Below are 72,089 nucleotides of genomic sequence, written 5' to 3' on the forward strand. Positions count from 1 at the left end.
CATACTCCCCAGAGAGATATTGTGAAGCTGTATCCAGATTGGTTCTTTATCAAAACCCATTTCCTCGGGAGTAACCAGGCCATTATAATCCTCTAAACAAATCAAGTTGCGATCAAACATCCAGGGTCTGCCTTGCTTAACCTTTGCCATATCACTTGCGTTTTGGAACTCAATCAGAAAGAGATTAGTGCCTACTCCTTTGAACTGAATGCCTCCTTGTAGCTTCCATATCTTGACCATGGTAGCTTTAAAGGCTTCATGTTGACTACCTTGTCTGCCACGATGAGTCCCAATAGGCAAATATTACCTCGTTTGAATGCTATTTCATTGGTGGATAGGTCAAACTGGACATCCATTTGCTCAGCATCAGTCAGTTTGAGCTTCTCTCATTTCTCTAGTATGGCATCAGCCATTACCTCTGCCTTCGCAGTGTACTCGTGTTGGAGCTTTGATTATAATCTGGACTTTCCACTAAGCTCTCTTCTTGGATCACACTAGTAGATAACTCACTAAGAACTCAAAGACCGTAACTCAAAGAAATCATAACTAATACTCCTCAATTCAAAAACCAGGAGATTGTCCTTGCGATGAGCAAGAAGACCCCCTTCACCTCTATCGCCTCAGAGAGTGAAAGAGAGAGAAGACTCCACCCAAGGGACCTTAAAGTTTTGGTACAACATTTTATGAAATAACTTATTTCGTTGTGATTACCTCATATTGTTAGAATGCATGTTAAGTGCATTGCATGTTAACCACCATGTACGAGGTAAGTAACCCAATGTTGCATGTCCCAATACTTCAATTACCACCAAATCTAGTGGGGTAGACTATGGCAGCGAAGCCCTTAGAGGGAGAAATAGAGAACAAGATAGAGAGGAGAGAAAGAGAGTGCGTGAGAGAGAGAGAAATCAGAGGGAGGGAGAGCGAGCTTGAGAGATGAGAGAGAGCTTTTTCTGGCAACGTGAGGTGGAGAGACGTGGAGGATGATGAAGGTGGTGATTGCTGGAACAACAATGAAACAGAGGGAGAATGAGAGAGGAGAGAGAGTGCGACAAGATGACACACACACACACACACACACACAGAGAGAGAGAGAGAGAGGGGTAAAGGGTAGGGAAAAAGAAATAGGGTTTGGGATTTGCTGAGGTCCAAAATGATTTCATTTTAAGAGGGATGGGCTGAGTTTTTTTTTTTTCCTAAGGCTTTGGGCCTTGCTATGGGCTAGGATTGGGTTTCACAATAACCAAAGAATTTGAAGGTATAGGTGCGATTAGTTTTCAACAGTTATTCGTGTTCATGCTTTAAGGACATAAGATTAGTCGCCATGTCATGGTCATGACCACTAAAGAGGCACTGCTAGAAGTTGTAGCAAGTGAACTGCTAGAGAGTTTCATAATAGCTCTAGAAGTTGTATGGATTTTGGATTTTTTTGATCTATTACTCTTTCATGGTAAGGGAACTCATGAAGAGTCATTCAACTCATCATGCTTACACCACACACCACACTTGATTGTTATTCTTTTTAATTATTTTTGTTTTATTCTTGCTAAACTAAAGGAATTCTTCTACTCATTATCCATACACCACACATTTGGTAATATAAAAAAATAAAAAAATCATGTGTAGTGTGGTGTAAGGGATGATGAGTGGAATTTTTCATTCGTGAATTGGTTCATTTTGCTTTGTAGTGGGATAAGTATACATTGATTTCACTTCCAGTTTGTTAGTGCATTTTCCAGTTAAGGGAGAATACTAATAGTCTGGTTGAATGACCCTTCTCTCTCTCTCTCTCTCTCTCTCTCTCTCTCTCTCTCTCCCCTGCTATTTGAACTCCTATTGTAAAATAAGAGAATCATAATCGCATGTTGGCTGGGTTGAGTGATTCCCCATGTCAAACAATGGTGTGAAATTCCCTTAGAAACTTACACCGCGGTTTTATGTTTTGATCAAAACATACATGTGATGCCTCCAAATTTTACTTGGGATGAGACTAACTCTAAATCATTAGGATATGCAATACAAGGTTACATATCCCCATTCACGATAGTTAAAGATACAATGCACCTAACATGCATCTGACAACATGCAATATGCACATAGGTTAATTTCTTTCTATGAATAAATAACACTGTAATAGAAACTATATCCCAAAACATAACATGCTTCCTAACTTCATATTAGACTAATAAATGTAATGTTACAAAACTTACCCGTCATGATTATAACATAAATAAATAGTAAAGAGAGGGCTCCATAAGTACAGTTCTAAATTACAAAACTACAATGCTAACTCGCTGAGCCGGTCGTGCGACTCAGCCAAGATAGCCTGGAGAACTGAAACCAAAATCTACTCAACGTTGCATTGGGGCCTAGTCGGCCTCATCCAACTTGTCCTCAACTAGTTCTCCAGAGCTTGGAAAATAGTCTATCTTTCCGGGGGAAAGGTAATTGGGACAACTAAATGAGATTTGATTACAAACCTCAGCAAGTCAACTACCAACTTACTAGCATTATATAGGAATATGCATGATAGTAAAATGGCATGAATGCATAGTGACATGACTTGGCAAATAAATGACATGACCTTACACGAATTGAAAACTGACATGAGCTAAAAACCAACATGAACTATAACTAACATAAAGAGAACATGAACATGGAATATTGTTCAACATATACGTGGTTAATTAAATATGAACATGTGGATGTACACATGTCCCCTTGAGATGTGTGCTCCAGTAGTTAATGCATCACATTTTACAAATTTGCACCAACTGTGAGTACATCATGATAAAGATGAGGTTGGCACTACTGGCATTGGGTGTTTGATTTCACTCTGGCAACTAATTACTTATGTCCCATTCGACGCCTATTGTCTGTACTATGTTAACCCAGAGAGTTCCTGTAAAGCCTGCCTTTGCAAGGGGGACTTTTTAGAAAGTGATTTTAGAAAGGAAAACAAGCATTACTGTTCGATTTAAAAAATTTTACTTCCATACCCAGGGTGCAAGACTCTAAGTTATAAAATAAAATGTGCTTTGAGAATAAGAGAGGTTTACCGTGGAAAACATTGAACTTAAAATAAAAACGCCTCTCGTACATTTAGAACGACTTCCGTGCTCTTCCCTTGGGCCGTGTCGGTCCTAACGTGTTCTGCTCATTTAGTTCCTATGGGGGGAGAGGCATACATAAAAAACTAAAATGAGTCGAATACTCGGTAAGCATTACTTCATACTGTAAACATATAGCAACATAGGATTCCAATCATGCATTCGTCACCCATACATATGTACATACATACAAGACAATAAGCATGCATTCATTTTGAAAACATCATTGGGCAGGGATTTTTATAAAAAGGGACAATTTTCTTCTCGTAAAATGTTTCTCCCACCAGTGCCTTCATTTCTTAAAGAGGTTGAAGACTCGTGCATTCTCTTATCACTTTCCATCGACCGTTACACACCGTTACACTCCGTGTGCTAGGGATAGCAGATCAACCTTTGGACCCTGATTCAGCCAATGGTCGGGAGTTGGGAATCCATTGATCTGGGGGCACTACCAGCACTACTTACCTGGCATTACAATCTGTCCATTCATTGATACCCTCATGCGTTTGGTCCTCATGGTGGTCATTACATATTTTCACATATCATGGCATTCATTCATCCAGTCCTTTCTTCCATTCTTTCATTAGTCAGTTTGTTCATGGAAAAGCAACGTTAAAAAGCATAAGCATAAACTTAAACATCATATCATTGGGGCGTCGTTGGAACTATCAGTCCATGGCATCCATACCATCAGTTTGTGGCATCCAAAAGCATACAATTCACAGGGACATTTTTAAAAATGCTTTCTTTGCATCGCTCAAAGCATCGTTTCGTAAAAGTATGAGGCGGAAGCCCCGCATTTTCATTTTAAAAAGACTACATCCAATATCCACTACATATAGTCATCCATCACATGCATACAATTACATACTTGGGATGCATAAAAAAGGGCTGTCAAGAATGGCCATTACGTACATATACCTGAAGACTTAGCATGTTTTCGTAAAACGTCATTCATTTTGTAAGGCGTCGTAAAGAGAAATATTTTCTTTTCGTTTCTTTCTTATCTTTAGAAAACTCTAGAAGCGTATGGACATAATACTTACCTCATCTCCATGCTATTCTCATACCATGCAGTCCATGTCAGATGGCAACCAACCTACATGCATACACATAACCTTAGCATCATTCTCTATCTAGCACATAAGCAACTAAACTATAAATAGCACTACACTTCACTTGGAACACTCTCCCCCTATCCTTGGGCTCTTAAGTATCCCTAACTAGATACACATGTGCCCTACTCCATTTTATCACCTAAGAGCAACATATAATTTACTAACACTCGCTTGTGTAAACAAGCTCCATACTCCAATACCAACCTTCCCTTACTCGGTTGGTAGGACCCTTTCTACTTCCTGTCCCATTACAAGTTCATCCCAACACTAAACACGACATGACTCTACTCAAAACTACACCTTATGTCACGTCACATGGCTTGAGACTACTCCCAAGCTACACCGTGACCTTGTCACGTCACTTGACGTCCCATTACGTCACTTCTATGCCAACTCCTCACTTATCACAAGTATGGTTCCTCACATACTCTTACCACATCGTGGCATCCCATCACGTTCCCGCTACGTCACTCTTACACCATTCGGTCACTCCACACTACAACAGCCATAATATTGCTATACGGTCACACCCGTCACTGGGACTACTAGTCACATCATAACTACTTCGAGACACGGTTTCACAGTTCCCAACACTTCACACGTACTACCAGACATAACACGACTACACAACAACACCAGTCATTGGGACTACAGTCACATCACAACTACTTTGGGACACTGTTTCACAGTTCTTGACACTACTCATCACGCTCTACATTTCACAACTACGCAACCATTCTTAATGACACGCCACATAATGCATCGCTTCACCACATGGAGTACACTCCACATGTACTGCCTTCACACTACACTATGCCACATCACCACTACAACACACACGCAATACGGTGCATCACTCAACCACATGGAGTACACTCTTCACAACACACTATGCCACATCACCACTATGGCACACCACACGGTGCATTGCTTCAACACATGGAGTACACTCCACGTGTACTCTCTTCACAACACAATGCCACATCACCACTATGGCACACCTGCCATATGGTGCATCTCTACCGCATGGAGTATACTCCACGTATACTCTATTCGCATTATACCACGCCACAAGAGTACACTCCACGTGTACTCTTCCCATTCCACACTATACCACGAGAGTACACTCTATGTGTACTTCACGTGTACACTCCAAGCCACATCCCCACCACAGTACATACCTCACAACCACACTTCACAACACAGTCCACGACACGACTACACAGCACACTACACAACTATGCCCAACACTTCATGTACACGACCTTACATGGTGGTGTTGGAAGCCACTAGCTTGGGTGGTGACCATTCCTTCGTGGTCACTGCCATGACCTTACAATAGGACTATCTCTAGGGCTGGATCTAGGGTTCTAGCTGGTAGATCTAGGTTGTGCGAGGGTGGCTAACATGGTGGGAGTTAATGGGTGGCGGCTCGCCATGTACAGTGGCTATTCACGGTGGTTGGGGGTTGTTGGGGCGTGCGGGGTGGTGGATCTTGAAGAGGTGAGGGATGGAGCACGGCAGCATCATGGTGGTTACAAGGTTTGGTCATGGGTCACAAATAGGGAAATGGAGAGCGAGGCTTGGCTGGTTGCTGGGTTGGCCATGAAGGAGCTTAGGGGGGTTGATGGAGCTAGTGGTTGTGTTGGAGTGGCAGCATGGTGGCTCGAGGGTAGTGGATCTAGTTGTGGGTCGTGGATGACCCATGAGAGAGTGAGAGAGCATGGGAGGGGCTGGAGGAAGGGAGGCTAGGGAAGGTCGTGGGTGATCAAGGGAGGCTCGTGATGGTAGGTGGAGGCCGTGGGTGGTGGAGCTTGGACATGGGTATGTTGAACCCTTGTAGGAGATGGGTTTGTGTGTGGGTCTAGGGAGTAGCTATGGGCTTCAGGTCAGGGAGAGGATGAAGAAGGCGGTCATGGCAACATCGTGGTGGCTGAATGGGTGAAGAACCCGTGTGGAGAGAGGTGCTCATATGAGGGAGAGCAAGCTGTCGTGAGGGGTTGGGTTCGATGGGATGGTGCTTGCCGGCATGAGGGGGAGCTACCATGGTGGTTGGCGACGCCTCAAGTGGTGCACGACGGCGCTAGGTGGCTTGAAGGAGAGAATCAGGTGAGGTAGAGGGGATGCATGCGTGTGTGCTGAGGGAGGGAGGAGAGAGAGGGAAAGGGAAAAAGGAAAAGTGAGGGAAAGAGATAGGGGCTCGGGTTTTAATCCCAACCCTTTACCTTGGGGTCTTCAAAACGATCTAACGGTAAACTTTAAATACTAATTTGAAAATGCGTAAATACTAACTTAACAAAAAACACTAAGAGGAATTAAGATATAATATTATTTAAACTAAAATTTAGTTTATAAAATGATAAAGTTTTGCTAATTACTTTTAAGAGAATAAAACCACCTAATTTTAATTAGAGTTTTCACATAATTTAAATCCTATAATATTTTAAATAACTAAAGTCATTTAGATAAAATGGTTTTTATACAATTATAATATTTTTTGAACTCTTCAAAAATATTATAATTGTCTTACTTAAAATTTGGCTTGATCTGATAATACTGGAACTATCCCATATAAATATTTCCAAGACATTTAAAATGTTCGAGAGCTTTGAAACACTGGGCATACTTTAAGAATCAACTGCTAACATTAAAAACATGCCTTCAAGGTTTGGCATGCAAGACGAGACTCATTATTGGTAGAGAGAAGGAGTAGGTTGTTACATCCTCCCTTTCTTGTAATAAATTCTGTTCTCAGAATTTTCTTATGTAGAAAGAAGGAGGAGCGGGATGTTATAGTTCCATACCTCTCAATCTCGCTTGGTATCTACTGTTTACTGCTAGTCCTATGTCTACCCACTTCTCAATGTTATGGCTTTGACATGTTGCTTCGGATTGGTCATAGTGTTGGTGGAAATGTCTCTGCTGTCCTCTTGATAAGCTTGTTTAAAAGCTGATCGATTTGTGCCTCAAGATTGCAGATTGAAGCCGAGTTGTTTTGGATCACCATATCAATCTTCTGCATGTACTCAACAAACATATCTTCAAGTGTCTTCTCTTGTTGTGGAAACTGCTGAGGTGTCTAGCCAGTGCTTGATTATTGCTCCATGAAAAGTTAGGGTAATTTCTCCATCTAGGATTGAACATGTTTGAATAAGGATTGCTTTGACGTTGGAAATTGGACACATAATGGGCTTGTTCATAACTCGGTTGGGCAAAAGGATTCCCCACTTGGCAATCTACTACACTTGAATGATTTCCTGCGCAATGATCACAAACAACATAGTTTGAATAGCATTAACGTTCATCTAATCTAGTTGTTGTGATAGATTTGCCATCTGCCCCACCAATGTCGTAATAGAATCAAGTTCAAAAACTCCAGCCGTCTTTCTTGGCATTGCTCTCTCCGCAAACCATTGATAGTTGTTGGATGTCAATTCTTCCAAAAGTTCATATGCGGCTTCATGGGTCTTACTCATTAATGCTCCTCCTGTGGCTGCATCAACCATAGATCAATTTGTGGGTACCAAACCATTGTAAAATGTCTGTACTTGAAGCCAGTTTAGGGTGTGACACCCCCAAATTTTTGCTTGGGATTGAGCGGACATTTGAAGCATCGGGACATGTAACACAAGGTTACCTACCCCTGTTCATAACATATAAGATGTAATATTCCTAACATGCATCTAGCATTACGCAATATTCGCAACGGATAATTTGTTTTGGAGCAATACTATGCACCAAACTTATAATATCCCAAATAGTTAAATTGTAATCTAAGCATACTTAACAAAATAAATATCCACGATTTCATTCGAGTCTCAAAAGACTGTAATCTCAAAAACATTGGAGACCAGACTCCAGATTTACATTACCAAAATACACTATTGAGGAAGTTCATCGAGTAACTCGACTAACGAGGCCAGATTACTGTCCAAAAACTATGGAAGTTGTAAGCTCTGTGTCATGTCTGCGGCATCTAGTCAACCTCCTTTAGTCTACCAAGGTCCGCTCCCTGCTCTGATCCTGTCACATCGCCTATCATTCGGGGGAATGGTAGTTGGGACTACCACGGTGAGATTTGATTACAAACTTAGTACGTTAACAGGAAACTCCCATACAGGTTAATGATGTATGCATGGCAGTAAAAGTATGAATGCATAACTAAAGTCGCAAGTAAGCATAGCATAACTTGACATAACCTGAACTGAACTTGACTTGGCATGACATGAACTTGAACTTAAAATATAACATGGACTAGCAACATAACATGAACATGAACTTGAAACATAACATGCACTTGAATCATAGCATGAATGTGAACATACATAACATAAACATGAGCTGAAACTTCACATAAACCTGAGCATAACATGATAGAAATGTGAACTTGAGACATAATGTAAACATGAACGAGAACTTGAACATAACATGCTCGTGAACATAACATGACATGAAAGTGAACTTGAAACATAACATGAACATAACATAACATGAACGTGAGCTTGAACATAACATAAACGTGAACATAACATGATATGAACATGAACTTGAACTTGAAACTTAACGTGAACATGAACATAACATAACATGAACGTGAGTTTGAACATAACATAAACATGAACATAACATGATATGAACATGAACTTGAAACTTAACGTGAACATAAACATAACATGTACGTGAACATAACATAACATAACATGAACTTGATCTGAAACTTGACTTACCATGGAATTGATCTTAAACTTATTCTTATCTCATGGGGTCACCATGATTGCTTATTCTTATCTCATGGGGTTACCATGATGGTGTATTCTTATCTCATGGGGTTACCATGATTGCTTATTCTTATCTCAAGGGGTTACCATGATGGTGTATTCTTATCTCATGGGTTCACCATAATTTCTTATTCTTATCTCATAGGTTCACCATGATTGCTTAGTCTTATCTCATGGGGTTACCATGATGGTATATTCTTATCTCGTGGGGTTACCATGATTGCTTACTCTTATCTCATGGGTTTACCATGATTGCTTATTCTTATCTCAAGGGTCACCATGATTGCTTATTCTTATCTCATGGGGTTACCATGATGGTGTAGTCACAATAAACTGAACAATAACTTAACTGCACGGGGACATACATGGGACATAACACATTTCGTAACTTGACATGGCATGCAACAAACATCATTTCGTAACATAGCATACTAGCAATAGTGAACTTTATGTGACATGACTTACATGTAACAAATAACATACTTAACATGATATACATGCACTGTATAGCAATATGTGACAGAATATCTCATGTAATAGATGAATAATTCATGACAAAATAAATTATGTGTAACAGAAAAATATATGATAACTTGGCATGGCATGACATATATGATAACACACATACATACACTGCAGTTCCTTTAATTAGCACCCATACACAGTAAATTGCTGGTAAGTTAATAGCTAAGTTACCTCGATCATCATGTTCTACGAGAATAAAGCACGAAACATGAGGAACTGAAAATAGTGATTCCAAAAAATTAGAAATTTAATCACTAACAATTAGAAGCATGAAAACAAGCTAACTTAGAGTAAAATTACCATTTTACTCTCAACATGTGGGAAAATGATCATTTTACCCCTAACTTAAGGATTTCACATCTCGACTACAAAATTTTCAAAATTTACATTCCTCATGTAAATTTTGTCCTAAACTCAAATATCGAATTAGAAAAATTTAAAAAAATCACAACTATGAAAAACACACTATGTCCGAAACATCCATAAGCCATTTCTCTTGATTTTTGTTGCAATTCATTCCAACTTCAAAACTCATGCTTAAACCAAAATGTTTCAACAAAGATCTTCCTATCCTAAGTTTAAGACCATACTTAAAACATCCATTTGGAAAAATCTAATAATTAACACCAAACTTTTTTTTGTAAAAAAATCCAAACTCTTAAATCACAAGCTTTGACCCTAAATCAAAACATCTCCAAGAATTCAAAAAAATCAAATCTTACTTCTAACATATTCATAATATCATCCTAAGATCAAAAATGCTTTAAATCATCAAACTAAACTCACCAAAATCACAAAATAACACTTGGAGTTTTTGGTTTTACACTGAGTCCAAAAACAAAAACTTTTTTCTTAACTAGCTTTGATCAATCTCTTGATCCATGGCTTAAAAAGATGAGATCTTCAAACTAAAATATCACATGGTTTAAAAATGTATTCTAAAGAAGATCAACCATCAAACATAAAATCACATGGCTAAAACTCAGTAAAACATGGATCTAATCCAAAAACATCAAATCTTAGGCCTAACCGAAATCCTCTTGCATAGAAAAATCATATCTTTAAAAATAATACTAAATATCTTCAAAATAACAGCCTAACATGAAAATAAGAGACTTAGAATTATCATATAAAAATATGAAATCCTTTAGAGTAAGATCAAACCACGAAATATTCAAACTTTCTCCAAACAAAAACTATTTTTCCACTTCCAGTTTTCAAGTTTATAGATCTAAGAAAATGTATCATCAAAAACTTTATTCATGCAAAAAAACCTTAATGGAAACTCATAAACATATGCTAACAACACTCCATAAAATTTTTTAACCAAGATATGTCCATTAGCTTGGTCAGAAACTCCAAAACATAACATACTCTCCAATTTTATGCCTAGAATGACCTTTCCATGGTTAAAAATACTTTTGACTAATCAAATTACCATGGAATGAGATGAATAATATATATACAAAAACTAAACTCCAATTCAAACAACTTTTATCAAGGGGGAATCATGTGAAAATACTTACAAAGGGTCAAAAAGCTCCACGTAAAAAGACCCAGAAATCTGCCCAAGAGAGCTCTTTTGGGTTTCTCTCTAAGAACGGGTTGAAGAAGTGATGAAAGGGAAAGAAATGTATCTTGCATGACTTTAGGCTTCTGTAGGGGGGAGATATGGGCTTGAATGACCCTTTATTGGAGGTAGCTATGTGACATAAAGTGGAGAATAGTGAGGGGTAAAGGACTGCCTGCAGAAGCTGTGAGGTATGGAGGTTGATGAGGTGGATTTCTCCTTCACATCAAGGCACTATTGGGTGTAGCCAAAGGCAGTGGATAGTCTGCCATGTGGAGGAGGAAACTTCTTCAAGAACCTTTGCCAAGGTGGCCAAATTCGTGGGCCTTGGTGGGCCTCAACCAAGTGGACTTCAATTTGGGGTTTAAAGGGGGTTTGGTTAGGTTTCGAGATGCTATCAAGCCCAAATTCAATTTTTCATGATCCAATCAAATTTACAAGGTTTAAAAGGTTGGATAATGATGTCATAACAAGAATTTGAGAAATTAATAGCATGTGGAAGTTATTTAATCAAATGATTAAATACAATACTAAAAATTGGATCAAAAAGGGTTTAAAGGCCAACTTGAGGGTTTCGGTTTCAACCAAGCTTTTGGGGTTTCAATTGGATTCCACCCATCTAGGGTTTCACTAGGGTTGAAACTTTCTTTGATCTGGCTCAATTTGATTAATCAGATGAAAGAATAACGTTTTACTTAGGTGGCATGATCTCACACATTAATTTCCTTTACAAATCCATCTAATGATTCCTCTTTGTGCGAAGTGTCTAATACTATTCACTATGTGTGGCTAAGATCTTGCCAAGTGTTCAAATAAACTTCTTTAACCTAAATTGGACATTCCACGGTGTGATTTTAAAAACACTGCACTTAGTACGCTTATCGAGGTTACTGATTATTAAAACATTGCACTTAGTACGCTTATCGAGGTTACCATTCACTCAAAAACAATGCATAATAAACTTAGTACTAAAAAATCATAAATATTAATATTAACCTACAGTGAAAATTATTTACCAAAACTCAACCCCAAAGTGTCCCTAAAAATAATTTCACCGTTTCAAACAGGCGTTTTGTCCGAAATTATGAAAATGAGTTATTGCGTCATAAAATTCTAAATAATCAACTGAGTCTAGTGGCACAGTCCATAACGTATTCTGACATTTCTAACTACGGCAAATAATAAAAATTACATTTCTGCCACCATAGTGAGTGATAACACTAACTATGTTAACAGACTAAAACCTGTGCGATTTTTCAATTCATGAAAACTTATGGGGTTTTCACGAGATTCTTAAAGTCAATAGAGATTTCAACAGTGAATTTTTAGCTAGCTGTTACATGGGAGGTCGTGATGTGGACACTTGTGCAATAAATCCTTGTATCTCTCCCATGCCTCATATAATGATTCACCCTCAATTTGGGTGAAAGTAGTAATATCATACCGTAACTTCGCTGTCTTGGCCAGAGGGAAATATTTTGCTAAGAATTTTTGTGCCAATTCCTCCCAGGTGGTTATGATGCCAAGCAGCAAAGAGTTAACCAAACTTTTGCTTTTTTTTATCCTAAGTGAGAAAGGTAAAAGTCTCAATCGAATCATATCATCTGTTACTCCATTGTGTTTAAAAGTATCACAAATTTCTAGGAAATTTGCAATATGGACATTAGGATCCTCTTGTGACAGCCCCCCAAACTAGATGGTTTGTTTAATCATTTGAATGATGGCCAGCTTGAACTCGAAGTTATTGGCTTGTATAGCTAGTCACCTTTTACTAGATGTCGCCCCATTGACAGAGGACATGGCATAGTCTCTTAAAGCCTTGTGCTCCTGGTCAGCCACATTAAATTTAGATGTGGCGACCTCTTTCTTTTTCTCTTTATTAATCTAACATAAGGTTCATTCAATCTCGAGATTGAAAAGTGTATGCTCTAATGATTTAGATCGAGGCATGCACTTTTGATTCTTGAAAAGAAAAACCAAACTGAGATCTAATTTAATCCAATTTTTAAAAATAAAATCCAAAGTAGTAAAAATCTAGCTAGTATCAAGTAGTAATAAATAATCCAAGGAAATGGCATCAAAAACTTGTTGTATTGAAAATATTTGCAAATGCATAGAATTGTAACAAGTAGTTAAGTGTTTCAAAGAAAACGGATGTCGAAACCTCAGAGATTAATTATGCTATTGAGTACTAAAATTTACTAAATAAATTACTATTTTGAAAACTAAAATTTAAAGAATAGATTATCTAAATTTAACTGAAGAAAAGAGCATTAAAATTAAGATTTTAAAGATAATAAATATAGATCTAGAGCATTTGATTTCACCTAGGGAACCCCACACAATTTATTCTTCCTTGTTAGAGAACTCCAATTATCCCACGTTGATCATAAAAATCCCTTAACTATTCAATATTTTCTCTCGAACAATACTGAAAATATCTCCAATTAATAACTTCATATCTTTATGTGAATTTAACTAATTGGAGACTCATTATGTTCTTTGGATTTTTCTTAAAAAACACACTAATCGCGGTAAAGTATCTCTACTTTCGCTCAACTAATAGTGCCTAATCCTTGATCTCTAATCACAAATCACCTCTCGGTTTCATTGCGATTCAATAGATCGAACAAAAATTAGCTAGAAAATTGCAAGCATTAAGAACAAGGAATAAATACTCAATCATGGAAATACTTAAAATAAAATAACTTAGAATATTAATTGTATGTTCAATGCTTGACTACATCAAAGCTATAGAAAATAAAATTAGTTCATAATAAAAACTAAAAAGAAAAACAATAAAACTAGTGTTCTTCGTTAGAGTCGGTTGATGAAGCACAGCTCTTACCTCTGCTACGCAGATCCGCCTCCATGAAAGAAACTTAAAGAATGAACTTTAGAATATTGGACTCTAAAACTCTGGCTCTCCTCCGTTAATTTTGTGCTAATGATATGCTTATATAGGAAAGAAAAGAAACCTTAATGTTTTTATGATTTCCGCCTAAAAAATGGCCTAACTTCTATGACTTATATTTTTAGCCTTTTACGAGCTCTAGGAGTTAGAATTTAGAAATTCTTATTAGCGACAAAGTTGCAATCCTTTAATATGGCTTTCCAACCCATCTAGAATTGCATCCATCGGATATGTGAGTAGAAATTTATGATCAAAACACTCATGCATGTCCAGGCTATTTCCTAGTGTATTCTGAACTTGGACTTCTTGTGGATTCCTTCTGTGATTTCTTTCTCTTTTTCTCTAGATCAAAATTACTTTCTAGCCCTTTTGCTAGTTGGTGCCCACGATGTCATTAAGGTTGGTCTTTTAAGTTGATCGGTTAGACTAGTCAGCCAATCTAACCGCACAGAGCCTTGTTACCAATTCTGGTCTCCTCGCCTACCGAGAAAAAAGACTATTCTCGCCTTTGGGTGAGATGATCTCTTAACTTCCTGCGGAACAAGGCACCTTGCCCAAATCTCCTCGGCTCTCTTCAGATCCCGTCACCTCTCGTCGGTTTGGATCTTTAGTCTCTTCTTTTGTACCAAAATGCTCTCATTTCACACTAAATCTTCTCATTCCTTCAAATCAAAGAAAAAAAATATAGAAAAAAAAATAAAGTCAATAGTATTGAGGGAAAACTGACACTTTTCATAAATAAAATAGTAATAAAAATCACACTTATCATTATCCCATCCTAGCACTTGGTGTAGTGATAAAAATAAAAACTCCACTCACTTGAAAATATTTTTCCTCACATACTCTATGCATGAGACATGGCATGACGTGTAATAAATGACATGGCATAACATGACACGTAATAGTTAAGCATGTACTAAAAATTATTGACATGGCATGGCATATTAGAGCATTTATAATAATAAGTGATAAGAATATGGCATGTATGGATAACCACCATATATATAAAAATACATTGAGAGTAAGTTAGATACTAACTTACAGCGAATGTAGCGTAAAGTACGTAAAAATGTGTAAACTAAAATGAGATATTTTTCTAAAGTTAGAATATCTCACTAAAGGTCATACAACCATAAAGACTCACTTAGGGCTAAATAGTAAAGTTGCCCCTCTACATGTTGGAAATTAATATTTTGCCCCTGAAATACGGATTTTGCACACTAACTCCAAATCCAACTAAAATTTATATTCCTTATGTAAATTTTGTCATATTTAAATAAAAACACGACTACACAAACCATACTTGGGCCAAACCACATATAGGCCAAAAACAAGGTTTCATTGCATATATACCAAACCTCCATCTAACGTACTTAGAATGATTTTGTGATGTACAATAATTACATCCAAAGTTCTAAAATCATGCTAAGACAAAAACAAAAGCATACCATAAAAATCCAACTCATAATAGCAATGCCAAAAACATCAAGTTCCAAGTCAAATAGAACTATCTCTTGAGGTTCTAGGTCTAACACCTTCCAAACAACTCCAATTAGTTCAAAAGTCCATAAATAACCCACATAACATGTTTAACATTTAAAACTAAGTAATAACATGCTTGATCAATAACAAAAAATCACAAAACATTACATAGCACAATCAGTTTGGACTAAAACATCCGAATATAGTATGGCATGCTTTTGATCTTTGAATTAAATACTAGATCTTTGATTTTCATGCAATAAAGCTCTAAGAAATATGATCTTATATTTCACACTCAAGTTCTAAATTGCTTTTAGAATCAAACCTAGCATCACATGGCAATAATCTGATCAAAACACAACCATCAGCCTGAAAGCTTCAAGCTTGAGTTTTGATCAAACCTTTGCATGTAAAACATGCTTCCATCAAAGATTTAAGCCAAATATCTTAAAAATAAAAATTTTACCACATAAATGAAAGTCTTAAGAACAGCATATACGAATTTCATAGCCATTATACTAGGTTTCTAGAACTAACAAATATCACAACCTCAAAACATAAACCATTTTGTGTGTTCCAATTTCAACTTCAAAGAAAATGTGTGTATCTCTATAATAAAAATGCAAACATGCTTTGGATCAAATCCAAATGTATAAAACTGTGTTATAATTTTATCATATCAATATCCACCCTAACATTAACACAGCCTTCATCAAAACATCAAGATTTGACACAATCATCCAAACTATCTCCCAGCATGACCTTTGCATGTTCAAACCAAATTTTTACCAATGAATGCTCCATGAATAATTACCCAAACTATATCAATGAAAACTATACTCAAATTGAAACAAAATATATGAACAAGTTGAGTGAGAATCGACTTTAAAAGGGCTGGAAAATGCAATGCGAAAATTGCAAGGAAAATTGTCTGTAGCTCTCACTTGAGTTCTCTCTGAACAAGAGAATGAAAAATGACCAAATGGTGAAGGAAATGAATGGGGTTTCCTTTAAAGAGAGAGAGGGCTGACATGAGGGGCTGTGTAACCTATTTACGGGGGGTTTCGTAGCCAAAAATAGTGGACAAAAGTCACAAAACGATGGGCTATTACAATTGGTTAGATGGAATAGTGTTTGGCTTAGGTGGAATGATCACATGGCTTGATTTGTCTTCAATTCCCTCACATTCCCATCTCATGGTTCCTCCTAGTGCCAAGTGTCCTATACTATTCACCAAGGAACTTGCCAAGTGTATAATAAATACTCCTCAAGGCTATTTTGGACCATCCACATAGTGATTTGGCAATCGTCTTAATTGGGTTCCACATGCCACTATCTCAGGTGTTACATTTTACCTGAAAAAATTGCAAAAAATAATATTGCACTACAGAATTCTAAAATTCATACGAGTCTAGTGGTGCAAGTCATTTAACAAAATTTGACTCCTAAGTGTCTTGGTTAAATCAAAAGGCACTCTCAGGTACTATTCACTCAGAAAATGTGAACTGTAACATTGTCCCGTAAAATCCTAAATAATCATCTGAGAATAATGGTGCAATTTATTTCTCAATCTCATACTCCTAAGTCCCTCAAATAAATAAGAAGACACGTTTGTCACCATGGTGGGTAAGAAACTAACTATACTAACACACAAACTAAATCATAAGCAATCACTTGATTCATGAAATCTTTTGAGGATTTAACGATGTTCCTAACATCTAAAGAAATCTATCCACTAAATTTCTGGTGAGCTGTTACATTGCGTATATACTTAATCAGTAGCCATACTTTTATATAGTTTCTTATTCAGAGGGTGATTCCTCGCCACGACTATGAATACATGTGTTTCTGCCAAAGTGTGATTTCTCATCATATAAAAATATATGTTAATAGAATATGTACATGTAACGGTGCATACATATCCATCTACATTGTCTCTCATTAGTGGTATTGTCATAGATGTTTAACTTACATATGGTTTCATTTATCAGAACTATAGACCTTGATGCAAATGTAGCCTAAGAGGAGTTTCTCGAGGAAGAATTACTAATCCCACTTGAGCCTTAGAGGTAGAGTCCTGTCTACGTTAGTTATTGTTTGTATCTATTAAGATGCACTTTTTAGTCAAGTGACAAACCGTGTTCGGTTTATTGTACTTGGACGTAAGTAGGGGTGTAAGACTATCGGTTCAGATAAAAAAACCCGACCGGACCTAATGGTTCAGTCCGGACCAAACTAGACTGATAGTCTTAATGGTCGGTCTCAAGGTGTAATTTGTTTGGACCGTACCGGACTGAGACCGACCAAATGTATATATTTATATATTTTTGGAAAAAATTATATACAATGAAATAAAATTATTTAATGTTCATTAATCATATATAAAATGTTAAAGAGATCACTTAATTTTAATTTTACTAATTTAGTTATTTTTTTGTATTAATGTTTTTGTCAAAAAAAAAAAACAAAGAAAAAAGAGGAAAAAAAGTTCATGGACCAACCAGACCAATAGCTAATAGTTCGGTTCAGCAAAAATGATGGACCAAAATTTTCAATTTCTGACCTCCCCCAGACCGGATCAGACCGATTACACCCCTAGACATAAGTGATGAACAATTGGTGCTATATAATATTATTTGGAAAGTTAAAGTGAGTTGTGGATATTATTATTATTAATGGATGAACTTTTGCCAGTCTAGACCTCTGGTACATCAATGCTAATTCTTTGACTCAGCCCTTACTTATTCCACAATGACTTACTCTAGTTTTTTCTACACATACACTTCTCATGAGAAATCATGCCTATTTTTCAATTTATTTTTGGGTTGTTGCCAACCAGCTGGCATCCCTGATACCACGGATCCTAGCAAGGCTCTTTACTATGGAACGGGCAACCATATTTATGGTATGGCTCTCTCACTCTCTTACAATATTGGTTAGCATGTAGTAGGTTTAATAGGACAAGTGGAAATTAAGGATTTTTGGTCATGTGATTACATTTTAAGGTGTACAATAGCAAGGCATTCAAGACATGGCTCACGAGTTGGGGTTGGTCACACAGGTTATATATAGTATGAGGTCAATTGAGCATATCTCTTGGGTCCAATAATTGAATATGAGTTCCATTTTAATGGAGAGATGAATTAACTTGGAGGCAAATTATGAGTTTGTAAGTGCTACAAGATCAATTTGCAGAGTTAATGTGGTTTGAGGGTATATGCAGTGGATTAATGTGTTTCAGGCATGTAGGTGTGATTCAATTAGAAATACGATTTTAGAGTTTAATGAAATTAGGTTGAACTGTCTGAATAAAAAAAAACTATGAGCATTTAAACTTTTCGGTGAAATGATATATATATTTTTATAACAAATAGCACTTTATTCATCAAAACAAACCAAATATCACAAAGATAAGTCTGCCCAAGTAGCTTGGGAAATACAATTTGGGATTGAATCCCACAAAAGTACTATATCATTTAGATTCCATGCAAATCGAGCCAATGCATGAGCTACTCCATTTGCTTCACGCCTCTTGTGTTGCACATTCCATGTTGGATGCCTGTTGAGTAGAGATTTGATTTCTTGAACTAAACTTCCCCACAAAGTTGAGGAGAAACCTTCTTTTTGCAGCTCCTAAACAACAAGCAAAGCATCTGTTTCTACTTGTAATTTTGAAATTCCTAAAGGGGTGCACAACTGCAAACCTCTTAATGTTGCAACTAACTCAATCTCCATTAGATCAGCAAGTGCATTTTCTGGTTTGTTTGCAACAAACAATACGTGTCCTTTGTCATCTCTTAACACCACTCCAATACAAGACCTGCACTGATCACTAAAGGTAGCTCCATCCACATTGAGTTTTAAAACACTAGAAGGAGGTGGTTGCCAACTGCATCTATACCTCTGTCCAAGTTTTAATGCCTCTGCTACTTCTTTATTCTCTTGATATAATGATAAGGCATGCTCTAGGACTTGGTCTGGTGTCAAAACTTGTTCCTTATACATCCACTGATTGGACCTATACCAGAAGCCCCATGCCATCAGAAATAACTTCTCCAACTCTCCCTCAGCTTTTCTTCTTATAACAGCATGAACAAGTTCTAAAAAATCCACCTTATGAGTAGATTCTTTGAGAGATGGAAAGAACTACAGCCAACTATCAAGAATTAAAGGGCAGTAAACCAGTGCATTGTTTGCATCTTCCTTTTCTACTTGACACCAACGACAATTTGCATCTTCAATAATCTTAAAGTATTCAAATTTCTGAGAGTAGGAAGAATATTTTTAGATACCCTTCATGCAAAAACTTTAACTATATGAGGTATATGAAGTTTCATAGGTGCTTCCATGGCAGTTTCTGATATGTAGCTCTTGAACTCTTTGCCTCCTATCTGTTCTACTCCAAATTAGTGAAAAAAGTATATGCACTTCTCACACTATATATTCCACTTTTTTCATGCTCCCAAACAAGGGTATCTAGCACATTTTCTATTGGTACTTTGATACTAAGCACCCCAGTTACCTCTCGAACTGGTAGTAGGCTTCTTACCTTATCTATATCCCAACTGCTTTGATCATTCTGCATCAGATAAGCAATTGGATATTCACTTTGAGATACTAAATCAGAAAGTGCAGGTATGAGTTATGATTTGGAAGCCAATAATCAAACCAAATTTTTATTGACAAACCATTCCCAACATGCCACCTGTAGCTTTGAAGTAAACTGTTTTTTGCTTCCCAAATGCCTCTCCAAACATAGGAAGGGGAACCACCTAAAGTAGAATTTTGAAAACTAGATATAGGGAAGTATCTAGCCTTAAAAACCTTATGGAGTAGAGGGGTTTCATCAAACATAATCCACCACCCCTGCTTTGCTAGGAGAACCTTGTTGAATAGCTGTAAACTCTTAAAACCCATCCCTCCCTCAAGTTTTGGATTACACATTTTATGCTAGCTCACCCAACACGGTTTCCTTTCTTCTTTTCTCTATCCCCACCAAAAGTTGGCCATCATTCCCTCTAATTCTAAACATAGAGACTTTGGTAACTTAAAATAGCTCATGGTGTAGGTTGGAATTGAAAGGGTCACTGCCTTTAACATAATTTCTTTCCCTGCTTGAGACAGGAATTTCTCTTTCCAACCTTGCAATTTAGACCAGACTCTATGCTTCAAAACTGAGAAAGCTTGATATTTCCCTCTTCCAAACATAGGTGGCAAACCTAAGCACTTGTCATATTGCTGGTATTGTTGGACCCCCCAAAACTGCATAATTGGTGGCACATTGTGACTAAACACTATTGGGGTCTTTTCAAAATTTATTTTCTGTCTTGATGCTTGCTCATAGATGGCCAGCTTATGTTGTAGTTTTAAACAGGTTTGCAAATTGGCTGTATAGAATAGAACACTATCATCTGCAAACAATAAATGGTTTAGCTTTGGAGCCCCTCTACATACTCGAATTACTTCAATTTGTTGATGTGTATTAGCCTGACCCAACAAAAATATAAGGCTTTTTGGGCAGAGCATAAAAAGATAGGGTAAAATAGGATCCCCTTGCCTCAATCCACCCGAATGGAAAATAAGACCTTTAGGCACTCAATTCACTAGAATTGAAAATGAAACAAACTTGACACAAAGCATCACTAATTTCATCCATTTTGCACTAAAACCCATCTACTTCATCACTTCCTCAAGAAAAAGCCATTCAATTCTGTCATAAGCCTTACTCATATCCACCTTCAAAGACATAAAACCATATCTTCCACTTCTTTTCCTTCTTAGAAAATGCACCACCTCATAAGCAACTAACACATTGTCAGTTATTAATCTTCCGGGGACAAATGTTGTTTGAGAGGGAGAAATGATGGATGACAGTATTCTCTTTAGTCTATTTGCTAGAACCTTTGAAATCAACTTCTAGATAACATTACAAATGCTGATTGGCCTATAATCAGACACTAGCTCAAGCTTGTTTTTCTTTGGGACTAAAGTGATAAAAGTGTGGCTAATATTGCAGGGAAATGGCCAGAATTAAGAGCAAGAAGAACAGCATCCATAATATCCTTACCCACAACAGACCAAAATTTCTGGTAAAAGATTGGAGCCATACCATCTGGACCAGGTGCCTTTCTAGGGTGCATCTCATCAAGAGCTGTTTTCACTTCCTCTTGTGTAAAACTTGAATCAAGTTGCTCCACCATAACTAGGGTTATTCTGCTAGTTAATCCTTGTAAAAAAATCCATATTTCTAGGTATAGCAACAGCTTTGAAGAGAGTAGTAAAGTACTCTATAATAACTTCATCCCTTGCCTCATTAGTCTGCCACCTCCCATTTGAGTCATTCACCCCTTTTATCCAATTCTTTTTCTTTTTTTGATTGGCTTTGTGATGGAAAAACTTTGAATTTTTATCACCTTCCGCTAGCCATGATGCTTTAGATCTTTGCCTCCACATGGTCTCATTTCTTTGTAACCATTTTTGAACCTCATTTCTTGCTTCTTGCAGCTGCTATTTGTTCTAGGAGAAAGGATCAATCTGGTGTGCAAATTGTAGCTTCTCCTATGCCTTTCTAAGACTCCTCTGCACATGTCCGAACCTTGACTTATTCGACACTGTAAGCTTCTCTTCACAATGTTGTATCTTCTTCATCACAGTTCTGAATTCTCTCCTACCATCAACTCCCTTCCATGCCCTTTGAATAATCTGTTTGCAATTAGGAGCTTCAACCCACATGGCCTCGAATCTAAATAATCTTTTCCTTACCAACTGCCTCTGAATCCCTTCAGTCAACTTAAAGATTATAGGCATATGATCATAATAGGCCACAATACCATGCAGTACAGTAGCCATTGGGTAGAAAGAATGCCACTTAAAATTTGACAAGAACCTATCCCGCCTTTCACTGATAGTTTGCCCCTCTTCTCTTCTGTTACACCAAGTGAAAGGATTACCTTCAAAACCCAGATCATGTAAGTGACATTCTTCAATAACATCTCTAAAAGCCTTCATCTGTCTATTAGATCTTACTCTTCCCCCTCTCTTTTCGTTATTGCTCATAATCTCATTAAAATCTCCCATTAGCAGCCACCCCTTATCACCAGGAACTTTTATAGATCTCAACGAAGCCCATGATTCGTGTCTCCTACTCACATCTGGTTGACCATAAAAACCAGTCAACCACCATGGCTCAATGTTTTCCCCTTTCTCAGTAACCTTTACATGAACATAGAATTTAGTAAAATTTTGTACTTCTTCTTTAAACTGCTTCTTCCATTATGGAGCTATCCCACCACTCCTGCCTTCACAACTAACTGCTAAGCAACCATAGAACACCAACCTGAATTTCAACTTTTCCATTACTCGAGCATGTAGCCTTGTCTCTTGAAGAAACAAAAACTCGGGAACTTCCTTTCTGACTAAGTTAGAAAGGGTTTGAATTTCCAGTGAGTTCCTAAGCCCCCAGGAATTCTAACTTATGAAACTCATTGATTTTGGCAGGGCTGATGCACAGCCACTGCCGATACCAAAACATTGGTGTCCCTCCCCTCATGCTTACTCTTCTTAAGGCAAACACCATCATCAATGGAAAGGGCAGAAATTTTACCTCGCTTTTTGCCAACAACAATAGCTTTGCCTCTAGAAATCTCCTCCATAGTTCTTTTCTTCTTTGATCCCTCCATAGTAGCATGCCGTCTTGCTTTATCCTTCCAAGTTCTTCTAGTAATTCTGCCTTGCTTTTGGACAACATATTGTTGTGAGTCGAACTCTCAATACGTTGGGCTTCAATGATTGGATCATGCATCTTTGGCCCACCAACATGCCTAATTAGAGGCCCAGTAGCAGGCCCAGATGATGGCCCTGCAGCAAGCCCAGATGATGGCCCTGCAGTAAGCCCAACATGTAGTCCATCAACAGTTACTGTTACCACCTCAGAACCTTTAGGCGCCAGCCCTTCCACATTATCAACAGGAATGTAAGCCTCCCGACCATAACAGTCAGTAACGGCTTGTATATTTAAATGCTCTCTAACAGCAACTGAACTTGTGGCTAAATTCAATATATCCTCATTAACAAAAGAACTGTTACTCTTCCTCTCCACCGAGACAGCTACTCCGTCACCAGGTTCTGCTCCATCTCCTCCCCAGCACTCGTGAACAACTTCTTGCTATTCTCATGAGATGACTCCCACCTATTCTTAGATCTGGAATCAGCATGCAGCCATGCACCAAATTGTGGTGAGGGATCTGTCTTGATTTGGCATTATCATGAATAATTCGACCACAAGTAAAACAAAATCGTGGGAGCTTTTCCTACTGCACTAGACTCCAGACTTTGACACCATTTAGTGTATATGTCCTGCCTCTAGCAAGAGGTTTCTTCAAATCAATCATAATTTTGACTCGTAAACTACTTCCCCACCCTACATTATCTTCATCAACATTGACTCCTTGGACCTCCCCAATTGAACTACCCAATCTTACACCAACCTCCCTATTCATCCCGAATAGAGGTAGATTATGGAATTGCACCCAAAAAGATGCAATATCAAACTTCAAATCATGTAATGGGGTGAGACCATCAAAAGGATTAACGACAAACAACTAACCATCAAAGAGCCATGGCCTCCCGTCTTCGATCCTTTGCTTGTTAGCATGAGTTGCAAAGATCACCACAAACATATTTCTCCCAACCTCCCGTAATACAGTAAGTTTACTCAGGCTCCAAATCTTTGTCAAAGTAGACTCCACCACCTGCTTTCCAAACTGTCTATCATTCCATATTTTACCAATCAAACTACAATCACCCTTCCTTTTAACCTCTGACACTACATCTTCCTCAATCACAATGGCCGCATCCTCTTCCTCACTCAAACGAAGATTACTCCACAAATTATGCAGATTATCCATTGTAGTAGTCTACAACAGAAGAATGCTACTTTTTACCAAAACAAAAATAAAGAATCCGCATTTCAAAAGAACAGGGACGCGCCACCACCTCTACTTTCTCCAAGCAAAGCTAGAGAGAAAAACTAGAGAGGACACTTCTATATGGATATTATGATATTTTGGTGTTATGTGGATATTAATTTCAAGAATATAAATTATGATGAGGTTTGAATGATGAGTTTAAATACTTCATGAAACGATGATTCAATACAAGAAATAAGGCTTATTCTAGCGATTTATGTTACGATTTCATACTCGTTGTAACAAAAATCGTTCCTAATAGTATTTTATTGCGGTGCAATCAAAATTGCCGTAGCAAATTTGGTTTTTATTTCATTATGAACAGTTTCCAAACTTAGTCACAAAAAATGATTTATACTGTAACGATGTTTTCTTTTCAGCGACGGGGAAAAACGCCACAAATTTGAATTTTTGCAGTGACTTTTTGTTGCCGTAATAGAACTGCTGGTAAGGGAAGGAAAATAACAACAAATTTTACGGCGGTAGAATTATCGCCAAAACTCATTGTGGCAATTTTTAAGTGTTTATAGTAAAACTTGATGGCCGCTAACATATTTTGAACTTCCACCCTTCTATTTCTTTCTGCTACATCCTGATAGTCAGTGTTTTGTCTCCATTCTTGTCTCTGTCTCCATCACGTTGTGCACTAAACCCCTTCCTACGTTGTGCTACTGCCGTGTCGTTGCCGTCATCGCCTCACTTAGCCGTTGAGTGTCTCTCTTCTCTCTCTACATTCATCTCTCCCTCTCTATCTTGTGCTCTCTCTCTTTATAAAAATCACAAAATGATACCTAACCTCGGTCTCACACTCTCTCCCTATCTCTCTTTGTCCTTTTCTCTCACTCTCCCTTTCTTGATTTCTCCCTTCTCTCACCCTCTATCTGTTTCTCACATTGTCCCTCTCTTCAAGGTCCCTCGTGTTCTTCTGCAGATCCAGATCATTTCGCCCATGCCAAATCAAACTCTCGATATGGCCATCATCGTGAAAACAGAGGATTAGGGTTTTTACCAATGGATTGTAGTATTGTATTGAAAATCACATGCTCACTTGTGATGAAGGTTAGAAGTCTTTAAGCCTTTTTTTTTTTTGGTTGTCTTTTATGCATGCTGTTGAAGAGATATGAATCCAGTTAGTATGAAACTATATTTCTGCATTCTAATGCATCTGTACTTAAGTTTTTGGTGTGATATATTTTTGTTCCACTTGTTCTAGCATTGGATCAATCTACAAGTTTCAATTTTTTTGCATCTAGATTCCTTCAAGCAGCTATCTTATTTAACTTTTTGATTCACTAAGGATTTTCATAATCAATTTACTCTCATCATAGTTTAAAAAAAATTGTTTACTTGTTATTGACATCTCTATTAACTTTAACTCTTTGACTTCTTTCACATGCTTTCTCATCGTGGTGGAGAATATGTATTCTTCATTGTCCCTTAGCAACCAGAAGTAAAATTCTTCTCCAGACTATATCTACATTTGAGATGGATCCAGAATTGGTTGCTAAACTGCTAATTCATTTTTTAAGCTGCAAATTGTTAACTTTTTATTTGATAATTCACTTCCTGCAATTATTCACTTCACCAATGCTTGTTATAGAAATGATAACTTGAGTTTTCCTGAAACTGTTCTTGGTTTTTGCAGGAAGTTGTACATATTTGATGGTACGTAGCCTATATTAATTTAAAAGCAGGACAATTATTCTCCCACTACTCATTGTCGCCTATTGGTTTAAGAAAAAAATTAAAATCTTTGTGAATCTCTTAGGTTTCTCTTTTATTTTTTACTTTACATACGTTTAAATGATCTGTTAATAAGAACACTCTAATTTGGATGTGCTTTCTCCTTTGAACTCTCCTTTGGAATAGAGCATTGTAATCAGGACCATGTAGAAACTATAATAGACTCGCAATATGGTTGTGCACACACATATTCTGCACGATCTGTGTGATCTTTCAAATATGAAAGATCAGATTGAGAAATCCAAAGATCAAGCTCTAAGTAGGATGGTTGGACAATAATGTAGAGAAGTGGAGATATGCAACCGAGGAGAAGTGGCTGGAAAAATACGGAAGGGTAAAATATACGGAAGGGTCACAAAAGAAAGAATTTTGTACATACCGTCTTTTTTCATTTTTGTCACTTTGTTCTAGATTTTTATTTTATAGCATTTATTTTGTTTAGGTATAAAGGTTTTTTTTATTTTTTATTTTTATTTTGTAGAAGACTATATCCTGTAGGTCAAATGGATGCATATGGACCACAAATCCAAATTTATGAATGATCTCGTGAACAACATAGGAAACCTATAATATGAATGGGTAATGTATTTTTCATATATCATGTTTAATGCATTTTTTTTATTTTGTAAGGGATTATTTCCGGTGATTTTTAATTGCCGAAAATAGTTTTTTAAAATGTGAGACTATTTTCGGCACTACTAAATTGGCACTAATAATTATTTTCACTCAAAAAAGAGGCAAAAACTTACTTGCGGCGCTTGTATAGTTACTGAAATGGCGATTCTAAATATTTTCAGTAAAAGAAACACATTTTTTGTGGCATTTTTATTCATATTTGTGGGGAAAAACTTTTGTCAGTAAATGTCTTTCCCAACGAAACGGGTGATACTCGTGTGGCTTTTTTCTACCACTTAGTTTGGATATTTGTGGCAGTGAATGGGTGCTTGAAATAATATCCATTTGCGACGATAATTTTGAATCGTTGGTAAAAGCAGTTGTAAAGAAACTTTGGCATCCAATGTGCGCTGATGCAAAAACCGATGGGAAAATGTAATTGCGGCGATTATGGGTACTTTTTACAACTAATTCTGGCATTGGAAAAGAGCCTTTTTCTTGAGTGATTACAAGGTGAATATTGGTTATGATAGGCCATGGAATTAAATTAGGTTTTTTATTTGTTATTTTTCTTTACATATGCATGTTACAAGGAGATGATAAATTTCAAGAAGAGGAATTATTTTAGGTCATGGCTATGAATTTTTAGCATTATGGACTTGCATGAAATTATGAAGTTATGTAAATCACGGATTTGCATGTTCAAGACATATGGTTAATATGTTAGGTTAGGTTTGATAGATTTGAGGTTAATATGTGATATAAATCGATTTTATGGGCTTAATATTGGAAGAAAAATGGCTAAGGTTATTTTATGTTATGAGTTAATATTCAAAACTTTACAAGTATTATGGCCATAAGGTTAAGTTGATTATAAAAAAGAAGTTTAGCGCAGTCGTTTCCAATTTGGGTAAGGTGCGGTCCTTTCCTTTTTAGGATGAGGCAGTGGAGGAAGTTTACTAGAATCTCAAAGAAGGAGACGAGTGTTGCATATAATGAAGGCATGGAAGAGGAATTAACAAAACTTTGGGAAGGATTTAAACTCACAAATATTGAGAAAGAAGAGAGGTGGAAATCATAGTAGAAGAAACCAAACAAGCAGATGTTAGAGTTCAGAATTGCTTACTTCTACTAATTTTGATGGATAAAAGCTTCAACAAAGTGGCTTTTAAAGCAACTCTGACCAAAGTTTGGAACCTTGAGGCATCAATCAGCTTTGGTGAAGTTGGAAATCATAGGTTCTTGGTTGAATTTCAAAGAAGGACAGATATTGAACGTGTCATGCAGGGAAAACCTTGGACCTTTGATAAACATTTAATCCAAACAATTGACAGAAGCACTCCCCCTATTGAGGTGAAGTTCTATCAAGAACCATTTTGGATTCAATTACATGGGTTACCTTTAGCAGCAATGACCTAAAAAGGAGGAGAGAAAATTGGATCCAAGATAGGAGAAGTACTAACTGTAGACGAGGATGGGGAAGGAATAGGATGGGGAAAATTTCTCAGGATTAGAGTCAACATGGACATCACTAAACCTATCCCACAAGGTACATGGACATCATTAAACCTATCCCACAAGGTACAATAGTTAATATTGTTCGTAGACATAGCTGGGTGGAATTTAAATACGAAAGGTTGCCTATATTTTTGCTTTACTTGTGGGGTTATTAAACATGTTGGTAGAGTTTGTAGAGAGGGGAAATCAAAGGTTTACAACTCAGGAACTGAACAAGCTTAATATGGCCAATGGTTAAGGGCCACTGCTTTCAATTTATTTGAGTATGGAAACAAGAAACAAGGGGGGAGAGGAACCAAGAATCAGATAAGTATTCAAGGCCATGAGGATGGTCCTAGAAAGATAGAAGCACTTAATATCCAGGGTACCTCTGCAAACCGAGAAGAGGATCCATCATAAGATAGTCAAAAGCAACAGCTTTGTAATAATACATTATTTGGAGAAGATCTTGATAAAGGAAAACAAATAGTTGAATGGGATGATTATAGTGAAAAACAGATGAATAAATCTTCAATAGAGGAAAATCATAACAACGAGGCTCAGGCAGGGAAGCAGTGCAAAATTAGTAATCCTAACCTATGTCTCTATGAAACTCAGAAGGCAGCTAATACAATTCATATGCAGACAGAGGAAGAGGTATTAGATACATTACCAGTGCATATTATGAAGGTGATACAGAAGCCAATGGGATGGAAAAGAAGGGCCAGGATCACAAACTCACCAATGACAGATGACATGAATGGAGAAATCACCCAAAGAGTTGAAACAAGAGGAAGGAAAAGAGACAAGGAATTGACAGGGAGGGATAACCAGAAAATACCTTACGAAAAATTGAAAAAAGGGCTCAACCCTGCAAGGAGCAAAACTCAAGATTTAAAGGTGGAGGCTGCTGAGCAACCCCACCAACATCAATGAAATGCATAGCATGGAACTGTAGAGGGCTTGGGAACCCTCGAACAGTTCGAGAGCTTCATTTCTTAGTGAAGCAAAAGTGTCCAAAAATTCTCTTCCTCATGGAAACTAAGTGCTCGAGGGAGAGGATTGAAAAAATCATTAATGGAATTGATTATAACAGGAGCTTTACAGTTAATGCCAAAGGAAGTAATGGAGGGTTGGCAATGATGTGGAAATTAGACAATGACATAGAGGTTGAAACCTATACTAATTTTCACATCTCTTTTAAAGTGGTTGATGGTAAAACTGGGAAGGTTGAACTCCGTTATTATGGTAATCCAGTTACAACAGAAAGAGAGGGCAACTGGCAATTACTCATAATGTTACAACCTTGATATCACAATCCTTGGTTATGCTTGGGAGATTCCAACTAGATACTTTTCCAAAATGAAAAATGGCGAGGTTCACAAAGACCTTTTAATCAAATGCGAGGCTTCAGACAAGTTCTACAGGATACTGATTTGAGTGATATGGGGTATGGTGGCATTAAATATACTTTGCCTAATAGAAGAAAAGGTCAAGATTTCACTAAGGAAAGATTAGATAGAGTTTGTGAAAAGTTTTGTTGAACAAACACTCAAGTGGGATAGAACAAACTTTTGTTGAACAAATACAAGGCCATTCCCTCATATGCTATGGGAGTGTTTCAACTTCCTAAAGTTTTGTTGAAACAAGTGAATAAGATGATGAGAGGATATTGGTGGGCTCAAGCAAACAAGAAAAGAAAATGAATGGGTTAAGCTGGGATCAAATGGGGAAATCCAAAGGTAAAGGAGGGCTTGGCTATAGAGAATTTGTAAACTTCATGCTAGAGGATTCTAACAAACCCAAACTCTCTTGCTTCTCGAGTTTTATAGTTCAAATACTTCCCTAGATCTAAATTCCTAGCTGCAAAGATGGGAAGCAATCCATCATTTATATGGAGAAGTATACTAGCTGCTAAAGATCTACTTAAAGGAGGAATCTATTGGAGAATAGGCAATGGGAAATCAGTTAGAATTTGGCAAGACTCATGGTTGCATCAACTTTCAACCTTCAAACCTCAAACTAGCAGAAATTTATTGGGGATTGAGGCAAAAGTGGAGCTTCTCATTCAACCAGAAACCAAAGAATGGAATACTTCTTTAATTCAAGCAGCTTTCAGCAAAGAGGAAGCAAAGCTCATTAGACAAGTACCAATCAGTCAAAGCAATCAGCAAGATAGAATGATATGGATAAGTAATGTAGATGGGAATTTCAAAGTAAGAAGTGCATAGCATTTACTAGGGGAGATGCAGGACAGAGATAAAGGACAAAACTCCTACAACGATGAACACAAAGAAGGTTAGACCAAAATATGGAAACTCAACATACCTCCAGCATCAAAGAATTTTCTTTGGAGAGCATGCAGAAATATTTTGCCCACCAAATTCAATTTATACAAAAGAAAGATCCTGGATGATCCCAATTGCCCTATGTGTCTCCAAGGAGCTAGAAACTATAGAACATATCCTTTGGGAATGTATATTAGCCAATGAGGTTTTGAGCCAATGATCCAGAAAAATTCATAAAAGCATGTGCTGCTGCAAGAGTGTGAAGGAGCTAGTGCAAGATATGTTCAACAAACTCGAAATGGAAGAAATGCAAGAATTGTCATTAATTCTCTGGAATCTATGGTGGAGAAGGACTGAGTTTCTGTTCAAGAATATTGTCATAGATCCTAAGTCAGTGCTTCTCAGAGTAAATCAGATGTGGTTGGATTTATACTCTATACAAATGACACAAGATCACAACAGTGTAGCAGAAAATAGAAGGTCGGTAACATGGTAGACTCCTCCTCAAGGCTTTTGCAAAATCAACTGGGATGTAGCAGTTGATAAAAGACAATGTATAATAGGAATAGGTGTTGCAATGAGAGATGTAGAAGGCATTTTTTTTGGGAACCTTGAGGAAAAAACAAATATCAATACCTGACCCAATACTTGCCAAGGCAATTGCAGTCTATACAGCAGTCCGCTTTAGACTTGAACTGGGTATGAGAAAAGTGATCCTAGAAGGGGATTCAAAGATAGTTGTTGATAATCTCAAATTGAATAAGCAGAAAGGAAGCTATTTTGGGATGATTATTTCTTATACTCAAGGCAAAATGAGAAACTATAAAGAGTGCACAGTTTCTCATGTGCACTGAGGGTGTAATTCTGTAATTCATCATCTTGAAAAAAATGCATTACATGTATATGACTGTATTGTGGAATTCGAGGAGACTCAATTTTTTCTCAAACAATGTAACAGGAATTGGTATCAATGAAGGAAGATGTTTATTAAAAAAAAAAGTTGATTATAAAAGAAAACGACAGTAAAGGATTTGACATTGTGTCACCAGTTGGATACTTGACTAATTACAAGATCAAGTGGGAATTATTTAAGTACGTATTATGGGTCTAATGGAGCAACTAACAAGGAAATTGGCGTGGCACTGACGTGAATGAGATTTGATTGAAGGGAGATGCTTTTGCACAAGCTCGAGGTAAATGTTCATACACTTCTTACTATTTTATTTTTAACAAAAGTGTCATTTTTGCAAGATATATTATGTGTACATGTTTTAATGATATATGTGTATAGAGAGTTCAACAATTGCCTCTTTTTAAGTACCCTCTTATTATTATATTTGATGTATGAAATGAAATAGATTGCATATTTATGACTATTATAGTATCTCCATATATTAAATGAATAAACCAATGATAAGATAAGGAAATGTAAGACTAAATGAAAACTGAAAGGAAATGGACTGAACTGCATGTTTGTCTATTGGAAGAAAAATGCATATAAAGTGCCATGATAGTGAAGACGGTAGCATGATGTTAAGGGGTGGATTGCAATGCCCAAGAAAAAGACTGGCGATGCACCTTGTGATGCCTATTCTCGAGGCTATGTTCTTATCCACTAGCTATGGCAGAACATGACCGCAAGGATCGCTACACCTTATAACACACAAAACTTAATTGTATGTACTGACCAAGAGGTTAAAAGAGGAAAGCATGTTATAGCATAAATGTGATTGATGTGATTGAATGTGACTGCACAACTGAATTGTATGGTTGAGGCCTTAAGAAATCATGGGGATGTATGCATATCGATTAATGTGACTGAATGTGATGAAAGTGACTGTGAAGTAGTTCTTGTTGAGTATTTGACTTATTTTTGTTTCATTGAATGGTTGTTTGAAGAAATGCTTAAAGTGAGGTTTGAAGCCACAAGACAAGACTTAGCTCAAGGAGAAGAGGCAGATGCCTAGATTATGTATAGATGTTTTCATTTATGATTTTAATAGAATAATATTTGAGAAAATTTTTAACAAGAGCTTCCGCGAGCTCTCTTTTTTTTTTTTCATACAGTGTGTTTATCTTATAAAAGAGCATCTTTCATACTCGATGCTTCATTAAGAAGAAAATTCTTTTAAAGTCAAGTTTCATTCTGGTCCCTTTGTTATCTAAAATAACTTATTCTTAAACTTAGGAAACCGTCAATGACTTCACTATTTTGTAATTTTATGTAAATAACTAACAATATGTCAAAATAAGGCATCCATTGAATTATGTAATATCAATGTAATAAGACTTATCTATTAGACAAATTTCGTCCCATTAGTTTGTGTTCGGTGGCCTATAAGATTTTTTCTAAGATTTTAGTGAAGCACATGTCGTCATTTCTCTCCTGCTCTTTTGGATAGTGAAGATTTTATCCCAGGCAGAAGCATTTTTTAAAAGATTTCTCTTGCTCAAGAGATGGTGCAGTCAATTAATAAGAAAGCTATTGGGGGAAATGTGATGATAAAAATTGATATGGCTAAAACTTATGATAGAGTGGACTAGGATTTCCTTCTTAGAGTTTTGGCAGCGTTTGGTATTTGGATTTCCTGGGTATTTGGAAAGTTGGAATTGAATGTGATTCGGCTTTGGTGGTGCAGTGGCTTAGAAATAAGTCGTGCATGGTTTGGTTTTTGTGGGATTTTTGGAAAGAGCTTCTTAAGACTATTCGTGGTTTTGATTACACGATCTCTCCTTAGTTTAGGGAAGGCAAGATAAAGTGGTGGATTTTCTAGCAAGGCAAAGGAAGGAGGTGATTAATTGTGCATATGTGAGTTCCGATGATTTGCCCCATTGTGTTAGAGATTTTCTTAGGTTGGATTATCTTGGTTTGCCTAGTATTAGGCCTTAATTTGGTTGCTTGGTGGGTTTTGTGTAATACCCTGCCTATTTAACCATTAGGATTAATCCTTAAACATTTTAGACTAAGCTTTTTTAATTTCTGTTTTAAATTTTATTTATTCTTTACTTACATCAATGTTGTTAGTGAGGTTAGCCTTAACCTTGGCACATAGTATCATTAAACAAACGGTTAGAGAAGCAAGCCCATTAGTGAATTTTAGTGAGGCCTTTAGGACCTTAAAACATTCATGGGCCAAACCTTAGAAGCCTTGACCCAAGCCCTTAGGATTCAAGACTTAGTAGCTAGCTTTGGCCCAAGCATAAGGAACGCTTTAGGCCTTTGGGCCAAATTTGGTGTAGAATTGACCCATGGCCTAATTAGGCCAAGTCAAGCCCTTTCAAGCCCATCTTAGTGGATCTTGAGATCTCTTTTCAACATTCAAAATCTGGAAATACTAACCTCTCATTAAAGCCCATAAGCCATCAACCCTCACTCTTGGCCCTTTTAAGCCCACATGGCCCAAATCCATGTTTGGGTTTATTTCACCATTCAAGTTGAAAGACCAATGCACCATACCATAGGTTTCCTTAAGCCCATATCATACCCTAAGTTCCCAAATTAAGTTTTGAAAGTTGGCTAAGACCATTAATCAACATACATGAGATTAGTGATCTTTAAGCCATGCTGCGTTTTAATATTTTCTTAACTTTTTAATCCAAAATTTTCTTGATTTATTATTCCATTTCATCATTCTTAGACCTTACTAATACCCTAGATAAACCTCCCCACATGTCATTAAGGAAAATGACATATCAAACCCCAAATATACCTCAATCGGCTCATGTGTATGCCCTTTGAGTACATGGACTGTTTTGCCCTTAGGCCTAATATTTTTGTGCCTTTTCCTCGAGGGTAATATGGTCCTTATACACCTCATGAGACCCCTTCAAACCCATCCTAAGCCTTGGAAGAAATTGGTTTCACAAACCAAACCAAGTAACCAAACCGATTGCAACCTTAGGCTAGTTGAGTGGGAATTGTTTGGGTTGAGTTTTAACCAACCATCTGCCTTGGTTGAGCCACCACCCCATGCCACCTCCAGAACCACTCAATCCCCATGAGATCCCATGGATATCATGAAAAATTTGACCCAGTTTTTCCACCCAAAACCGAAGCATCAAAACTGCCCAAATGAAACCACTTGAAGCCGCCGGCTATCATAGGTGGTTTGGTGGACTTTTTGTCAACTAAAATCTGCCCCACGACCTAGTAAACTCTAGAGGAGAAATTTAGCCACAATAATGAGGAAATCATGGTGGTTTCAGGCCACTATTCCCTCTGCACAAGGTGACAAGAGCTGACGGAGGCAAGCTGGAAACTTCAGCTTCTTACATATCGCCCACTTCCACCAATCACCATGGACCAAGGCCAACATCTCCACCCCCTTGGCCACCTATAATAGGCCCCTTCAGCCTCTCATTTCCTCCATACCTCAGCTCCAAGTTTTCTCTTGAGTCTTGAGAGCACTTCTACCCCTTAGAGAGCAATAGAGTGAAACCGAGTAGGTTCTTGAGAGTTATTGTGTGTTCTTGAGCAAAGTTGTCTTCGAAGCTTTAAGGGCTATGAAATTTTTAATTTTTCTTGCTCCTGATCTCAGTTTACATGTCAAGCTTTGTTTTCAAGTGTTGGAGTGAATTTTGATTGAGTTCAAAGAAGATTATCATGCTTAGTTCAAAACCGGATCATTAAGGAAGATGTGAGTGTTTAAATGATTTTAAGTGAAAATTTAACTATGGCATGTCTTAAGTATGATTTCATATGATTTATTACTGACTTATAATGATTATGGAAGGTTTGATTTTCAATTAAAAGCATGCCATGATAGACTTTAATTCTATCTTGTTTTGATCATCAAAGCATGTATCGGTTTTTAATAAGTTTGAGATTAAGGATTATTAACCATGATTAAGTGTTGGGATGAAATTGTTTATACAAAAATTAGCCTTTATCATATCATTAAAGACTTTAATGATTGTTTGTGATTAAAGGACATTTCATATGCATACATTCATAGGGATCAATAGTTGAAAACATACTTAGGCATCAACTAAAGTACAAGCCACGGGTTGGGACTGTTTGAGCTAGTTCCACTTTGATTTTTAAAATTACAAGGGTATATATGGTTTTAGGATGCCAAAAATATAAGGTCTATGAATTTTGGTTAAATTTGGAGTTTATTTGCAATTAGTGAAAAATTTATGGCCTTAATGGAAATTTTGGAAAGTTAAGGGGTATTTTTATAAATACCCATTTTTAAGCCCCTGTTTATGAACCTCATCCATAGTAGTATAAATTATAACTTAGTATGAATTTGATTTTAGCCGCTATGACCTTTTTTGAAAACTCAGGAAGTTTGTAAGTTGGCCTCTAATTTACACCTTGCTAACTTATTTATGAATTATTGATAAATACTTCATTCATATTTCAATTATCATTTTGAGCATAAAATATCATGATACATTGAGTTCATACTTACATGACATATGATATTTTTCACCCTTTTTGCGTATTGCATCTATAAATGTCATTTTTACATGAAATCTTGCTACATATGCACATGTCATGAGATACATTTTTCAAGCATGGTATGAAAACAATTTTTTTCACAACCCCAAAGGCTAGGATGGGGAATTATCCTATTAAAACCCATCTGTCCACTTTGGAGTGTTTAAGAATGGAGTGGTAACCTATGAGTTGATGAAGAATAGTCAACAGGCTTCGAATAGGTTCTTTTTAAAGAACGCCAGAGCGAAATCAATATGTTATGACACCTAATGCTGTTGGCTGTACATGTTATAATGTTAAGATATTATGTTATATTACCAATGCATTGAGAACAAGTCTATAGACAACATAGTCTCAACATGTGTTGTACTACATTCACCGACAAGTACTCACAGTGCATATGGGGAATTGTGACGTTACCGCATTTTATGATGTTAAGATTACTTATGAATTACTAATAATGATGAAAGGTTATGGTGAAGTTATTTTTTTCAACAATGGAAGTAAAAATGTTTACTGAATGAAAACATGTGTCTCCATTTTTCTAAAAATATTAAGGAATTTGGAGGGGAGACATGCATACTAATTTTTCAGCATTTCATGCATTGCATATTTATCATTCTTCATACTTAATTTATATTTGTGCATGTTGGTTGTATAATTTGCTGAGATTTCCCTTGTAGAACCATTATCATTCCACTCGAAATGTTAGAAGTTGTGTCAGATCTCCAGGAGGACGAGCTAGATGGAGCACTGAATCTGACTGATTGAGAAGTCAGACCTTGAGAGGAGATTGGATTTAATCCTTATGTATATAGCCCAAGTCCTTCATGCTCTAGAATGCATGAAGCGGATGATTTGACTTTGACCCCTAGTTATACTAAGATTATGCTACATTTGGTGCTTTGAACTTAATGGTCACTAATGCATTGGGATGTTTTTAGTTATTCTGGCATAAGTTATAATTTCACCTTTATTTCCGCTGTGATTATTGCATACTGCTAGTTGCATACTAGGATGAATTGCATATACGGGAGTATGTAACCTTGTGTTGCATGTCCCGACGCTCTAAGCCTCCATTCCATCCCAAGTAGAGGTTGGGGCGTCACATTTTGGTTTTGTGTTTGTCTTAGTTCTAATTGTTTAAGGTTTTCCTCCATCAAAAGTAAGGGTTTGTTTTAATAAAGTTTGGTGGTGCTATAAGAATATTGAACACGTTGGTGTTGTATTGAAAAACTTGTATTTTATTACAAGAGAGATGCCTATTTATACACAGCTAATTATTTACATAAAAGGAAAAAGCAATTAAGGTGCTTGCTGTACAGATATTACAAGAGCTTGAATTGAGGAATCAAACAAAAATTGACTCCATGAATTATGCTCAACTGCAAATAAGAAAGATTGATATGCATGACTTCTGGGATAATCTATTACGCCTTCGCAAGATGGTGGTCTCATCAATGACACCAATCTTGGACCGTAATAATTGAAAGCATCGATGGGATAAGGCCTTGGTCATTAAATCAACAAGCTGATCATGAGTGGACACATGAGCAATTTGAAGAATTCCTTTGCTAACATAATCTCGCATGAAGTGTATATCAATGGCAATGTGTTTCATTCGAGCGTGAAGTATGGGGTTGAGACTTAACTGAGTAGCACCTATATTATCATAGGGGATTTATGGTGGAGAATTCAAGGTGACACCAAGTTCATGGAAGAGAGATTGAAGCCATGCAAGTTCAGAGGTGGCTCTAGCAAGTGCCCTGTATTTGGCATTGGTGGAAGAGCGAGCCATAGCTCTTTGTTTTCGAGTGCACCAGGACATAGGGTTGGCTCTAAGGAAGATTATATAGGCTGATGTAGATTGTCTATAATCAATACTCCCTGCCTAGTCCGCATCAGAGTAGGCGAGGAGTAGCAGAGCGATGGAGATGAATGCCATGGTAAATGGAATGCTTGAGATAGCAAAAGAGCCTCTTGACTGTAGTCCAGTGAAGTTCAGATGGGGAGTGCGTGAACTGAGCTAGTTTGTTAACAAGGAAGGCATCCATGTGAGAGCTAGGTAATGAAGTGCACCAATAATGCTCCTGTAAGCGGTGCTAATGGCTAGACTAGAACCATCATTCAGCTGGAGTCGACTGGAAGTGGCCATGGGGGTGGTGACATCTTTAGTGCCCTCCATTCCCATTTTACATAGCAAATCTCGCACGTATTTGTGTTGTGTAAGAAACAAACCATCAGTGGTTGGGATGACTTCAATTCCCAAGAAGAAGTGAAGAGGCCCGAGATCTTTCAGAGAGAATTGGGCACCAAGCTGTTTGATGATGGTAGAGATGAAGGTAGAGTCATTTCTTATGAGGATCATCTCAACATAAACAAGGAAATAGGCCACAATGTTGCGATGATGATAGATAAACAGGGAATTATCAAAGGCAGACTTCACAAAACTAATGCCACAAAGGCAATCATGCAGTGCACGGTACCAAGCCCTTGGAGCCTGTTTCAGTTAGTAAATGGACTTTTGAAGATGGAAAATGTGATTAGGATATGAAGCATCAATAGAACCAGAAGGGTTGTGCCAAGAATATATCCTCAGTGAGTGTACCGTAAAGGAAAGCGTTATTCACGTCAAGTTGGCGGAGAGACCAACCTTTCATCACAACAAGAGATAAAATAATGCGTATGGTGGCCAGGTCTCTAATGAAAACCTTTGGCAACAAGTCGCGCTTTATAGCAATCAATAGATCCATTAGGTTTATGTTTAATGCGGAACACCCATTTTGAGCCAACTAGATTTTGCCGAGGGGTAGCAGGAACCAGCTTCCAAGTGCCGTGTCAAACAACAATTGTAAACTCCTCACTCATAGCTTGACGCCAATGAGGATCTTTGAGTGCTTGATGAAGTCCAATAGGCTCCAATGTTGGAGGGATTGGATGCTTTGTAGCTAGGAATAGCCACTTGGGTTTGTAGATATTATTCATGGATCGTGTGACCATGCGGTTTGGCTGAGAAGGCCTGGTGCTAACAACCTGTTCAACAGCAGGGAAAGCACTACAAGAGGCGGATAGCGCATGGGAAACACTAGTGCAAGGTTGGGACAACACCTATTGACCAACATTATCCTACAAGGGACCCAAGGCAGTTGAACCATTTGGTGGTGGCTTAAACAGAGAGGGCACAAGGGGATCAAGTGCAAAGGGCTGAGGGGATGTAGATAGATGTTGAGGTGGGGGAGCTGATGATTGGTGAGGAAAAAAAAATTCAGCAAAGCGAACATGAAGACATAGGTAGATCCGATTGGTGTTGGGATCAAGACACTTGTATGCGCTTTGGGAGGTGGAATAACCAACAAAAATACATGGTCACGACTTTGGGTCCAGTTTATGTTGGGAATAAGGTTTGAGCCAAGGAAAACATTAACATCCAAAGATCCGAAGTTTGAGATAATTTGGGGAAGACTTAAACAACAATTCAAAAGGTGATTTAAGAGAATGTAGAGGTGTTGGCATTCTATTAATTAAGTAGACCGCGGCCTGAAATGCCAAACTCTAGTAGGAGGATAGAAGATGGGCTCGATGGAGTAAAGTCATGCCTGTTTCCACGATATGCCGATAACAGCATTCAACCACTCCATTTTGTTCTGGAGTATGTGGAGCAGTTGTGAGATGGCTAATTCCATACTGGCTAAGATAGCCTTTAAGAGCAACAAACTCACCTCCATTATCGGAGTAGAGATGTTTGATAGGTAAAGAGAATTGTTTTTCAAGTATGGTCTTGAGTTAGGGAAAAATCTTAGCAACCTTAGATTTTAATTTCATAAGAAAGCACCAACAATATTTTGTATAATGGTCAACAAATAACACATAGAACTTAGACCTCAATGAGACCCCTCGTTTCTTTCCCTTCACGTGGCTTATTTTATCAGCGATGAAAATTTTGATTTGAAGAATGAAGACTGCCACAGCGATAATCAGTTAATCACATCATACAAAATCTCCAGAGCCTAAATCTCTAGAGCCTCGATGGGGGGTGGGAGCTTCAGATCCCCCCCTCTTCCCTTCTCTTCCCTTCCCCCTCCCTTTCTCTTTTCGTTTCCTGCATTTTGTGTTTTTTCTATTTCATTTATAGTTGTGTTTCAGGCAAATAAGGGTGGAGTGCCGACCGGGTCGTTCTAGCCACCGACTGCCAACACACGCCCCACTAGGATGTTGGCCAGCCGCTGATCTTCAAGTCCACCGAACGTGGCGCCAAACGGAGTGGAGCGTAGCCCGCACGCAAGGGACGAAGTCTCGGATCGCACCAGAGCATGGCTACCACGCGCCACTAGGGAGCCACCTACCGATTCAAAACTTGGCTTTCCTGGGACCTCAGACTCCGGGATAACATAGACCGGCCGTCGGCTCTCCTCCAAGAGTGGTTTGCTATACATGCATCACAGCCTCTGTTTTTGTATTTCATCCCTCCGTTCCGGAGATGTTTTGGTGTTGTTCTTGATCTTTATTTTAACCGAGTGGGGAGATGAGTGGTTTGATTGATCATAATCTGGGGCTAGTGCTAGTCGAGAGTGGCAGACGATGTTATGGCCGGTGGACGTATGGCCAACCTCTGCAGGGGAGGTTATTGCGGTCCGTATGCTCGCTGGGTACTCATGCTGTTCCTGGGCTCATGATGCCGATGCTTGTGGTGGGTGTGCCATCGAGGCTCATGACAGTGCTTGTGTTTATGTTTCGGTTGTTTTGTTATTGTTTCGTAGTGCTATATCATGTAGTTTTATTAGTACTATTGTAGTATTAAGCTTTTGCACTTAGTGTCCATAGCAGTATTGTCCCATACTTTACCTCTTTAAGGGGATGGAGGGGCCTTGTCACTATGTTTATTCAGAGTGCGTTCTCTCTCTTTGGAGAGTTTTAGAAGTTAAGACAATGTTCACTACTTTGTGTGCGGGGGATGCTCTAAAGCAGATGCGTAGGTTGGCTTATAGACTGGATTTTCCTGTATTGATAAGTCACAGTTGTAACTTCGGCATGATGAATAAATTCACCATTTTAAAAAAAAAAACAAAAACAAAAAACAAATAACACATATTAACGATAACCTTCTAGAGAAAGATGAGGGGCAGGACCACAAACATCAGTGAACAAATACTCAAGAGGCAAAGAACTCGAAATGCTGGAAGCATGAAAAGGAAGTTTCTAACATTCATTAATAGAGCATGAAAAGGAAGTAGAAATACGATTATGGGCTGGCAATTGAAAAACTTTTATTAGATGAGTAACAAGTTGCCGAGAGGGATGACCCAAACGATTATGCCACACTTCAGAAGAAACACATTCAGTGGTAAAAGCTGCCTTTGGATGTCCAACATTGTAGGGTGTTACTGGTAGCTTGTAGATGCCTTTGTCACGTGGCCCTTGCATTAGTGTCGCCCCCGACTTCGGGTCCTTCACAAAGAAATGATAAGGATGAAAAACACAAGATTATTTGTCTTGGTGAATTCATGAATAGAGATTAAGTTTTTATGAATTTCCGGTCCACAAAGAGTATTGGTTAGAGAAACACTTTGAGTAGGAAACTGAAACTTAACAGTGCTAATATGGGAAACTCACCTATTATGACCTCATCGGTTCCATCATATTTTGAATGGATAGAAAGCTTGGACATATCAGAGGTGATATGATGAGAGGTGCTAGAGTCAACCACCCAAGATTTGTCTGTAGAGGATCCAGTGCCTGCGCAATTAGCTGTTGGAGAAGATGGAGTCCAGAATTTTCTGCATTGGCGAGCTGTGTGACCAGGTGTAGCATAGAATTGACAGATTACAGAGGATCTGTTGGATGATTAACTGGTGTTTTGGACTAGGAAGACCGTTGATGAGGCCTTGAATTATTGTTGGTTATATGAGACTTGCCTTTATGGGAGGAAGAAGGAGAAGCCTTCTTCTAATGATAATTGGCAGTAGCAATTGTGGTTTACGACAGCGTCTCAAGATGATGGAGATAACTCTCATGACTAACAAGCAAGTCAGGGAGCTCGTCAAAGGTGAGAGGATTTTCATGAGTGCGAATGGAACTTGCAATATCACGAAATTCGGATTCCAAGCCATTGAGAATGCAAAGCATGAGATCATCATTTGTGAGGGGTGAATCAATGAGTGCTAGTTCATCGGAAGTGGATTTCACTTGCTGGAGGTAGTCTGTAGCACTCTTGGAACCACAACTCAATGAAGTGAGTGTGTCCTTGACTTGCATGACCCTCGTTCGAGAACAATTTGTGTAGTTTGAGCCAAGCTTCTCTTGAAGTGCTTGAGATAGCAATTAAAGGCAAGATGCTTTTAGAAACTGAAGCAAAAATGCCATAGAAGAAGTTTATCTTGGCGAATCCAGCGATTGCGAGAAGCATTGGCCTTAGCAATGGTGTTACTCTCAAGTATTGGACACGGGTTGGAACCAGTGATGAAACCCTGGAGATCATACCCAATGCCAAGACTATCAAGTTGGGCATGCCATGCAGGAAAATTGGAGGTTAGCTTGTAGAGAAGCTGAGCATTTGCATTGATGGCAATGATATGAGGTTCGGTAGAAGGAGTAGAATTGGTGGAGTTGGTGACAAAGGGAGGTGTTTGAGCCATAGCGGAAGAGAAGGAAAAAAAAATAGAGGATCAACTCAGTTAGAAGGAAAAGGCTCGTGATACGATATAAGAATATTGAACACACTGGTGCTGTATTGAAAAACTTGTATTGTATTACAAGAGAGATGCCTATTTATACACAGCTAATTATTTACATAAAAGGGAAGAGCAATTAAGGTGCTTGCTGTACAGAATATTATAAGAGCTTGAATTGAGGAAATAAACAAAAATTAACTCCACGAATTATGCTCAACTGCAATCAAGGAAGATTGATATGCAAGACTTCTGGGATCATCTATTAGGTGCAATCCTCCTTTATATATATATATATATATAAAAGATTAGGAAAAGTAAAAAACTAATAAAGAATTATACATAGATGAGTATGTTAAATGCGTATATATTATACATATATTTCTCAAATTTAAACTTTTATTTATGAAAACATGCAACTGTCACAATATTATTAGAATATTTTATCCTAATAAAAAGAAAAATACTCATATTAACAATCGTGCAAGACATGATAAAAGGGTAAAAAGATCACAAAAAATAAAATGAATGAGTTTTTTTCATTTATTTTCTTTTTAAATTTTTATTGAAAAATTGACACCATTTTGTCAACAAAGAGATATTGTGTTCATATTAATATACGAAAAATATTGAAAATATTTGAAAATATTACAAATTTAACAGTAGGTCTAAAAATATTTGAAATGAATAAAGAAAAAAAATCAAGAATATTTAAATAATATATAGAAGGAATACATAAACTGATGTATGGTATATTGTAAAAGTCATTACTTAAAATAGAAAAAGTGAATTTTAGTTAGTTATTTCATATGAAAATTTAAATAAGCCATTGGGAATGCTAAAGGGAGACGGTGTGCAACATGCATGCCATGCGGCAAAAATGTTTGTTAAGGGAGATCAACTGAAGTTGCGATTGCAAAAGTTTGAAATTGAGTAACAGAGGTGGCAATTTGGAAACAAGCAAAAACTAAGTTACTAAATTTGCAATTAAACCCTATATACAATGATATTATTTATCTTAAGAATCAAATCCCAGACTCGATAGCATTTTAGAGTCTGCATCAGTAATCTTAAATTTTAGAAATATAAGTACAAGGACAAGAAGGAAGGACAAACAAATAATACAGGTGGGAATGGCAATATCTGAATGCGCTAATACAGCATATGTACCTGTGACAAATGCCAAAACCATTGGTGCCATGGAGGAAAGAAGGAGCCAAAAGGCCATTCGAAGAAAACTTTTGCGATTTTTAAATAAGTAGTTAGAAGTGATAAGCGGAATAAATAGGTGGATAAAGACAGCAGAAGTAGATAGCATCAACGATAGGGCATTTGTAATGATGAATGCTTTGAAAGCAGCACTTTTCTTCAAAACTGCAGAGCCTGGATGTGGATGATCATCTACACCAACGAAGCCCCCGGGCATGGCAATGCCAGCTGCAAAGGTCACAGTTATAATGAGTGTAGCAACTACCAAATGGATTTGAGCTGCTTTATCATCATCCTCCATCTTCTTCATCCGCTTCTTCTTCGACTCCAGCTCCCCCACCATCTTCGGCCTCTTCTTCTCAATTTCATCATACCCGACTTCTAATACTCGTCCATCATGATAGAACTTATAATTTTTTGCGTCTTTAAAAAAGAAGAGCTTCTTCTGTAAAATATTTATTGGGCTGAATCGTTAATATTCCGTATTTTTCTATAGACTGAAAGAAAGCAAGAAAAGAAAGCAAATTCAAAGATATTTGTTTGAGAAAACAAGGTGGCTCGGTATAATATAATGACTAAAATCAGAATATATAAAGACAGCTAACTTCATATTTAAATGCATGTTGTAAAAAAATATTAGCAGTTAAAAAATGAATAGAAAAATACTATCGTTCCCAAGATGCATCATTATAGAGAAGATATATCAAATCAAATATGTTTCGAAACGAAACAGGTTATGTATGCCAGAATTATAGGAACAAGTTCTTGAAAGTTGTTAGCTAGGTTTATAATTATTATTTGTGTCGTAACGATATAGTACCTAGTTCGCATAATATTGATAAAACGATAAAGTTTACATCAAAGAAAAGGTTGTGGTTTCTTTGTCACATCATCTTCAAATTAAAGTCATAACCTAAAAGGATTCGGCTTGGATGGAATTGGACCAGATCCGATTTCTATTGGAATTGGACCCACGTCCTATAACCCAAAACAGGTACCACACTATACGAAAGCAAAATTGAATACTACAAACCCTTATTATCTACCTCGGTTGCAATTAACATGACATTTTATTTCAAACTCTTATTTTACAAGGGAGCTTCACATTGATTTAGAGACTATAAGTGAGCCAGGAAATAATAGTAAATATTGTGCTCGAAGTTAAAAAAAAAAAAAAAAAAAACACTTGTGGTTGGTCATAAATATATAACAAAGAAGTTAAAAGATTGCTTTGAAGAATTCAATAGCCATTGAGATTCTTGAAGTACGACTTAAAAATTTTGATAAAAGAGAGGAAAAAATATATATACTTTCTATATGGGAGAAATTGAAAAAGAAAAGGTCCATCGATCGATAGTTAAAAAAAAGTGAGTAGTTCTTTTTCAAGAAAATTTCATTAATATTTATCACAAATGACAAAGTATTTATTTTCATTAAATTTTTCATTTGATGTGATACATAAAATCAATTTAAGTTTAAATCAATTTAAAATTTAAACCACATCAAACTGATTTATATATTATCTGATCATGAATTCTATGAATTCCTTTGGTTTCGGTATTAATTCCTTAGCACATCTTATTGAAAAGAACTAAATATTCAAATACTGAGTATATAATTTTATTTTTTGAAGAACGATAAGAGATTACTTACCCCATGAACAGTTGGAAAGCTATTATTTGTTAAGAATTGATAAGCATTCTGGTTCTTTTTGTTGAAGACCATTTTGTCAACTCTTGGAGAATCCAAGGTACGCAGGTCGTAACCAGCAGAATTGTAATAGTGATGGAGAGGTGTATTTCCGTCGTTGTCCTTCTGATTCAAAAGATTCCGGAGAGACGAATTATCTTGGATGATTAGCGCTGCACGTGGCCAGTTGTTGTGTACGGCGAGATGAAGTGCATTGCGGCCTTCATTGTCAACCACTTCGCAACAATCCGGACACATTGCTATAATCTTTACCAATGTTACACTCTCTTGGTGGCGATGGGCTGCAATGTGAAGAGCTGTCCTACCCTCCGCGTCTTTCATATATGCTACCTCTCTATCATATTTTAGCAATAGTTTTGTTGGCCCAATGTTGTCCTTGTATGCAGCCATGTGAAGCGGAGTCCAACCATTTTGGTCTGCTTGTCTACATAGATCGCGTCCGTATCTTTCCAAAATGTTTTGGGTCATTCCTAAAAGAAGTTAAACGTGCTAAATTAATGTAAAAATTTTCTGAAGGACAAAAAGGAAGACCTTAGGAGACATAAAAAGGACAATATGGAAGCCATGTTTAGTAATCAGTCCTTTATCATCAAATAAAATATGTATGTACAAAAGGAAAATGCAGGACAAGGCAGACATCAGTCTTTATTTACCAAAATGGTAAAAAATCAAAATTATTTGGAAGCTTGTTAAGCACGGAATTAATCTAAAACCGGCCCTTTGCAAATCAAACATCTTTATATTTCATCAATTCGATGTCCTGTCATATTTGATACCACCACATAAATATTTTCTTAACCAAATCGTATTCTAAATGCGGAAAATATAAAATAGGCAATACCTTCATCATCCCAAAATGCTGCAGCATGCAAAGCCGTTCTACCCAAGGGGCCATCATAAGCTGGTGACTTCAATTTGTTTAAAATTTCTGACACCAAATCTGGAAAGTGTCTCTCGGCAGCCAAGTAAAGTGGGGTCTCACCGGCAACATTAGCACCACACAAAAATTCTGGATCTACCTCCATTAGTAATTGTTTTACCACTTCAATGTGATTGTGACGTACAGCCTCATGTAAGGCCGTGTCTCCCTCTTTGTTCAGCTTCCCAATCATCTCCATAGTAGCTTTAACGACTCCACTTTCGAGACCTTGATGTTGGGAATTTTTATGTTCAATCAGGACTCTGACTATTGAAGCATGCCCATACCTTGCTGCCACATGTAACGGAGAATCGTCTTCCGCGTTGGCTTTCAATAAAAGTGACGGACACTTGTCAAGTACATCTTTCACAAATTTTGCCGCTGAGGCTGGGTCGGTTCCTCCAGTAGCGGGAAACTTTTCTTCGACAAGGATACTTGAAATGCAAATATGTAGGATTGTATTTTTATTAACCGTTAAAAACCCATCAAGTGGATCGGAGATGGCCTCCAGATTGCCTTGTGCCGCCGCTTTATAGATAATAGAATCCATTCCAGTGATGGCCTCTGTATGGTGCACGGTCGTCATTACTAGCTGCGGAGGCCTCAATGCAAAGCAATAGAGTACTCCAGAAAATCCTATGTTAGCCACAAGCATTCATGTAGTTGATGTCACATTCAACATTTCTCTATTAAGGCGCATATCCCTTTTTTTAATTATTTTTTAAGCATTAAGGCGCAAATCCTATATATATATATATATAGATTATAGAGTATATAGATTCATCTTGAAACACGACTAAATGATCAACATTCTAAACAAAACAGAAGTTTTCTTTTCAAAAGAGGCTGAAAACATTATAAACAAAACTTCCATTAATTATTCCAAAAAATAATTGAAAAACCGCAGGAGAAAAAACATTGAAACACCAGAAGAAAACACTCTCAAATTAAATTACTTCGTATCAAAGTAATCTTTAATAGGCCTTCTATTTATAATTAAGACAAATTCATCACCACAATTACTACGAACGAGACATTTCACCATTCATGAACTATTTTTAGAGAGCACAAATGAAAACGGACCAGCTTACTTCCAGGTACTTAGTAAGTAATGGAACCAGCTCCTTTAATTTCGCTGAAATAACCTTACTTCTCGATCGAGTACCTGACCTGAATCGCAATGAAGCACAATTTAATCAGCAAACTCTACAATAATGACGTAAAGGGAGAGAGAAAGAAAAGGAGGGTCTTGGACTTGTCGTCTTCGAAATAGTACTGAGGAAAAGAAAAGGGGCGGTGGTGGAGCTACAAGCTTGGAGATGGCATACCATGTGGAGGAAGAAGACCTTATCCTTGAAACTGGAGGGATTGAGGTGAGATATTTATGTAGAGGTCTTGATCATTAAACGTCATCATTGTAAACGTCATCATTAGGCGTCATGGTGGTAAAAGAGGAAGGACGTTGCTACATACTAGTGAGTTTTTCTAAGGACAACTGCCACTGCACAAATGTGATGTAATCAGAGGGACATGGCACAGATTATGTAAGGAAAATAAGAAATCAAATCAAATCAAAATTATGAAAACAAAAATCAAGGCACAGCTCATATAAGGAAAAAAAAAAAAAAAAAAAAAGTGATTGAAAGTGTATACTTGACGGTTCGACCGTATTTTTGGGGTGAAATAATATCATTTCAAAACAAATTTTCATTCCAACATTATCGAATAATTATCTTCAATTTTGTCTTAAAAGACCTTCCGAGACATTAAAATTAAGACGAATTTGTGATACTTCAAATTATTGTAGTAAAACAAAATTATTTTTAAAATTAAAAAAATAAAAATGATAGTAAAGGAATTGTACCAGAAAAGTAAGTCTATCATTATTCGAGAAGATTACATGAAAAAATAAATGTGGTTGTTTGAGAGGGTATAATAACAACGACAACTAGTTGGCATAAAGTTAAAGAAACTTAAATATAAAGGCGAATTTTAGTTTGCCCCCCAACTAGAAAATGTCCAATTGCCACTAAGAAGTTATTACTCATAAATTTCCTCCAATTGAGGTGTTCCAATCACCAATAGGTTATCGGTTGGCTGCACCTACAAGACCGGCTCTTTTATTCTTCGGGCCAGAAAATAATTTTTTCTATTTTCATCCTTACAACTGCATGTCATGCCAGCGCTGCTTCTTTGAATGGAGTTCCTTATTCTGTTGCCACTTGTTAGTTGCCAGTTGAAACTCTGTTCATGACTTTAGCCAGAGGGGAAAATAAGAAGGATTTGCACTCGTTCTGACTTCAGCGGCCTAATGATAATATTTTTGTATCCATGCAATATTAGCTTCTAATTCTTTTTCTTTGTAAGAAATTTGCAAGAAGAATCTAATAGAGCATATTGATTAATTTTTATTTCACTTATATGGTTAGATGGTCGATCTTTATTTGTAACAACTCGACCTAATAATTCTAAGATCGGAATATTAATAATTTTTATTGAACCTAAATTATATTTAATGGGCTATATTGGATAAGCCCACGAGTGATAAATTATTGAGGTTGATTAGAATTTTAAGGGCTCAATAACTAGGTTAAATCTAATTTATTATTTATTGAATGGGTTAGACTTATTTTAGGATTTAAAGATCTGCTATTAAAAATTTATTTTAATTTAAAATTATTACTGATTGAAGTCCCCTATGCAATCTCAGTCACTATTAATCCCACATTAAATAAACTATTCGAGTATGTTTTTAATTTTAACCACACTAAGATTACAATTTTAGAATCATCTTCACCTTAAAATTCCTAAACCCAACCCATACCATCCTTTAAATAAAGTCCCATGCACTGTACATGCTCCTGTCTCTTCAAGCCTAGGCTTTTTTATGTTCTTAGCTCTATTTTTACCTTCAGCATACCGCGACCTCATCTCCCCCACCATGAAATACGGCAATGCAACCATCGTTTTTTCCTCCCTCCTACTCACAACCACTGTCTTCCCTCCATCACGCCGTGATTGATTTTGTGTTAGAAATTTTAAGAAGCAACATTACAAGTTAAGTAACTTGATCATAAATTAGGATTAGCATACATTAGCTAGTTATATATATATATTATTAAAGGCTGTCATTTGTAAGTTAGTGTTTATGTACCATGCATGTTATGATATTTATAAACATGTCATTCATCATGTTTCATTCCACATATTATAGTTATGTATGTATTATGTATTTCACGTTACATAAGACACGTATTTTTTCTTATGATCAAGTATAAGATAAGATCAAAATAATGGTACCAATGCAATTTATGGGTGGACGTGCGTGCCACGAACATAAGTGTGGTCCACCATAGTATGCCGAATACTATTAGCGGCTCCCATCATGGCCGCTGGTTGTGGGGCCACTGAACAACCTTGCATACAAGGTTAAATGTGTGGGTCTGTAAGATAGGCATGATAAGTCAGATAATTCAAAACATGTCATGCATGGTATAAGCATGGGTATGAATGGTCATGATTTAAGTTCTCATGAAATATTTTATAAAAAACCTTATATTAAGTATGTTTATGTCATGATGGATTTATTACTGAGTTATCGACTCATTTTAGTTTGTTTAATGTTTTTAAACCAGCATAGGTCAAAATATTTATGAAGCTAGAGCTGCAGGACTGGACTTGGTCTAGGGAAGCGTGATAGTGACCTAGATTGTGTACAGAGATTTTAAGTTATAATTTTTATAGCATAGACTGTGAGAAATTTTAATATATACTTCCATGTACCTTATTTATGATTCCAATATTTTAAAACAAAATGAATATATTTATCATGAGGAATCTTTGTACTTATCGCTTCCTTTATAATAAAACATATATATTTTTAAGTCGGGTTTAGTAGTAGCATTCTGCAGGGCCTCAAGAATTATGCCATCTTGATGGGACAGTAGCATAGGTTGCTTAGCCACCTGACAAAGGAAGCCTAACCACACACAAATAGAACGAACAATGATATCATGAGTTTCCATAATACCTTTCATCTGAGCAAGACATCTTCTCCTCCATAAGCGCCAAGTAACAATGATGGGCATGATGCCCACAATAAAACCCACCTGCGATGATGAGCTCGCACGCCTAAACCAAATACCATAATTCTGTTTCCAAGATCTTCCAATAGGAATACCAAAAAGAGTGCCAAAAAATGACCATACTTTTTTAGGGAAATCACCTGCAAAGAGCACATGGTCCATATCTTCAATGTGACCTACAGTGCAACAATCACATTTGGAAACAAGATGAATACCAATACGAAGCATTCTATCATCCACACTCAAAGCCATATGCCAAGCCCTCCAAAAATGTATAGACATTTTTAAAGGAAGGTTCTTATGCCAAATCCAATCATGCCACTCAAGAGGAGACCCTCAGATATGAATACAATTCCAAGCAGATTGGGTAGAGAACATACCTGACTCTATGGGAGTCCAAACAATAACATCCTTTCTAGAATTAGGCCGTGATAAAGAGATTAAGATCTCATCCACCTTGTCCTACCCTACTAGGCTCTCCAAAAGATCCACATCCCAGCTATCCGACAACCGGCAATCTTTAATTTTTAGCAAGGGAGGACCCACTAGGGGCATCTCATTGATTAGGGGACCATCATCCCTCCCTTTATCATGCCAGAAAAAAATCTCACCCTCCCTAATCTCCATTTAGAATTATTCAACAACAACGGCATACAATTAGCAACCACCCATTTCTTTTTATCTCGCCCATCAGCTTCTCCCCAAAAGAAAGAACCCATCAACCTTTGAATTTTGGAGATAGTAATTTTAGGGACTTGTAAAACAGCAAAGAGATGAATCGTCATACTGGATATAACATGCCACAATAGGATTAGTTTTCCACCCATTGATAGTAGTCTCGTCTTCCAGCCACTGATTTTTTGCCGTACTTTATTCACGATGTCTTCTAAGTGAACATGTTTGAGTCTACTGATGGCTTGCAAAATTTCATATTGCAGATTTTACAAGTTCGCTCAAGCGGATGCTTTTGGCCGCTCGAGCGAATTCAGGCAGATTCAAACGCTCGACTGCCGCTCGACAGGGAGCTCGAGCGGGTTGCTGAAAAACGAAGATCGCTCGAGCAGAGACATTGGCCGCTCGAGCGAAATCAGGCAGAGTCGAACGCTTGATGTGCGCTCGATAGGACGCTCGAGCGAAATCAGGCAGAGTCGAACGCTCGACGCGCGCTCGACACCCCGCTCGAGCGAACATCGTATTTTGACAGATTTTAGGTTTTCCGCCGTGGGACCATATAAAAGCCATTTTTCACTCTAGAGCCGCGGGTTTTGACTGAAGAACACTCTTTGGGAGAGAAAAACATAGCTTTGGAGACGGAATTCGAATTTATTGCACGTACGTTGGATTCATACACGGGCACGGACAGGAGAAAAGCGTTGAATCGTTCCCTTGAGCTTTTGACGACGAGTTGAGGCTGCAAGGAGGATTTTTCAGTGTTTATTTTCTTCTTACCATCTTCTCAGAACAATTATGATGAATTCGTTTATGTTGAATTCCATTTCTAGCATGAGCTAAATTTTCTTTATTCTAGGAAAACGATGTAACCTATTTCCGAACTATGCTTGTTTGTCCATGCTAATTTAATGCAATTCTCTCTTTGTTTATCTGATTTATTCTGAGTTTAATGCTTCTAATTAACTGGCCATTGATTAGATGATTATTAATCTTGTGATTTGCTATTGAAAGAGGGAATCATAGGGTAGATCTTGGATATTTCAGCATAGGTAAGTATAGAGATCGAAAGACTTGTATGAACCTGTGTAGTAATTAAATCATTGGTCTTATTGCGTTCTTGATTATTTAATTTGCATACTCTTGTGTGAATTGATAAACTAGAATCACTTCCAATTGACTATCGAAAGAGGCTTTTGGATGAATTAGAATTTTGCTAATAGACAAAAGAGGTTTAAGTTAAATTAGCTAGATGAGAAAAGCATAGTGAAGAATTATGGTGAAATCGATTTCCTAGAAGTTTTCTTCCCTATTGAATTTGATCTTTGAAAGTCAGTTTTATTTTCTTTGCTTATTTCTCTGAGTTGATCTAGTTTTATTTGCAACTACAAAAACCTTAGCGATTCCTCTAGATAAAATTGAGATTAGTATAATTTTGGTATTTGGCAAGAGTAAGGTACCAATCCCTGAGGACGATACTCTTCTTACCACTTTATTATAAAACTACGATACTGTGCACTTGTAGTTTTGCACCGGTCAAGTTTTTGGCGCCGTTGCCGGGGATTAGTTTATTCTTATTCTTTTCGTCAATATCGATACAAAGTAATCTTGGTTTTAATTTAGAATTTTGTCTTAATTTGTTCTACGGGTGTGTTTTTGACATTGGATGCGCCGTACTAGATCTCGTGACATTATTCCTGTTGATCCGGAAATTGAAAGAACTCTTAGATCACTAAAAAGAAATAAGATACTAGCTATGGCTGAAGAAGATCGTGAGGTACTACCACGCACCTTGAAGGACTATGTGTGGCTAATTGTGAATGGAAATTACTCGAGCATAATGCGCCAGCCAATCAATGCCAACAACTTTGAGCTCAAACCAGCTTTGATTAGCATGGTGCAGCAGGCTCAATTCAGCGGATCGCCACTGGATGATCCCAATATTCATTTGGCTATGTTTTTGGAGATTTGTGACACTGTGAAGATCAATGGTGTTACTGAAGACACCATTAGACTGAGATTGTTTCCTTTCTCTTTGAGGGATAAGGCTAGAGGTTGGCTACAATCTCTACAACCGGGAAGCATCGTTAGTTGGCAAGACATGGCTGAGAGGTTTCTTGCTAAATTCTTTCCTCCTGCAAAAACAGCCCAACTCAGGAGTGAGATTGGCCAGTTCAAGCAAAATGATTTTGAGTCACTCTATGAAGCATGGGAAAGGTATAAGGACTTGGTTCAACGTTGCCCACAACATGGATTGCCAGATTGGTTGCAAGTTCAGATGTTCTACAATGGGTTAAATGGGCAAACTCGAACTATAGTTGATGCTGCTTCTGGTGGAACTTTGATGTCGAAGACAGCTGAAGGTGCTACTGCACTTTTGGAAGAAATGGCCTCAAACAACTATCAATGGCCAACTGAGAGGACTTTGGCTAAGAAGGTTGATGGAATTCATGACTTGGAGCCGATAGCAGCTCTTTCCGCTCAAGTAGCTACTCTATCTCATCAGATTTCAGCCTTGACAACACAAAGGATACCACAAAGTACAGAATATGTTGCATCCACAAGCATGATAGTTCCAAGCAATGAGGCGAGTCAAGAACAAGTTCAATATGTCAACAATCGGAACTACAATTATCGTGGTAATCCTATGCCAAATTACTATCATCCAGGGCTTAGAAATCATGAGAATCTTTCATATGGAAATACCAAGAATGTGTTGCAACCTCAACATCCTCCCGGATTTGATAGCCAACCAAGCGAGAAGAAGATGTCACTTGAGGATGCCATGGTTTCCTTTGTTCAAGAGACTAATGCAAGGTTTAAAAAGACTGATTCAAGGTTGGACAACATTGAGACTCATTGTAGCAATATGGGAGCCACTATGAAGAATCTTGAAGTGCAAATTGGACAACTAGCCACTACCATCAATGCCCAACAAAGAGGAACTTTTCCTAGCAACACTGAAGTGAATCCAAAGGAACAATGCAAGGCCATCACACTTAGGAGTGGAAAAGAAATTGAGAGGGCACCATTAAAGGAGAGCAAGTCCACTCCTACCGCTGCGAACAATGGCCAAAGCAAAGATCAAGTGGAAGAAGAGGAGATTGTCAATGATACACTAGAGGAGACCGACTTGCCTCCTACAATTTCATTTCCTGACAATCCTCCTATTCTTGCTCCTCCACTTCCTTACCCTCAGCGTTTTCAAAAGCAAAAACTAGATAAGCAATTTTCTAAGTTTTTGGATATTTTTAAGAAAATTCACATTAATATTCCTTTTGCAGATGCCTTGGAACAAATGCCAAACTATGTCAAATTCCTGAAAGACATCATTTCCAAGAAGAGAAGGTTGGAGGAGTTTGAAACAGTGAAGCTTTCTGAAGAATGCAGTGCCATTCTTCAAAAGAAATTGCCTCAAAAATTGAAAGATCCGGGGAGTTTCACTTTGCCTTGCACTATTGGAGATTCATTTTTTGATAGAGTCTTATGTGATCTTGGTGCTAGTATTAATCTTATGCCATTTTCTGTTTGCAGGAAATTGGGACTTGGAGAGATGAAGCATACAACAATTTCCTTGCAACTAGCGGATCGGTCCATCAAGTATCCACGTGGGATCATAGAAGATGTATTGGTAAAGGGGGATAAGTTCATTTTTCCTGCTGATTTTGTGGTGTTGGACATGGAAGAAGATGAAGATGTCCCACTAATTCTTGGCCGACCATTCCTGGCCACGGGAAGAGCTTTAATTGATGTTCAAAAGGGTGAATTGACATTGCGGGTTAATAAGGAAGAAGTTATGTTCAACATCTACCAAGCCATGAAATTTCCAGAAGATCCAAGTACTTGCTTTCGGGTAGATGTCATTAAGCAATGTGTAGAAGAGGCCTTTCAAGAAGATATGCCATCCGACCACCTAGAGCGTTGTATCACCTCTTCATCTCATGCTCTTGATTTTAAAAATTCTGCTGTTTGTGAATCTGACTTGCCTTTTGTTAGTGAAGAATTTCTCCACTATGTTTTTGCTTTGGGAGCATTGCAGCAGGTTACATCGCTTAGTAATGAAGTGGGGAAGCTAGAGCCGGTGGTACCAAAGAGTGAATCTGAAAAAGAAAAAGAAAAGATGCAGAAAAATACTCCGGAGTTGAAGCAATTACCTGAGCATCTTCGCTATGCATTCTTGGGTGATAGTGATACCTTTCCAGTGATTGTTGCTACATCACTCACACCCGAAGAAGAGGAAAAGTTGCTGCGTGTATTGAGGGAGCATAGAATAGCCTTGGGATGGACTATTTCTGACATAAAAGGAATAAGTCCCTCCATTTGCATGCACAAGATTTTAATGGAGGAGCTTTACAAGCCAACAATTGAGCACCAAAGAAGATTAAATCCAGCAATGAAGGAAGTAGTGAGAGCTAAAATTTTGAAACTCCTTAATGCTGGAATTATATATGCTATTTCAGATAGTTCATGGGTAAGTCCAGTGTAAGTTGTACCAAATAAGGGTGGAATGACGGTACTGAAAAATGAAAATAATGAATTCATTCCTACAAGAACGGTCACGAGATGGCGTGTATGCATGGATTACCGCAAGTTGAATAAAGCAACAAGGAAGGATCATTTTCCACTTCCATTCATTGATCAGATGTTGGATCGATTGGCTGGGTACTCCTACTATTGTTTTTTGGATGGTTATTCGGGGTATAATCAGATTGCTATAGCTCCTGAAGATCAAGAGAAGACTACATTCACATGCCCCTATGGGACGTTTGCTTTTAGGAGGATGCCATTTGGATTGTGCAACGCCCCTGCAACATTTCAACGTTGCATGATGACTATCTTTTCTGACATGGTGGAAGATATAATGGAAGTATTTATGGATGACTTTTCAGTTTTTGGTACATCTTTTGATCATTGTTTGCATAACTTAGCTCTTGTTTTGCAGAGATGTGAAGATAAGAATCTGGTCCTGAACTGGGAGAAGTGTCATTTCATGGTTCAAGAAGGGATCGTGCTGGGCCATAGAGTGTCATCCAAAGGAATTGAGGTGGATCGAGCCAAAATTGCAACCATAGAGAAACTACCACCTCCAAAGAATGTGAAGGGAATCAGAAGTTTTCTGGGACATGCGGGATTTTATAGAAGATTTATCAAGGATTTTTCTAAACTCTCTAAACCTTTATGTAATCTTCTTGAGAAAAATTCTGCATTTGACTTTGATGTTGTTTGTTTCCAGGCCTTTAATGCACTCAAGGAGAAGCTAATTTTAGCACCAATTGTGATTGTGCCTGATTGGAGTCAACCTTTTGAAGTTATGTGCGATGCAAGTGACTTTGCAATTGGAGCAGTGTTGGGGCAAAGGCGAGACAAGCTGTTTAGAGCCATCTATTATGCAAGCCGGACATTGAATGAAGCTTAGTTAAATTATACAACAACTGAGAAGGAGATGCTTGCTATGGTGTTCGCTTGTGACAAATTTCGGTCCTACCTCATTGGGACAAAGGTGATAGTGTTCACTGATCATGCAGCACTTCGCTATTTGTTTGGCAAGAAGGATGCTAAGCCTAGGCTAATTCGTTGGATCCTCCTTCTTCAAGAATTTGATTTGGAGATTCGAGACAAGAAGGGAAGTGAAAATTTAGTGGCTGACCATCTCTCTGGTTAGAGCAAGAGGAAGAAAGACTAGATTCAGTGGTCCAAGAGGCATTCCCTGATGAGCAGTTGTTTGCATGTGAGATCAAGCTTCCGTGGTATGCTGATATTGTTAATTATCTAGCTTGTAAAGTTTTACCACCTGATCTTACTTACCATCAACGTAAGAAATTTTTGCATGATGTGAATCACTATCTTTGGGATGAGCCTTTGTTGTTCAAAAGATGCCCTGATCAAATCATTAGAAGATGTGTGCCGGAAGAAGAGATGCAAGACATCCTCCATCATTGCCATTCCTCATCATATGGAGGACACTTTGGAGCCACCCGTAAAGCAGCTAAGGTACTTCAAAGTGGGTTCTTTTGGCCTTCCATTTTTCGTGATAGTTACACTTTGATGAAAACTTGTGACCGGTGCCAACGTATGGGAAATATTTCAAGGCGTCATGAGTTACCATTGAAAGGTATCTTAGAAGTTGAGTTGTTTGATGTTTGGGGAATAGATTTTATGGGGCCTTTTCCTCCTTCTTTTGGTTTTGCTTATATCTTGCTAGCAGTTGACTATGTGTCAAAATGGGTGGAAGCAATTGCTACAACAACAAATGATGCAAAGGTAGTTCTCAAATTTCTGCACAAGAACATATTCACAAGATTTGGCACTCCATGAGCTATTATTAGTGATGAAGGGACTCACTTTTGCAACAAGTTATTTGAGAATCTTCTTTCTAAATATGGTGTGAAGCACAAGATAGCACTTGCTTACCATCCTCAAACTAATGGCCAAGCTGAAATTTCAAATAGAGAGATCAAGAACATCCTTGAGAAGACGGTCAAAATCAATAGAAAGGATTGGGCGAAGAAGCTTGATGATGCTTTGTGGGTGTACCGTACAGCATTTAAAACACTTATCGGGATGTCTCCATACCGATTAGTGTTTGGAAAGGCATGTCATCTTCCTGTAGAGTTGGAGCATAGAGCTTATTGGGCTGTGAAAAAGTTTAACTTTGATTTGAAGGCAGCAGGTGAAAAGCGAATTCTTCAATTGAATGAGATGGAAGAGTTCCGGAATGATGCATATGAGAATGTAAAGATCTATAAAGAAAGGACGAAGAAGTGGCATGACAAACTGATTATTAGGCGAGAGTTTGCTCCGGGACAACAAGTTTTACTCTTCAATTCACGACTCAAACTCTTCCCAGGAAAGTTAAAATCAAGATGGACGGGTCCTTATACAATTCATGAAGCTTTCTCTTTTGGAGCAGTAGATTTGAAGGACAAGGCAGGGAATATTTTCAGAGTTAATGGTCAAAGATTGAAGCACTACTATGGAGAGAAAATGGAGAGGAACTATGCATATATTCCTCTTGGAGATCCTAAGTGATGAGGATTGAAAAGTCTGGCTGTAGACTTTAAAACAAGCGCTTATGGGAGGCAGCCCATAGATCTATCTTTCACTCTTTCATTTATTTTATTATCTTTGTTTATTTAAGTATTAATAAATTGGTTTTTGATGCAGGTTTATTTAGCATGAATAAAGAGCTGGAAAATTTAAAAACCTCGGAAGGTTCACCATGAAACTAGGGAAGTTCCTTTATTTCTTCAATCCTTTTTACTTTTGCATCACAATGAGGACATTGTTTAGTTTAAGTTTGGGGGTGTAAACTCCTATAATCATTTGATCCTCTTGTTTTCTAAGTCTTGGGTTGTTGATGGGTTGTTTGAGTCTCTTACCAAGCATGCATTGGAGTAAGATTGAATTCTCTATGACTCTGAAATTTGTGATTGAAGATGGTTTTGAGAAAAATTTTCAAAAATTTCTTTTATGTCAAGTGAAGTTTTGTGGGTACTTTGGTTTAAATCTTTGACCTTGAACACAATTGAGCACATAGTCGTTTTTCTCTTATTCCATTTTGCTTATGAAGAGAAGAAGTTGAATTAATTGAAAGAGGGAGGTTCGATTTTGCTTTGCTCTAGAATCCGTTGATGGGTCCTTGAGGCGAAATCCTAGTTGAGACCAAATATTAGAGAAATGATCTAGGCATTTCTTTGGCATAACCAAAAAGCTTTCCCAGCCGTCCTAAATGTCATGCCATCATTACATGGTGTGTTTCCATAGTCAACCCCCTTGAGCCTTCATGAGCCCTTATTGATTCTTTAAACTACATAAACCATGCCCGCTCTAAGCCTGAAAAACAATGAATCTACCGTTGATAGTTTGAGAAAATACTTTGGTGGAGAGTTACATTTAAAAGAGAAAATTGGTTTCATGATGAAAAGTATTATGTTTGCTCTGTTTGATCAAAGAAAAAGAAGAAGAAGAAAGGAAGTGATTGAAAAAAAAAAAAAAAAAAAAGAGGAAAAAGAAAAAGAAAAGAAAAGAAAAGAAAAAGAAGTCGCCAAGTGGAAAGTGAATTACCTCAAATTTTGTTAAGGGAAGTGTTGGTATTACATCAGTGATTATAGCAATAATAATGCCACAAGTATGAGCATATTGCCAAGAAAGAGCTATGATTTGAATCATGTGAGTTTCTCTTTTAATGTTCTTTTCACTAAGTATTTTCCCAATTTGATTTAATTTCCCATATCCAGTTCTTTCTTAACCCTCACCCTGTGGCCTATCATTACAACCTTAATAAAGACCTTTTGATCTTTGATTTTGGTGTTGACTACATTAATGGAGAGGATTTCTGAAAATTTGACTTATGGGGTTAAGTTTTAAGAGAATTCTTCTGATTTTGGTTGTTCTACTTTTATCTGAGTTTGCAGGTGGTTTGAGGTTAAATTGACTATATCACACACACACTTAAGGTCTTAGCTTTAGGTTGAAGTAAACGCCTAACTCTTGCTTGACAAATTGCAAAATTTTTGATTGATTTTCTTGCTATCTTTGATGTTAAAAGAGTAAGATACTAGAGATGAAATCTAAATTCATAAAAGCTTGGTGAGTGATGATACTTCTCTTTGGGGTCGAGTTGATATTGCCTAAACTATCATTTGTTTTTCTTTTTGTTTGAGGACAAACAAAGTTGTAAGTTTGGGGGTATTTGATGGCTTGCAAAATTTCATATTGCAGATTTTACAAGTTCGCTCGAGCGGAGGCTTTTGGCCGCTCGAGCGAATTCAGGCAGATTCAAACGCTCGACTGCCGCTCGACAGGGAGCTCGAGCGGGTTGCTGAAAAACGAAGATCGCTCGAGCAGAGACATTGGCCGCTCGAGCGAAATCAGGCAGAGTCGAACGCTCGATGTGCGCTCGATAGGACGCTCGAGCGAAATCAGGCAGAGTCGAACGCTCGACGCGTGCTCGACACCCCGCTCGAGCGAACATCGTATTTTGACAGATTTTAGGTTTTCCGCCGTGGGACCATATAAAAGCCATTTTTCACTCTAGAGCCGCGGGTTTTGACTGAAGAACACTCTTTGGGAGAGAAAAACATAGCTAGAGGGATTCAAATCATTTGTTTTGGAGACGGAATTCGAATTTATTGCACGTACGTTGGATTCATACACGGGCACGGACAGGAGAAAAGCGTTGAATCGTTCCCTTGAGCTTTTGACGACGAGTTGAGGCTGCAAGGAGGATTTTTCAGTGTTTATTTTCTTCTTACCATCTTCTCAGAACAATTATGGTGAATTCGTTTATGTTGAATTCCATTTCTAGCATGAGCTAAATTTTCTTTATTCTAGGAAAACGATGTAACCTATTTCCGAACTATGCTTGTTTGTCCATGCTAATTTAATGCAATTCTCTCTTTGTTTATCTGATTTATTCTGAGTTTAATGCTTCTAATTAACTGGCCATTGATTAGATGATTATTAATCTTGTGATTTGCTATCGAAAGAGGGAATCATAGGGTAGATCTTGGATATTTCAGCATAGGTAAGTATAGAGATCGAAAGACTTGTATGAACCTATGTAGTAATTAAATCATTGGTCTTATTGCGTTCTTGATTATTTAATTTGCATACTCTTGTGTGAATTGATAAACTAGAATCACTTCCAATTGACTATCGAAAGAGGCTTTTGGATGAATTAGAGTTTTGCTAATAGACAAAAGAGGTTTAAGTTAAATTAGCTGGATGAGAAAAGCATAGTGAAGAATTATGGTGAAATCGATTTCCTAGAAGTTTTCTTCCCTATTGAATTTGATCTTTGAAAGTCAGTTTTATTTTCTTTGCTTATTTCTCTTTGAGTTGATCTAGTTTTATTTGCAACTACAAAAACCTTAGCGATTCCTCTAGATAAAATTGAGATTAGTATAATTTTGGTATTTGGCAAGAGTAAGGTACCAATCCCTGAGGACGATACTCTTCTTACCACTTTATTATAAAACTACGATACTGTGCACTTGCAGTTTTGCACCGGTCATCTACCCAAGACTATTGGCACTCCCAGATACTTGAAAGGGAAATTTCCCTCCATGAACCCAATACTACATAAGAGTCTCCTCTTTCGTCTAGTGGAAATTTTATTCGAGCAATAGAATGCCGATTTCTATATATTAATAGTTTGTCCTGACCACCTCTCATATTGGCTCAAAACATTTTGAAGTACTCGAACCGATCTTTGACTTCCATTGGAAAAAATCATTACATCATCAGCATACATCAAATGAGGGACAATTGGTGTACCTCGAGCCTGAGAAAAAAGTGCAAACTTGTGCTCTTGCACACTACCATGGATCAACCGAGATAGTACCTCTTGCTGAATGATGAAAAAATAAAGAGATAGTGGATCACCTTGACGAAGCCCTCGACCGCCTGGGAAAATACCCTTGACGGTACCATTCATCATGATCGAGTACCAAGGGCTAGAAATACAAGAATGCACTGAATCACTAAATTGAGGAGAAAAGCCAAACTTGCGCAAGACCATAATCAAGAATGCCCAATCCACGTGATCATATGCTTTCGACATATCCACTTTCAGCATAATATTGCCCCCATGAATTCTTTTATTAATAGATTGAACCATTTTCTGGTTGAGACTAATGTTCTCAAAGATGCTTCTCCCGAGAATAGAGGCACCTTACTCCGGAGATATTAGACGAGGCAATAAACCTGTTAATCGAGTTACAATAATTTTGGAGCATATTTTATAGAAAATAGAACAAAGGCTAGTGGGATGAAACTTATCGAAACCTGTAGGCGATTCCACCTTTGGTATTAGCACAAAAAATGAGGCCGTGAAGAATTTAGAAAGATGCTTGGACATAAAGAATTCCAAAATAGCATTCCACACATCAGTTTTAACTACCTCCCAACATGTTTTATAGAAACCCGAACCAAAACCATCAGGACCTGGTACACTCTGAGACAGAATGGAAGATAAAGCCTCCAAGACTTTCTCAAGAGTGCGAGGGCAAATGAGAGTGACATTTTCCTCTTCTAAAATGACTGACTCAATGTACTCATCCAGGCTAGGCTGCTCTACTGGTGGTTCCCTTTGGAGGAAAGAAGCAAAAAATTTTACTGCCCCTTGGTGAATACTCTCCGGCGTGTCATAAATCACTGTATTTGATCGCATTTCCAACACTCTTTTTCTTCTTTTGTTGGCAAGGCAAGCATGAAAAAACTTTGAATTACAATCGCCATCTACCTGCCATTTTAGTTTAGCCATCTGTGCCAATCTCAATTCTTCACGTCGCCTCCAAATGGCCAAGTCCAAACGTGCTTCATGTAATTCCCGCTCCAAATTATCCTCCCAATTTAATTGAAGTTGTTGCTCAATTTCCTCAATCTGTGTTTCAAGAGCATCAATACGACCCAAAGTATGACCAAAGACCCTTTTATTCCATTCCCGTAGTGCCACCTTTACCTGCTTTAATTTTCTAATCAAAACCTGAATAGCTGACCCATCCACCCGTACATCCCAGGCTACCCGAATGTAGTCCAAGAAATTATGGTGATCCACTGATTGAGCTGAGATATTGCATATTTTAGCTATTTAAAACCAATGTATTTTAAATTCATCATGACATTATTATTGGTTTTAAATGGAAAAATGGTTAATAAGAATAAATACAAGTTGTGATTTAAATTGATTAATAGCATGAGTTTGTGCTTAATTTTATAAACTTGAGATTTAATTGGATAATGTTTATTCATATGCATATTTAGAAAGCTTGGTATGAGATAAATTTTGTGTGTGATCCATATGTTAAATTCTTTTAATAGATTGGAAGTCATTAACTCATGCATGACTCAAAACAATGAATTTTGGCTTGTAGGTCCTATACACATGGCATGGAAAGACATATTGAATTGATGACCACCTCTAGATTGAAGAGTGCCATATGCACTTCATGCCACCAACTCAACCCAAGTCCAAAAAGGAGGTCGGCTGTAATTTTCCAGAGATGGACATAGAGAGAGTTATGGTGGGTGCATGATGTGCTGAAACTGAAAGTTGGTGCTGTGTGAAGTCGGTTGGAGAGTTAAAGGGCAGGTTACGTGGAAGTCTATAGAAGGGGAAGAGAGTGCATGCACTGCCGTGTTTGACTTGGTTTGAGGCAGGTTACGTAAGAGATAGAAGGGTGAGAGGTAAGAAGGTGCAGGCGAGAGAGAGATTTGATTGAAGGAGGCAGTCGGTGGGTGCTTGTGTTGTATCGGTGCAGATTATTTTTCTGTGAGTAATGAGTGAGTCGGTGCATGCTTTTTCTAGGGGTTGAAAGGAATTGGCTGGAGTCATTTAATTGGCTAGTAATTTTCTGAGATGTGAAGTGAGGATTAAAGAAAGAGTCGGTCACGATTTTATTTTTATTCTAGCTCTATTCTAGTACGTGCAGTAGGTGGGTGAGTGTTGTGTGCTGAAATTGAAAAACAGATTGAAGAGAAGAGATAAGAGAAGTCGGCTGGAATTATTCTTAAAGTGAAGTGTGCATTACTTGACTTGGAGGAAGGGCAGTACCGAATTGAGGCAGCTCTTTATATATTTATATATATATATATATACATATATGAGGCTGAACGGTGGAATAAAAAGATAGGGGAGTGGATGAGTAGAGTGCCGTGTATCAATTTTCAACAAGTTAGGCGTGAAGTGTGAATGATGTGCTGAATTTTCTGTATACATACCGTGTTAGACTTGGTTGCTTGGTTTGAATTGAGGAAAAGATTGAATGCAAGAGGCGGCTATTGAATGTGAATGCAAGAAACCAATTGAGTGTGGATGCAAGAGGTGGCCGAAATGAGGTGTGAATGCAAATGAAGTGTGAATACAAATGAAGTATGAATGTGAGAGGCAACTAGCCAAGATGTTCGGCTATAAAAGGGGATGCATTCCGAACACTCAAAGACACAACTACAACTTGCTTCTTTGTTATTTCTTTGTTATATTCTTGAAAGAATTAGATCTTCTTGTGTTCAGCAATTTTGTTTATCCTTTTAGCTTCAATGCTTTGTTGTTTTAGAATTTTTATTAAGTATATTAAGAATTGTTCTAGAATTTTAATTAATTAAGTGTAATACCTTAATTTCTATTAAGTATGCTAGTTTGTTTCATTACTAGTTTGTTTCATGCAACAAAAGGAATTGTTTTAGAAGTTTTAATCAAGTGTGCTAGTTTGTTTCATGCAACAAAAAGAATTGTTTTAGAAGTTCTCATTAAGTGTGTTACCTTAATTTATTGCAAGAAAGGTTTGGTTGTAAGCTTTTGTTTTTGTTTTTGATTTTTCTGAACATCATACATGGGGAGTAGAGGAATTGTTCTAGAGTTTTCATTAAAGGTTTAGAGATTAATTTTCAAGAGTGATACGTGAGAAGTTGTTTCCTTGTTATTTTGAATTTCAATTGAATAGTGAAAGGAAGTTTTCGTTTAGACTTTTCGTTCTCTATTTTATTTAACTTCAGTTTAAAATTTATGGAATACTTTTGAAATTTTTTTGGCTTAGAAGTTTGGGTAATTTATTTGCTGTTTACTTATTTCGTGTTATTTATTTTTCTCACATCTTTAAGTTTTCATTTAAAAGTGATTACAATTGTTATGTGTTATTTTGAGAATTTGTGATTTAATTACAAAGATGAATTCTAGAATCTTGGTTTTGGGCATTTTCAATTTTCAGTTCATGTTTTGTCAATTACTTTCTAATTTAGTTTAATTCTTAATTTAGTTTTATTAATTTCTGAGTTTAATTTATTAGTCCTTTACATTCCAATCCAACAATCAAAATCTAAAAACATGAATCTAGTCCATGACTAGTACCCTTTTCCATCCATTGCACATACCATCATTTTATTTTCTCTTTGTGAAGTTTTTCACATTTTTTTCAACGAGTTTAATTTTAAGCAACTTTCCCTGAGGAGACGATCTAGGAATTTATTCCTAATTATTACAAGACATCCTCCTGCACTTGGGATAGCATTAGTGCTACTCATTTTTGAGTGAGTCAAGTTTTTAGCGCCGTTGCCGGGGAAAAGTTGTCTAACTTAAATTTAAACTTGTTATTTTATTTTATTTTTCTCTACCATATTATCTCCGTTTACTCATCTCATTTGCATCAACCACTCATCTCTACCATATTAGATTGATGTTTCATGTCATGGGTAAGAGACACTTCAAATAGGTTGCTTAGAGTCACATCGAGTGTTGAGAGTAGTATACACAGCTTGGAGGTAGATAGCTCGTCTGTCTTTCCTTTGAGTGAGCCAGGTGACGAAATTGAAATTGAACCAGAAAACATGGCTGCACCTGCACCACGCACTCTTAAGGACTATTTGCAACCCACTCTTACCACTACACCTTCATGCATTGTTTTACTAGAAAATGCACCTAATTTCTCTATTAAGCATGGCATGATGTTAGTGATACCTCAGTTCCACGGGATGGATTCTAAGAGTCCTTACTAGCACTTGACAGATTTTGAGTTGGCTTGTGCTACTTTTATCACTAGGGCTGTTACTGATGAATTCATTAGACTTCGTTTATTTCCTTTCTCTTTAAAGGATAAAGCGAAGATTTGGTTTAACTCTTTGAGACCTAATTCTATTTCTAGTTGGTCTGATATGCAGCATGAATTCTTACAGAAATTTTTTCCTTTTCAGAGAACTCAGTTTTTGCAAGAGCAAATCAGCCAGTTCAATCAGAGACCTGATGAGACCTTTCAGGCCAGTTGGGAAAAATTTAAGGATTTGGTGAACATTTGTCCACATCATGGTTTTGAATCTTGGAGGCTGGTGAGCTATTTTTACACTGGTCTCACTCCGGAATGCAAGCAGTTTGTTCAGACAATGTGTAACGGGGAGTTCTTCAGCAAGGAACCTGATGAAGCATTATCATTTTTTGACTGCCTTGCTGAGAGTGCACAACAGTGGAACACTCGTACTAATCGAGTTCCATTAGCAGCACAGCCACTGAGGGCTATTTCTGGAGGGGGCAGATATGAGCTTAAAGAAGACACTGATGTTCAAGCCTGAATAGCTGCATTGACTAGAAGACTATAGGTCATGGAAATAGAAAAAGTGAAGGCTGCAAAAGTGGTAGAGGCATGTTCTATATGTGCTGATTCAAACCATAAGACCCAAGACTGCCCGATTATGCCAGTATTTCAAGAAGGTGGGTTTGAGCCAATCCAATAAGCTAACTGGGTTAATAGAGCACAGAATCAGCCTTTCTCCAACACATATAATTCGGGGTGGAGGAATCACCCAAATTTCTCGTGGAGAAATGATCAGCCTGGTTGGTCCCCACCACCTCAGCAACAGCCATTTAATCAGGGTGCTCCTCAGCACCAATATCCGCCATATCAGAATCCTCAGAGCTATCCTTATGTAGCTCCTCCTGGATTTCAGCCTCATGTAGCTGCACAAAGTCCTCAGCCTTCATCATCTGCAAAGAAGACTCTAGATGACAGTATGGCTCAGGCCAATACACTTCAGCAATTCATGCAGATTCAGGCCACCACAAATAATCAAAATACTCAGGCCATAAATGAGTTGCGAGGCACTGTTAATAAGATGAGCACAACCTTGAGCACCCTAGAGAAAGGGAAATTTCCAGCACAGCCTCAACCTAATCCTCAAGTGTACAGACAACAACAACATCAAGTGCATAATGTCTCAGGAGACGTTATTGAGACAGCGAAAGCTATTCTTACTTTGAGGAGTGGGAAGGAAGTTCCCCGACCTGAGATGACCATAGACACAGAGGTAGTTGCTCCTACACCTAAAGATGCAGCAGAGACGGATGAAGTTGAAAAAGAACCAGAGGTAGTGAGACCAGAACTGAAGAAGCCTGTGAGTGCAGATGTTGAGACTGGTAAGGGATACTAACCTGTGGTTCCCTATCCTCAGAGATTGACAGCTGGCCAAAAGAACAAGTATCACATGGAGATTCAAGAGATTTTCAAGCAAGTGAAGATCAATATTCCACTTTTGGATGCCATACAACAAGTGCCTTCATATGCAAAATTTTTGAAGGACTTGTGCACGGTGAAGAGGAAGCTGAATGTGAAGAAGAAAGCTTTCCTAACAGAGCAAGTTAGTGCATTGATATTGAGCGAGACTCCTCAGAAGTTTGGAGATCCCGGCTCTCCCAATATTTCCATTATGATTGGCGAATCGCGCATTGGGAGAGCTTTACTTGATTTGGGGAGTAGTGTGAAGTTGCTACCATTCTCAGTGTATGAGCAGTTGGGATTGGGTGAGCTAAAAAAGACCTCCATCATGCTACAGTTGGCTGACAAATCAGTTAAAGTACCGAGGGGTATTATAGAGGACGTGTTGGTCCAGGTGGACAAATTCTACTACCCAGTGGATTTTGTGGTTCTTGACATGCAGCAGCTGGTCTCCACTATTTATCAAGCTCCTGTCATCCTAGGAAGACCATTTCTAGCTACATCAAATGCTTTGATCAATTGTAGAAGTGGAGTTTTGAAGCTTACCTTTGGGAACATGGCACTTGAGTTGAACGTTTTCAACGCTTGCAAGATGCCGGCACATTTTGATGACACAAGTGATTTGAATGCTGTGGAGAGTTTGACACCAACAGATTTTATTTGCTCAACTTCTCCTTTCTTTGATGATGATTATATTTTTCAGACACCTGAATTTTTACTTGTTGAGGAAATTGATCATATCAATGAAGATGACTTTGATTTTTTTTATTGTTTTACAGATTCATCTTTACCACTTGAAGTACAATTTGCGGGAGTAAGATGGAAACCCCAGTTCAAAGCTCTACCACCACCAGACATACTTAGATCTTCAGAGGAAGAAGTTCCTCAGTTGGAACTGAAACCGCTTCCTCAAGATTTAAAGTATGCGTTTCTTGGACCTGAAGAAGGCACTTTTCCGGTGGTGATTTCCTCAAAGCTAAATCAGAAGGATGAAGCCCAGTTGATTGAAGTATTAAGAAAGCATCGAGGTGCAATTGGTTGGACAATAGCAGACATCAAAGGCATTGATGCCGCTGTATGTACCCACAGAATCCATCTTGAAGACGATGCTAGACCGGTTCGTGATGCTCAACGTAGGCACAATCCTACCATGAAGGAAGTTGTGAAAGAGGAAGTGCTTAAGCTACTCGCAGTAGGTATCATTTACCCCATCTCAGACAGTAAGTGGGTAAGTCCAACTCAAGTGGTACCAAAGAAATCTGGTTTGACTGTCATAAAAAATGATAAAAATGAGTTGATTCCAACTAGAATGGTTACTGGCTGGAGAATGTGCATTGATTATAGAAAACTTAATTCAACCAGTAGGAAGGATCATTTTCCTTTACCATTCTTGGATCAAATTTTGGAAAGAGTAGCTGGTAATGCATATTATTGTTTATTGGATGGCTACTCTCGTTATTATCAAATTGCTGTAGCAGCTGAGAATCAGGAGAAAACCACTTTCACCTGTCCTTTTGGCACTTTTGCTTTTACTAGAATGCCTTTTGGTTTGTGTAATGCTCCAGCTACTTTTCAGAGATGCATGATGAGTATTTTTTCTGACATGATTGATGATATTTGTGAAATATTCATGGATGATTTCTCTGTTTTTGGAAAATCCTTTGAGAGTTGTTTGCATAATTTGGCACGTATTCTCCAGAGATGTGAGGAAAACAAACTTTTACTTAATTGGGAGAAATGCCAATTTATGGTTACTCAGGGCATTGTATTAGGGCATATTGTTTCTTCTGAGGGTATAAAGGTTGACAAGGCAAAGATTGAATTAATATCTAAACTTCCTATCCCTAGGACGGTTAGGGATATTCGTTCTTTTCTTGGTCATGCTAGCTTTTATAGGCGGTTTATTCAAGGGTTTAGTTCCATTGCAAAACCTTTGTGCACTCTTTTACAAAATGATATTGAATTTGTTTGGACTGATGAGTGCCAAAAAGCTTTTGATACCTTGAAAAAGTCGCTTACCACTGCCCCTATTGTGCAACCCCCGCAGTGGGACCTTCCCTTTGAGATTATGACAGATGCTAGTGACTATGCCTTAGGAGCTGTTTTGGGGCAGCGAGTGGATAACAGACCTTTTGTGATTTATTATGCCAGTAGAACCTTGAATGATGCCCAGAAAAATTATACCACTACTGAGAAAGAATTGCTTGCAGTAGTTTTTGCACTTGATAAATTCCGGGCTTATATTCTTGGTTCTCCTGTTACTATTTTCACTGACCACTCTGCTCTTAAGTATTTGTTGGCTAAGAAAGATGCAAAACCACGCTTGATTCGCTGGATTCTATTACTTCAAGAGTTCAACATCAACATTAAGGATAAAAAAGGAGTTGAAAATGTGGTAGCTGACCACCTCTCTAGATTGTCATCATCTCCTTCTTCAAATCTCAGCCTTCCTCTTGATGATAGTTTCCCGGATGAGCAGCTGTTTGTGGTTGATGGAGCTCCCTGGTATGCTGACATAGTCAATTATCTGGTGACTGAGCGAATGCCTTCTGAATGGTCAACCCAAGATAAGCGTCGGTTTCTATCTGAGGTAAAACATTTCTACTTTGATGACTCTTATCTTTTCAAGTATTGTTCGGACCAATTGATTCGGAGATGCATTCCTGATGATGAGTTTTCTTCAGTATTGAGATTTTGTCATACGGGTGCATGTGGTGGTCATTTTTCAGCAAATAAAATAGTGGCAAAAATTTTGCAAAACGGTTTTTATCGGCCTTCCATGTTTAAGGACGCTTACAATTTTTGTAAAGCATGTGAGTCTTGTCAAAAGTTGGGAGCCATTAGCAAAAGAAACATGATGCCCCTTTCCCCCATTCTTACTTTAGAAATCTTTGATTGTTGGGGAATAGACTTCATGGGACCTTTTCCGGTTTCCTTTGGAAACACATATATTTTATTGGCTGTGGACTATGTTTCAAAGTGGGTTGAGGCCATCGCTTGCAAAACCAATGACCATCATGTTGTACTAAAATTTTTACAATCTTTGTTTGCTCAATTTGGCATGTCCAAGGTTATCATTAGTGACGGGGGTTCTCATTTTTGCAATAAACCATTTTCTACACTTATGAAAAAATATGGTCTCACACACAGAGTTTCTACCCCTTATCACCCTCAAACAAATGGGCAAGCTGAATTGGCAAACAGAGAAATAAAAATCATTCTGGAGAAAACAGTAAATCCTAATAGGAAAGATTGGTCGATTAAGCTTCTTGATGCTTTGTGGGCTTATAGGACAGCTTTTAAAACAAATCTAGGGATGTCTCCCTATCGATTAGTTTATGGTAAAGCTTGTCATTTACCTGTTGACATTCAGCATCGAGCTCTTTGGGCCATAAAACATGTTAACATGTCACTTGATAAAGCTTCAGGGTTGAGAAAATTGCAGATCAATGAATTGGATGAATCTCGTCGGAATGCTTATGACAACGCACAACTGGCAAAGGAACGCATGAAAATTCTGCATGATCAGAAAATTGATCCAAAGCATTTCACACTTGGCCAGGAAGTTCTTCTTTACAACTCTCGCTTGCATATTTTTCCTGAAAAGTTGAAATCCCGATGTAGTGGGCCGTACATTGTAAAGACTGTTCATCCTCATAGCGCGGTAGACATTGTCAATCTGAAGAATGGTAATAGCTTCACTGTCAACGGACAACGTCTAAAGTCATTTCTGAAGGTCTTTGATCCACATGAAGAGATCTTGCTTGTGCAAGACCCCAGGGAAGTGTTTTAAGTTGTTTTTCCTTCTTTACAGTTTTCTTTACTTGCTTTGTTTTTATTTGTTCTTTTGCTTTGATTTTATATTTCATGTTGATTGATTGTTTTGCTTGCTTAGTTCTGTGCACTTTGTTTTCTTTCGTTCAATTCATTGAGGACTATGTCTCTCACTAGTTGGGGGGTAGCATGTGTGCACATATAATAAAAAAAAAAATTGTGAAATTTGAGCATCTTGGTGTAGTAGTTGAGCGGGACCATTTGTGAAGATTTATTTTCAAGCTTAAACATAGAGCATGATTTTTTTTTATGCATCATATTATGTTGATATGTGGCTTGAAACACCAGAATGTTATAGTTATTGAGATGAAACTTGATAAAATTTTTGTAGAACGAAAGGCAAAGTTTGAAGGACATTTTGCACATGCTTATACTTGTAGTGTTCCTTATTTACCATTCATTGATTTAATACTAGAGAAGTAAACTGCAGGACTACCGAGCCATGCCAAAAAAAAAAAAAGAAAAGAAAAGAGAAAGGATTGAAAAAAAAAAAGAATAAAGGCAACTTAGTGAACTTTCCTAAGTAAAAAGGGCTAGAAACAGTTGCCCAAGACTTTGGGGGTTGAGTATCCAACCTTTAAAAACAGAGCTGGCGTGAAAACTGCTAGTCCCTTGGGCTTTGAGGTAGTTAGAATCAGCAATAATTAATCTTAAGGTTGAAAAAAAATCCTATGGCAAATCATGGCTAGTAATGAGGAACACACAACTGGTCTAGCTCCACACACACATTTGAGTCCTGAGATGTTTGCCTTAATTCTATGTGAAAGATTGTTGAGATAATCTTGGTGGGTATAATCCTTGGGGGTTGAGTAGTAACATGTCACTTTTGTGAGAATTCAGAATTGTGTTCGATTGTTTTTGTTTGGATTTCGATCTTTATGCAATATTCATCTCAATTAATTTTCACTATTTTGCTCAAGGATTAGCAAAAAGCTAGTTGGGGGGTGGATCCACCCATATCTGTTG

The 72,089-nt window shown here is 37.6% G+C and overlaps 2 protein-coding genes, 1 long non-coding RNA gene and 2 other non-coding genes across 13 annotated transcripts in view; 2 read left to right on the top strand and 3 right to left on the bottom strand.

Moving 5' to 3' along the window:
* The window catches only part of LOC122316137, a 663-nt gene extending 423 nt beyond the window's left edge, over positions 1 to 240 (bottom strand). The window contains exon 1 of the mRNA XM_043132688.1: positions 1 to 240. This exon is cut by the window's left edge and continues 423 nt beyond it. Within this exon, the coding sequence (XP_042988622.1) occupies positions 1 to 240 (240 nt within the window).
* Positions 241 to 12,446: 12,206 nt separating this feature from the next.
* LOC122294069 lies at positions 12,447 to 12,553 on the top strand. Its single transcript, XR_006237482.1, has one exon. It is a non-coding gene; the product is annotated as a small nucleolar RNA R71 (small nucleolar RNA).
* A 12,605-nt stretch (positions 12,554 to 25,158) lies between these two features.
* Positions 25,159 to 26,802, top strand: LOC122302024. The gene is made up of 2 exons (XR_006240279.1): positions 25,159 to 25,522; positions 26,109 to 26,802. It is a non-coding gene; the product is annotated as an uncharacterized LOC122302024 (long non-coding RNA).
* Positions 26,803 to 43,697: 16,895 nt separating this feature from the next.
* LOC122312623 (ankyrin-1-like) lies at positions 43,698 to 48,069 on the bottom strand. Of its 9 annotated transcripts, none has more exons than XM_043127294.1 (5): positions 47,884 to 48,069; positions 47,639 to 47,725; positions 46,478 to 47,147; positions 45,580 to 46,106; positions 43,698 to 44,371 (listed from the first exon to the last, which is right to left on the bottom strand). In XM_043127294.1, the coding sequence occupies exons 3-5, from the start codon at positions 47,139 to 47,141 to the stop codon at positions 43,736 to 43,738; spliced, it is 1,827 nt and encodes a 608-aa protein (XP_042983228.1). In that variant the 5' UTR covers positions 47,142 to 47,147; positions 47,639 to 47,725; positions 47,884 to 48,069; the 3' UTR covers positions 43,698 to 43,735. The 9 variants fall into 9 exon arrangements, with proteins under 9 accessions (XP_042983228.1, XP_042983223.1, XP_042983241.1 ...); XM_043127289.1 differs by having other exon boundaries at positions 46,478 to 47,191; positions 47,884 to 47,901; XM_043127307.1 differs by having other exon boundaries at positions 46,478 to 47,119; positions 47,884 to 47,900.
* A 5,389-nt stretch (positions 48,070 to 53,458) lies between these two features.
* On the bottom strand, positions 53,459 to 53,565 carry LOC122294127. The gene has a single exon (XR_006237527.1). It is a non-coding gene; the product is annotated as a small nucleolar RNA R71 (small nucleolar RNA).
* Between the last annotated feature and the right edge of the window lie 18,524 nt (positions 53,566 to 72,089).

Source organism: Carya illinoinensis, chromosome 1 (assembly GCF_018687715.1).
Source record: "Carya illinoinensis cultivar Pawnee chromosome 1, C.illinoinensisPawnee_v1, whole genome shotgun sequence".
Taxonomy (NCBI): Eukaryota; Viridiplantae; Streptophyta; class Magnoliopsida; order Fagales; family Juglandaceae; genus Carya; species Carya illinoinensis.

Coding starts and splice junctions, on each gene's coding strand:
- LOC122312623 (XM_043127283.1), bottom strand. CDS start 47,210: ATGCTTGTGGCTAACATAGGATTTTCTGGAGTACTCTATTGCTTTGCA. Junction 46,107..46,477: donor AGCATTTTGGGATGATGAAG/GTATTGCCTATT, acceptor AACTTCTTTTAG/GAATGACCCAAAACATTTTG. Junction 44,372..45,579: donor GCTTTCCAACTGTTCATGGG/GTAAGTAATCTC, acceptor AATATTTTACAG/AAGAAGCTCTTCTTTTTTAA.